This window comes from Salvelinus alpinus, chromosome 14 (assembly GCF_045679555.1).
Source record: "Salvelinus alpinus chromosome 14, SLU_Salpinus.1, whole genome shotgun sequence".
NCBI lineage: Eukaryota > Metazoa > Chordata > Actinopteri > Salmoniformes > Salmonidae > Salvelinus > Salvelinus alpinus.
In genome coordinates this window covers 20594456-20656053 of record NC_092099.1, presented here as the reverse complement: position 1 = coordinate 20656053, position 61598 = coordinate 20594456, and the positions used below count along the sequence as shown (strand labels likewise).

At 42.4% G+C, this 61598-nt stretch overlaps 1 protein-coding gene and 1 long non-coding RNA gene across 2 annotated transcripts; one reads left to right on the top strand and one right to left on the bottom strand.

Moving 5' to 3' along the window:
- Window positions 1–25905: 25905 nt before the first annotated feature.
- Window positions 25906–38692, bottom strand: LOC139538585 (uncharacterized). The gene is made up of 3 exons (XR_011667762.1): window positions 38577–38692; window positions 29563–29698; window positions 25906–26080 (listed from the first exon to the last, which is right to left on the bottom strand). It is a non-coding gene; the product is annotated as an uncharacterized lncRNA (long non-coding RNA).
- A 43-nt stretch (window positions 38693–38735) lies between these two features.
- LOC139538584 (NGFI-A-binding protein 1-like) lies at window positions 38736–58906 on the top strand. The gene is made up of 8 exons (XM_071340774.1): window positions 38736–38872; window positions 43060–43898; window positions 44178–44311; window positions 45534–45585; window positions 49238–49357; window positions 50222–50405; window positions 55219–55383; window positions 55589–58906. The coding sequence occupies exons 1-8, from the start codon at window positions 38848–38850 to the stop codon at window positions 55675–55677; spliced, it is 1608 nt and encodes a 535-aa protein (XP_071196875.1). The 5' UTR covers window positions 38736–38847; the 3' UTR covers window positions 55678–58906.
- Window positions 58907–61598: the final 2692 nt, after the last annotated feature.

Below are 61598 nucleotides of genomic sequence, written 5' to 3'. Positions count from 1 at the left end.
AAGATGAGTGTGCAGGTAGAGATACTAGGGTGCAAAGGAGCAAAAATAAATAACAGTATGGGGGATGAGGTAGTTGGATGGGCTATTTACAGATGGGCTATGTACAGGTGCAGTGATCTGTGATCTGTGAGCTGCTCTGACAGCTGGTGCTTAAAGTTAGTGAGGGAGATATGACCCTCCAGCTTCAGTGATTTTTGAAGTTCGTCCCTGTCATTGGCAGCAGAGAACTTGAAGGAAAGGCGGCCAAAACTTGAAGGAAAGGCGGCTTTGGGGGTGATCAGTGAGATATACCTGCTGGAGCGCATGCTACGGGTGGGTGCTGTTATGGTGACCAGTGAGCTGAGATAAGGCGGGGCTTTACCTAGCAAAGACTAATAGATGACCTGGAGCCAGTGGGTTTGGCGACGAATATGAAGCGAGGGCCAGCCAACGAGAGCATACAGGTTGCAGTGGTGGGTAGTATATGGGACTTTGGTGACAAAACGGATGTCACTGTGATAGACTGCATCCAATTTGCTGAGTAGAGTGTTGGAGGCTATTTGGTAAATGACGTCAAGGAATGGTAGGTTGGTCAGTTTTACGAGGGTATGTTTGGCAGCATGAGTGAAAGATGCTTTGTTGTGAAATAGGAAGCCGATTCTAGATTTAATTTTGGATTGGAGATGCTTAATGTGAGTCTGGAAGGAGAGTTTACAGTCTAACCAGACACCTAGGTATATTCTAAGTCAGAACCGTCCAGAGTAGTGATGCTGGACGGGCGGGCAAGTGTGGTCAGCGATCGGTTGAAGAGCATGCATTTAGTTTTACTTGCATTTAAGAGCAGTTGGAGGCCACGGAAGCAGTGTTGTATGGCGTTGAAGCTTGTCTGGAGGTTAGTTTACACAGTGTCCAAAGAAGGGCCAGAAGTATACAAAATGGTGTCGTCTGCGTAGAGGTGGATCAGAGAATCACCAGCAGCAAGAGCGAAATCATTGATGTATACAGAGAAAAGAGTCGGCCCGAGAATTGAACCCTGTGGCACCCCCGTAGAGACTGCCAGAGTTCCGGACAACAGGCCCTCCGATTTGACACACTGAACTTTGTCTGAGAAGTAGTTGGTGAACCAGGCGAGGCATTTGAGAAACCAAGGCTGTTGAGTCTGCCGATAAGAATGTGGTGATTGACAGAGTCGAAATCCTTGGCCAGGTCAATGAATACAGCTGCACAGTATTGTCTCTTATTGATGGCGGTTATGATATCGTTTAGGACCTAGAGCATGGCTGAGGTTCACCCATGACCAGCTCGGAAACCAGATTGCATAGCGGAGAAGGTACGGTGGGATTCGAAATGGTCGGTGATCTGTTTGTTCACTTGGCTTTCGAAGACCTTAGAAAGGCAGGGTAGGATAGATATAGGTCTGTAGCAATTTGGGTCTAGAGTGTCTCCCCCTTTGAAGAGGGGGATGACCGCAGCAGCTTTCCAATCTTTGGGCTCTCAGACGATACAAAAGAGAGGTTGATCAGGCTAGTAATGGTGGTTGCAACAATTTCTGCGGTTAATTTTAGAAAGAGAGGGTCCAGATTGTCTAGCCCGGCTGATTTGTAGGGGTCCGGCATCCAATCAAGGCTTAGATGCCACGTTCATCAGCGGCTGTGCTGTGGACCTGAATCTACCTGAACCTACAGTAAGTGTTTAATTGTTGCATTAAAACAATACTTCCTATAAATCCTTTGAACCAACAACAAAGGTGTAGAATTCAGTAAAATTGCAATTAATAGGCTTCCGCACTGCACTGACTGCACTGTACCATGTTAGAGTCCCCATTTTTTTGTATGAATGAAAAGAAGAGTTCTATCAGACACTCATTGATTGATTACGTTTATTATTGACTAATTACTGTGGAAAATTATAGCTTAGCTATTATAGATATTTTCATAAAAGGCTTGGCAGGAAACAGGAGGCACACATTAACATGATAGTTTTTTAAAAATTTAACACATCCAAAATTGAATAAAATCCTATCAATGTGAGTCTGGAAGAGAGCTGAGTAGCCTATAGGTCAGGGATCAACTAGATTCAGCCGGGGGCCGATTTTCTTCTTGAGTGGATGGTCAGGAGGCCATAACATAATTACAAATAATTTGTAGACTTACAAATTGACCGCAAGAAGCCCAAACATAATAGACTAAAACATAATCATTTCAAACCTTGCTTACATTTGTATATGATCACGTGTCTTCCTATGTGTGAGAATACTTGGGAACAAATTTCTTAAAATAAAATCACTTAGTGCTCATATCCTAGTGTTTTTACAGTCTTTTATGTCTAACAATAAAAATAATAATAATTATTATTATATTTTGGGGCCAGATGGTTGGTCGTTATGATGGGGAATTTGAGACAAAATATCTAAAGGATTGTACTATTAAACAGACTTTCCAAACGTGGGTCTGTTGTAGACACACTTCCTCTTAGTATATGTCACGTCAAAATAAAAGTCCTCCACAAGATATTAATTTGTGGTCCACATACGGCGCACGTGCAGGACTTTTATTTTGACATGAGGTAAGTAAAGAGGAAGTGGGTCTACAATAGACCCACGTTTGGAAAGTCTGTATAATAATACAATCCTTTAGAAATGTCTAAAAATGTCCTCTGTCATAATGACCAACCGTCCAGCTCACCGGCACATTAAATTGAAACGGAATTGTATTTATCGTCTGGCTTCCCACGGGCTGTTTTTGTGCAACCCAATACAATTGAAAGCAACACTGGTGTATTTAAATACACCCATATTGCTAAAAGCACCTAAGTAGCCTACTATGGTTCACAACATTGAAATATAAGCTGCTGGAGATGGAAAGTCTCTCCACCTCCCACCTCCCACATACTCAAGGATGGGCACAGACAGACAAGGAAAGAGGGAATATGCAACAAAAAAAAGCCCAAAAAACTTAAAAGCGGGCCAGATGAGAATGTCATTTTTGTTGCTGTTTCTGCGCCCTTTGAAAATGGAAGGGGGATTTTTGTGGTGGGCGGACGCACACAGCAGGCAGCACGCGGCGGCTTTTTCATTTCTCTAGGATGCTGAGGCGACGGTGGCGGCTTTTCCTGACAGGCACGCCCACGCTGGGCTGAGGGCTTACTGTCACATATGCTGCCTGGCTTGCTGCTGCCTGCCTCCCCAAGTTATGCTAATACCACTGTTTGTTTTTCAGACACTCATCCCCCCTTTCTCTTCCTCCTCCTCCTCCCCTCAGTCTCTAAGTAAACATTCTTAGTTACCCACCCCTCTCCACCCCCAAAAGATTATTTCTGAATTCACTATGGTCTGAAAACGGATCAGTTTGCTCTGAGATTGTACTGTACCATTTCTCCTAGTGAAGAAGCAGGCCTATTCACAGTCTCATTGTGCTGATGTTCCTCTATCTCAAATCAAATAAAAGTTGATTGGACATGTGCACATGTTACAGTGAAATGCTTGCTTGTTGTCTTGGTAAGCAACGCCAGTGTATATTTGGCCTTGTGTTTTAAATTCTTCTTCTGCGGAAAGGTGAATTTGTCTCCCAGTGTCTGTTGGAAAGCAGACTAAAACAGGTTTTCATCTCCGACTTTGCCTGTGCTTAGCTCTATTCCATTCCACCGATGACAAGCATGACATGATGCAGTCACCACCATGCTTAAAAATATGAAGAATGGTACTCAGGGATGTTTTGTGTTGGATTTGCCCCAAACATAACGCTTTGCATTCAGAACATTAAGTTGATTTCTTTGCCACATTTCTTGTAGTTTTACTTTGGTGCCTTATTTGCAAACATGATCCATGTTTTGGAATAGTTTTATTCTGTACAGGCTTCCTTATTTTCACGCCGTCATTTAGGTTAGTATTGTGGAGTAACGACAATGTTGTTGATCCATCCTCAGTTTTCTTCTATCACAGCCATTAAACTCTGTAGCTGTTTTAAAGTCACCATTGGCCTCATAATGAAATCCCTGAAAGGTTTCCTCCCTCTCCGGCAACTGAGTTAGGAATGACGCCTGTATCTTTGTAGTGACTGGGTGTATTGATACACCATCCAAAGTTGAATTAATAACTTCAAAATGCTCAAAGGGAGATTCAATGTCTGCTTTTTTACATTTTTACCCATCTACCAATAGGTGCCCTTCTTTGAGAGGCATTGGAAAACCTTCCTGGTCTTTGTGGTTGAATCTGTGACTGAAATTCACTGCTGGACTGAGAGACCTTACAGATAATTGTATGTGTGGAGTACAAAGATGAGGTACTGTAGTCATTAAAAAAAAATCATGTTAAACACTATTATTGCACACAGAGAGAGTCCATGCAACTTATTATGTGACTTGTTAAACACATTTTTACTCCTGAACTTATTTAGGCTTGCCATAACAAAAGGGTTTAATACTTATTTACTCAAGACATTTCAGCTTTTAATCTTCAACTAATTTGTAAAAATGTCTAAAAACACAATTTCCCTTTGACATTATAAGGTACAAAATCTCAATTTAATCTATTTTAAATTCAGGCTATAACACAACAAAATGTGGAAAGAGTCAAGTGGTGTGAATACTTTCTGAAGGCACTGTATATGGCCATTTTTTATATATAGGGTAAAGTTCATAATTTCATAACGAGGAAAGCAATCACTTTTGCAATGCGCACTGCATAGCCGAAGCAAGAGGAGAAGAAAATATGCTATTGGTGTGTCCTTAGACCATGGCCCAACGCTCTAACCATTAGGCTACCTGCTGCCCCATTTATAAAAAATAAAAAAAATAGTTTGGGTCACTGGCCCATATATACAATAGCCCATAATGTCAAGTGGAAATATGTCTTTTGAAATGTTTACGAATTAATTTAAAAAAGAAAAGCTGAAATGTCTTCAGTCAATAAGTATTCAACCGCTTTGTTATGGCAAGCCTAAATAAATTCAGGAATTTTTTTTGCTTAACAAGTCACATTAGCTGCATAAACTCACACTGTGTGCAATAACAGTGTTTAACTTGATTTATGAATGACTACCTCAACTCTGTATCCCACATATACAATTATTTGTAAGGTTCCTCAGTCGAACAGTGAATTTCAAACACAGATTCAATCACAAAGACCAGGGAGGTTTTCCAATACCACACAAAGAAGGGCACCTATTGGTAGATGGGTAAAAATAGAGAGTAATTAGCATCTCTGAACATAATTTGCAAACCAAGTAAGTTTGCACCAATTTTACATGTAGAATCGTGTGAAAAATGTCTGCAATCAGAAGTCTACAGCGGGTGGTCCCTAAACCACAGCATGCTGAACAATTAGCAGACAAACACTAGTTCCACATTCGGTGCGATGTGTGCAAGCCTTAAAAGAGGTTGTGTCTGGAGTAGTAGAGGGGTTCTTTAGAAGCAGTGAGAAGCTTAGTGTCCGCTTTGATCAGTAGGCCACACGCCCACGCCTGCACCAGTTTGGAGGGCGGTGGGGGCCTGGTGGGACTAATCATCTGTAGAGGGTGAAGAGTGAGTGTGTGTGTCTTCTTTAGTATGTGGGAGGACTGTTCCCCATTACCCTTCCATTAATGAAGAGGTGGTATTGTCAAACTACATTCCCACTCTGCCCTTAAACTAATACTCAATCGAATCTGCCTATCCCAAGAATAGTTGATTATTTCTTGTCTTAGTTCAAGGGGTCCTGAAAAGGTCTATCAAGTTAATCAAATAGGCTAGACAGCTAAGGGAGGCGATAAGCCCAAGCGATAAGCATTTACAGTTCAGCAGGCATCCTCAGAGCCTGGCGCCTATGCTCCTTGACTCTTTTTCCAACTTTCTACAGTACCAGTCAAAAGTTTGGACACACCTACTCATTCCAGAATTTCTTTATTTTGACTATTTTCTACATTGTAGAATAATAGTGAAGACATAAAAACTATGACATTACACATGGAATCATGTAGTAACCAAAAAAGTGAGATTCTCCAAAGTACCCACCCTTTGCCTTGATGACAGCTTTGCACACTCTTGGCATTCTCTCAACCAGCTTCATGAGGTAGTCATCTGGAATGCATTTCAATTAACAGGTGTGCCTTGTTAAAAGTCCATTTGTGAAAATTATTTCCTTCTGAATGCATTTGAGCCAATCAGTTGTGTTGTGACAATGTGGTGTTGGTATACAGAAGATAGCCCTATTTGGTAAAAGACCAAGTCTATATTATGGCAAGAACAGCTCAAATAAGCAAAGAGAAACAACAGTCCATCATTACTTCAAGACATGAAGGTCAGTCATTACGAAACATTTCAAGAACTTTGAAAGTTTCTTCAAGTGCAGTTGCAAAAACCATCAAGCACTATGATGAAACTGGCTCTCATGAGGACCGCCAAAGGAAAGGAAGACCCAGAGTTACGTCTGCTGCAGAGGACAAGCCCTTTAGAATAACTGCACCTCAGATTGCAGCCCAAATAAATGCTTCACAGAGTTCAAGTAACAGACACATCTCAACATCAGCTGTTCAGAGGAGACTGCGTGAATCAGACCTTCATGGTCGAATTCCAAAGAAACCACTACCAACTAGCTTGGGACAAGACACCTGAGCAATGGACATTAGACCGGTGGAAATTTTCTTTTTCTCCTAACATATTGCACAAGTTGACAGCAGGTATTTACTTAAAAAGTAGCTACAAATATAGCTACGGTATATACCAGTGGAGGCTCCTCAGAGGAGGATGGGGAGAACCATCCTTTTTAGGTAAAACTATTCTAAATATATTCACATTACCAAATAATTGATTAAAACACACTGTTTTGTAAAGAGGGTCTACAGTAGCCTCAGCAGCACTCTGTAGGCTAGCACCATGGTGTAGCCGGAGAACAGCAAGCTTCTGTCCTCCTCTTGGTACATTGACTTCAATACAAAACCTAGGAGGCGCATGGTTCTCACCCCCTTCCATAGACTTACACGGTAATTATGACAACTTCCGGAGGATGTCCTCCAACCTATCAGAGCTCTTACAGCATGCACTGACATGTTGTCCACCCAATCAATATATCAGAGAATGATTCTAGTACTGAAAGCATAAGCTACAGCTAGCTAGCACTGCAGTGCATACAATGTGGTGAGTAGTTGACTCAAAGAGAGAGAAAGACATTACGTTTTGAACAAATTAATTTCTTCCAAAGAGAGAGAGTGGGAGAGAGAGAGAGAGAGACAGACAGACAGACCTAGCTAGAGTTAGATCGATACAGCTAGCTAGAGCTAGATAGATAGTTTGATAGATACATCTAGCTAGATAGATACAGCTAGATAGATAGCTAGATATATACAGCTAGCTAGACAGCTAGGTAGATAGATACAGCTAGCTAGATAGCTAGGTAGATAGATACAACTAGCAAGATAGCTAGGTAGATAGATACAACTAGCAAGATAGCTAGGTAGATAGATACAACTAGCTAGGTAGATAGATACAACTAGCTAGATAGATAGATAGATAGATAGATAGATAGATAGATAGATAGATAGATAGATAGATAGATAGATAGATAGATAGATAGATAGATACAGCTAGCTAGATAGCTAGATAGATATATACAGTTAGCTAGTATATATATGTTGACTATGTCATGACAACGATGTAGGCTGTATATAGTGGTTATAGCGATCATGATATAGTATGAAGGTTTGGCTCTGAAAGGTTTTTCCGCCTAGTCACAGACAGCTGATGTGTTGTGCACTGAAGTCCACAAGTAAATGGAAAAGGTGAGCGGAGGAGAGCACGCAGTTAGTTGCGAGAAGGAATTATATATACAACGAGCAAAATGATCATGCTGTTTTTATGTGGCTGCTATGAAAGTGAACTGTGTTTGCTTGTGATCAGGGATGTATTCGTTCCGCCGATTCTGTTGAAAAACATTGCTTAAATGGAAGCAAACGGAAAGAAACAGGGATAAAATACCTGAATTTGTCCAATAGAAATTCACATTTGCAACTGTTGGACTAATGATTACTCCCTAAATCAGCTAGATGCAGGCAAGAGTGTGCAAGGCGGTATTGAATGTGTCACTGTCTGTCACCTTGATTACTCAAAATTCTCTACATTGTAAACTTTCATTCATAGGCTAGGTTGTAGCAACCTCATAATGGGTACAGGAGAAATTCAAGTTTCATGTGGTAGCCCAAAACTATCAATGTAACATTGAGCTGGGTAATATAAATAAGGCCATGGTCATGAAAAAAATAAAAAACATCCTCCCACGGCACTGACCGGCACTAGTATATATGGATTACCGCCCAAGCCTAGTAAATGTGCACGTGTTATGCTATGTGTGTGTATATGTACTGCGGGGTGGTGTGGTCGTTAGCCTGTGTAGGCATTGTGTCAGCTGTAACCTTGAGTTTGTGTGTGTACGTGGAAATGTGCACGTGTAATTCTGTGTGTGTGTACGCACTGCGTGGGTGTGTGCATGTATGTGCATGCATGAGCGTGCTTGAGTGTTCTTGAGGATCTCTATTCACAGGCAAGTCCATGTCTCCTGAAGTTCTTTGACAGGCAAGAGTTTGCTCTTGGCAGAAGTCCAACACCACTAAAAACTTCACTCCTGTCCTTCTCTCCTCAACCCCGACAACCCCTAACAACATAGAATCATAAAGTCCAGTTGTTATTATTATTATTATCATTATTAATCATTAGTGGAATTACAGAGCTTTGAATGTGTGTGAATGCGTGATGTCGTGTGATCACGTGATGTAATGTGAAGCTAATGTGATAACATGTGAAGCGCCATGTGAAGCAAAATATGATACCATGAAACTACACGTGACAACATTTGAGCACATGTGAAAACCCAGGTTTCAAATGTAATTTAGAATATTTTACTGTGAAAGGCATAATTGACATTAATCATGGTCCTCTGCAGGTTTTGTCTTGTTCCCAGTTTGTTCCAGGGATGACCCCAAGGACGTTGTGTCACGGTCCACTGGAGTTTTTTGTCTGATTGCAGTGAAAATACAATAAATCTACAACCAGTTACTGTATTTAAACAGCTAAATCAAATCAAAGTTAATGGGCAGCATGCTGATTTCTTGGGACCTCACTTAGGATTTGAACACACACCCTTTTTATCTGAAGTTCCTGCTGCGCCACCAGGTCTGTGGACATAATGGCGATAGGAAAGAATACATTTCTGTACTTTGCCTAACGTTGCAGTAAAAATAAAGTAAACATATACAATCAACTTGAAGGTATTTTTTTCTGTAAACTTACAGTATGTTGCTGTATTCTGATTTCAATTAGTGTAAAAAATATTTTTACATTTTGTACTGTGACCAAACTGGGACTCTGAGCCTTACATGGGGTTTGAACGCATAACCTCTTGGTCGCTAGCAACCTGAAATTTCCTGCTACAGTGCAGCTATACCACCTGATCTGGGAGTGTGATAGCAATATGGACAGAAACTTATTGGCAAGATTGCATTTCTGCACTTTGCTTAAAGCTGCCCAGAATCAAGTAAATAACTGTCCAATTATCACCACCCATCCTAGGAGGACAGGAAGTACCAGTGGTAACAACAACCAAGCATATGTTTTACCCCTAATTTCATGACATTCAATTGGTAGTTGCAGTCTTGTCCCATCACTGTAACTCCTTACAGACTCAGGAGAGGCAAAGGTGGAGCACCATGCATGCTCTGAAACACAATCCTGCCAAGCCACACTGCTCACTTAAACCAGCCACACCAATGTGTCAGAGGAAATACCATCCAGCTGGTGACCACAGTCAGCTTGTAGGCACCCAGCCCACCACAAGGAGTCAATAGAGCACATGGACAAGGAAATCCCAGCTGGACAAACTCTCCCCTAACCCAGACGATGCTGTGCCAATTGTGCACTGCCTCATGGGTCTCCTGGTCACAGCCAGCTGTGACACAGCCAGGGATCAAATCCTGGTGTGTAGTGACACCTCAAGCGCTGCGATACAGTGCCTTAGACCACTGTGCCACTCAGGAAGCCCTAGTATGTTGGTTCAGTGGTGACACATGCGGAGCAGTCAGTGAGGAAGGCCTCAAAGCGCCTGTACGTTTTGACTGTTCTTGCCAGAAATGACCTACCCACTGAAGTTCTGGTCACAGTATACACTACACTGGTCAGGCCTTGTCTGGAATATGGTGGAGTGCTGTTAGTTGGATGCAGCAACAAAGCAGCAGTCCCAACTAGACAGGGTGCAGAGGAGGGCCTTGATCATCTCCAGAGGTGGAGCAGTCCAACCACAGCTCCCGTCACTGCAGAGCAGGCGAGAGCAGGCTGCAGTGCACCTGGTGAAGAACATGCAGACTCTTGACCACCCACTGAATGACCTGCTCCCTCGAAAAATAAGTACAGTAATTGCACCACCAGGCTCCTGAGAAACAGCTATGAACTGTCCTTTATAACTGCCCGTACGAACCAATTTAGAAACGCCACTCTACCCACTGTTGTCAGAGCTCTAGTTCTTAAATGTTTTCCCCCTAAAATTCTCGTTTTAACAATCACACTTTAACATTTCAATGTCCTTCATGAAAAATGTCCTGTAATTGTCCTGTATTATGTGTTATGTATTTTAAATGAGTGTTTTGCAATTCTTAGTAATGTAAATTTGGCATTTCTTCAGTTTTATCTGTGAGCAAGAGTAAGTAAACTCAAACATCAATGTTAAACTAGCCGTGCTCAAGGACACTTGTCACACATTAATTCTTTAGGGATTTGAACTTGTGACCTCTTGGTTGGGAGTGCTATCACGTTCATACTTATTCGTTAGGAATGTGTATCTTTCCCTTTCAAACCATTTGATACTATCTAGAAACATGGCCTCCAGTGGCAGTCAGTGCTGTTTAATATAAGGGAGGACAAATACTTTTTCTTCATGAGCATGGCCTTATTTCTATTACAACATAATGGATGACTGTCATTCATATTCCATTCACACAGCTCTATGTAACATCAGTAGGTTTAGGTTACTACATGATACTCAAATTTTTCCTATACCCATCATGAGGTTGCTACAACCTAGCCTATGAATGAAAGTTTACTTCGTACAGTACCAGTCAAATGTTTGGATACACCTACTCATTCCAGGGTTTTCCTTTAATTTACTATTTTCTACATTGTAGAATAATAGTGAAGACAGAAAAACTATGAAATAACACATATGGAATCACGTAGTAACCAAAAAAGTGTTAAATCAAAATATATTTTAGATTCTTCAAAGTAGCCACCCTTTGCCTTGATGACAGCTTTGCACACTCTTGGCATTCTCTCAACCAGCTTCACCTGGAATGCTTTTCCAACAGTCTTGAAGGAGTTTCCACAAATGCTGAGCACTTGTTGGCTGCTTTTCCTTCACTCTGCTGTCCAAGTCATCCCAAACCATCTCAATTGCGTTGAGGTCTGGTGATTGTGGAGGCCAGGTCATCTGGTTCAGCAATCCATCACTCTCCTTCTTGGTCAAATAGCCCTTTCACAGTCTGGAGGTGTGATGGCTCATTGTCCTGTTGAAAAACAAAATGATAGTCCCACTAAGCGCAAACCAGATGGGATGGCATTTCGCTGCAGCCATGCTGGTTAAGTGTGCCTTGAATTCTAAATAAATCACTGACATTGTCACCAGCAAAGCACCCCGACACCATCACACCTCCTCCATACTTCACGGTGGAAACCACACATGCAGAGATCATCCGTTCACGTCTCACAAAGACACGGCGGTTGGAACCTAAAATCTCAAATTTGGACTCAGATAAAAGGACAGATTTCCACCGATCTAATGTCCATTGCTCGTGTTTCTTGGCCCAAGCAAGTCTCTTTTTATTATTGGTGTTCTTTAGTAGTGGCTTCTTTGCAGCAATTCAACCATGAAGGCCAGTTGTTGTTGAGATGTGTCTGTTACTTGAACTCTGTGAAGCATTTATATGGGCTGCAATTTCTGAGGCTGGTAAACTCTAATGAAGCCTAGTAATACTTAAGTATCAAAAGTAAATCTAATTACTAAAATATACTTAAGTATCAAAAGTAAAAGTAGAAATAATTTCAAATTCCTTATATTAAGCAAACCAGACAGCAATATTGTCTTGTTTTCTTCATTTACGGATAGCCAGAGGCACACTCCAACATTCAGACATAATTTACAATGAAGCATGTGTGTTTAGTGAGTCTGCCAGATCAGAAGCAGTAGGGATGACCAGGGATGTTCTGTTGATAAGTGCGTGAATAGGACCATTTTCCTGCTAAGCATTCAAAATATAACGAGTACTGTTGGGTGTCAAGGAAAATGTATGGAGTACAAAGTATAATATTTTCATAAGAAATGTAGTGAAGTTGAAGTAAAAGTAGTCAAAAATATAAATAGTAAAGTAATGTACAAAGAAACGAATTAAGTAGTACTTTAAAGTAGTTTAACTTTAGTACTTTACACCACTGAATGTAGGACTACATTGAACACCACACATTGGCTGCTACTGTAGGCTGAATAATATAACAGTTATTTACATGTTAAAATGTTATGGGATGTGTTTTCCTCCATTAGTTTTGATGGTAGGCCACTCTGGTACGCCTACATTATGTTCAAATGGCCACAGCAGCCTACTTGGCCACTGTTTCAAAGCCGGTACAGCATTAGTGTTCACAGTAAATGCATGCTGGAAGTTGCACAGAATTTTCACAACATTCAAAGTTTGTGCTCAGCAGACCTGAAGTTTGCTCAATGGCCAAAAAAAAATTAAGGGAACATTGCTCAGCACCCCTACTTCCCGCAGCTATGCAGATGAGAGTTTTCTTATCTAGCTTTCTTTTATTCTGGTAAAACACAATTTTCAACAGCGCATAGATAACAATAACCTAGCAAATTACATAGGTTCACTCAACTAATAAAGCCTAATATTGGCTGCCTTCCTCGCATTGGTCAGCATGAAGCTGGGTACAGTGTGCGGTTTGACTAGGCTACGGATATTCCCTGGGGTTGTTCAGCATGCAAAATGACTTGTAGATCACTGTCAACACAGTTACATGCTTAGTTCGACACTGAAGGAGATGACACATCAGTTGTCATAAAAGATGAGGTATTTTTGGAAGTTAGAAAGAAAATATTTTTATTTGCCGATTCATAACGTTTTAATCGATTTTCAGACCGATGCATGCTACATTTGGATTGGTTTGGGGTACCCGGACCTATGCAGTCTTATCTTAAACATTTGAATCGGGGACAGATGTGTATCGGTGAATTGTTACATCCCTGTTATTCATTCTATATTCTAAAAAAAGATGTGTATGGTTAGGGTACAGTGCTGCTACCTGGGGTACAAAAAGGTACAAAGGTACACTTCACAGGTGTAGGAGCTCACATGGTACAGTCTTCAAAAGTCTTTAGGAATGGCAGCAGTCTTTAAAAAATGTGGGAATTGAATTAGAATGAAGACTGCCTGAATTGGAATTGAATTGGAATTGTAAAAGAAAATCATTCCTGGAATGCAATTGGAATTGAACATGAACCATCCTTGTAATGGAATTGGAATTTAAATTGAAAAGTCTGAATTTGAATTGGAATTGGAAAATAAAAACATCCTTGGAATAGAATTTGAAAAATTGAATTGTATTATAATTGTGCAAATTGCAGTTACTGGAGTTAATGCATTTAACATTGAAATTGAATGCAAACTTTGTTTTGAATCAATAATTATGTACATTGAGGTATATACTCACATTTTTGTTGTGAAAACATTAGAATGTTTTCTAATGAGGAGTTGACGTGCAATATATTTCCAGTTAGGTTATTTTGGTCAAGTTAAAGTGATAGTTCACCAAAATTACATATTGGTTTCCTTACCCTTAAGCAGTCGGTGAACTATGGCATTGTCGTTTTGTAATTTGTGTGAACTATCCCTTAAGGATGCCTTTTTATATGGAGGAAGAATTTTTATTCCACTGAGTATTGTTCACTCAATTATTCTACGTGTCACGACTTCCGCCGAAGTCGGCTCCTCTCCTTGTTCGGGCGGCGTTCGGCGATCGACATCACCGGCTTTCTAGCCATCGCCGCTCCATTTTTCATATATCCATTTGTCTTGTCTTGTTCCATACACACCTGGTTTTCATTTCCCCAATCAATCTACTTGCATTTAACCCTCTGTTTCCCATCATGTTTTGTGTGTAATTGTTTCATGTTATTGTGGTCTTTTATTACGAGCTTTACTTTTGTTATGTTCCGTGTTTTGAGCGAGTTTGATTTATGTAGTGCTCTCGTTTTTGGAACTAAAATAAGTGTGCCTGTTTACATCACTCTACTCTCCTGCACCTGACTTCGCCTCTAATACACCCGTTGACACTGCATTGCTTTATAATTCTACAACATTTGCCATTTAGCAGACACTTGAATCCAAAGCAATTTACAGTCATGCATACATTTTTTTTTTTACATAAAGGTGATCCCAGGAAGCAAATCCAATATCCTAGCTTTGCAAGAGTCATGTTCTACCACCTGAGCTACAGAGGACTACAACAAGTTATCTACTTAGCAGTCAGACATTGAATATTCACTTTCTCTGAACCAGCTGTCATTAAGCTACTGGAAAATGCACAGTAATCTCTTAACCGTGCACCGCTTAATTTTCACAAAGAGTACAGATCTGACTATGTCAATATGGGTGCTCAAGCTTCATCAACATAACGATAAAACCACCTAAACTGGTACAGCATTTCCTCTGCCCAGAAGGCCAGCATCCCGGAGTTACTGCACTTTGAAAAGTAGCTGGGGGCATTGTGCTGGTGGGGTTCATTAGCATATTTGGGGGCCTGATCTAAATTATGTTGTATTTGTGCCAACTGTTAGTTGTCTATGTGTTTTTTTGCCCATCTTTTCTTTTTATTGGCCAGTCTGAGATATGGCTTTTTCTTTGCAACTCTGCAGTGAAGGCCAGCATTCTCTTCACTCTTGACGTTGAGACTGGTGTTTCGAGAGTACTATTTAATTAATCTGCCAGTTGAGGACTTGTGAGGCGTCTGTTCTCAAACTAGACACTCTAATGTACTTGTCCTCTTGCTCAGTTATGCACCGGGGCCTCCCACTACTCTTTCAATTTTTGTTAGAGCCAGTTCGCGCTGTTCTGTGAAGGGAGTAGTACACAGCGTTGTATCGGATCTTCAGTTTCTTGGCAATTTCTCGCTTGGAATATCCTTAATTTCTCAGAACAAGAATATACTGATGAGTTTCAGAAGAAAGTTATTTGTTTCTGGCCATTTTGAGCCTGTAATCGAACCCACAAATGCTGATGCTCCAGATACTCAACTAAACTAAAGAAGGCCAGTTTTATTGCTTCTTTAATCAGAACAACAGTTTTCAGCTGTGCTAATGTAACGGATGTGAAATGGCTATCTAGTTAGCGGTGGTGTGCGCTAATAGCCTTTCAATCGGTGACGTCACTTGCTCTGAGACCTTGAAGTAGTGGTTCCCCTTGCTCTGCAAGAGCCACGGCTTTTGTGGAGCGATGGGTAACGATGCTTCGTGGGTGACTGTTGTTGATGTGTGCAGAGGGTCCCTGGTTCGCGCCCGGCGAGGGGACGGACGTAAAGTTAAACTGTTACATTGATGCTGTTGACCCGGATCACTGGTTGCTGCGGAAAAGGAGGAGGTCGAAAGGGGGTGAGTGTAACGGATGTGAAATGGTTAGCTAGTTAGCGGTGGTGCGCGCTAATATCCTTTCAATTGGTGACGTCACTTGCTCTGAGACCTTGAAGTAGTGGTTCCCCTTGCTTTGCAAGAGCCGCGGCCTTTGTGGAGCGATTGGTAACGATACTTTGTGGGTGACTGTTGTTGATGTGTGCAGAGGATCCCTGGTTCGCGCCCGGCGAGGGGATGGACGTATGGTTATACTGTTACACTAACATAATTGCAAAAGGGTTTTCTAATGATCAATTAGCCTTTTAAAATGATAAACTTGGATTAGCTAACACAGCATGCCATTGGAACACAGGTGGGATGGTTGCTCATAATGGGCCTATGTATGTAGATATTCCATAAAAAATCAGCCGCTTCCAGCTACAATAGTCATTTACAACATTAACAATGTCTACACTGAATTTCTGATCAATTTAATGTTATTTTAATGGACAAAACATCTGCTTTTCTTTGAAAAACAAGGACATTTCTAAGTGACCCCAAACTTTTGAACGGTAGTGTAGTTCATTTTTGTTTATTTACTGACAAAATATAGTTCAGCTGTGGAAAAAAACTAAAGTTGTTTCCACTTTTATCACCGCAACTCAGTAGCCGGTAACTTACTATATAATTACTGGATTTTTTTTTTACAGAGTGTGCCACAAGAGCATCTAAAGTATCCTATACGTTTAAATGCATTTGCAAATGAGGCATGCCAAGTTAATTTGCAGGACGCGCCAAAAAGTACCCGAGTGCATTGCGATTGACTGTAAATATATAGCAAAACACTAATACAGTGTCATATTACTGTAGAAATTTACCGTATGACTGTAAAATTGACCACAAAATTAATAGCAATGGCTAACAGTATTTTCTGTGTAGTTGTAACAGCAATGGCAATTTGAAGTTTTCTGTGTAGTTGTCTAATATTGATGAGGCATATTATGCTGTTTTGTTGTTACTCTGAATAAATACAATAGTTTTTCTTGAGTTTATTTTTTAGCAAAGCTGAATACAGCTGCACAAATACGAATACAGGTGTACGAATACAGTGTAGGAATACAGGTAAATTCAGTTACTGACACAGACATAGTGGTGTAGCAGGCTGATTGAAATGTTGTGAACCAAGAGGTTGTGAGTTCAAATCCCAGGTAAAGAACATTTTTCTTTATTTTTCTATTTCTTAAACTTTACTTTTTACTCCTTTTTCGTGATATCCAATTTGTAGTCCCATCGCTGAAACTCCCGTACGGACTCGGGAGAGGCAAAGGTTAAGAGCCATGCGTCCCCCGAAACACAACCCTGCCAAGCCGCACTGCTTCTTGACGCACTGCTCGCTTAACCTGGAGCCAGCCGCACCAATGTGCTGGGAGGAAACATCATACAACTGGCAACCATGTCAGAGTGCATGCGCCCGGTCCGCCACAGGAGTCACTAGAGCGCGATGGGACAAGGACATCCTGGCCAGCCAAACCCTCCCCCAACCTGGGTCAATTTTGCACTGCCTCATGGGTCTCCCAATCATGGCCGGCTGCGACACAGCTGGGATCGAAACCAGATCTGTAGTGACGCATCAAGCACTGCGATGCCTTAGACTGGTGCACCACTCGGGAGGCAGGTAAAGACATGTTTAATAATAATTACTGTATAAATAAACATACACATGTAGTGTCAAAGTGTGTCAAATATGCAAGTTGAAAACACTATGTTAAAAGCACTGTGTGTATCATAATGACTTTTGGTTAACATGACATAACCTATGGAATTTTATGTCATTACGCTAAAATCCACACTTGAAACTTCATGTGAAATATCAACACGTGAAGTGTTCCAAAAAAACATGGTTTTACATGATTTCACATTTCAAATAGTGTGATTTTCCACGTGAAATCATGTAATTTTTCCATAAGGGTATAGATTTCAATACATGTTCCTTGTCCCCAAAGGGCAATTTGTTAGCAATTTTCTTTGTAGCAGCCTCAATACGTCGGGTCATGGACTCTACAAGTTGTCGAAATTCCACAGGGATGCTTGCCCATGTTGACTCCAATGCTTCCCACGGTTGTGCCAAGTTGGCTGGATGTCCTTTGGTGGTGGAACATTCTTGATACACACAGGAGACTGTTGAGTGTAAAAAACCCAGCAGCGTTGCAGTTCTTAACACATTGAAACCGATGCGCCTGGCACCAACTACCATACCCTGTTCAAAGGCACTTCAAAATATTTTGTCTTTCCTATCCAACCTCTGAATGGTACAAATACACAATCCATGTCGCAATTGTCTTAAGGCTTGAAAATCATTATTTAAACTGCCTCCTCCCCTTAATCTGATTGAAGTGAATTTAACAAGTGACATCGATAGCCTAGTGGTTAGCGTGTTGGACTAGTAACTGAAAGGTTGCAAGATCGAATTCCCGAGCTGACAAGGCAAAAATCTATTGTTCTGGCCCTGAACAAGGCAGTTAACCCACTGTTCCTAGGCTGTCATTGAAGATAAGAATTTGTTCTGACTTGCCTAGTTAAATAAAGGTGTAAGGGATCATAGCCATCACTCTGTTATGGAAAGAGCAGGTGTTCTTAATGTTTTGTACATTCAGTGTACATCACACAAACACAAAAACTTTGGTGATATAAAGGAATCTGAGAATTCAAACAGGTTGCTCATTTTGGATAACAAATCTTCAAACGTTACCAAGTTGGGAAATTAACTGGAAACTGGAGTTTTGTACCACTGTGCTGGTGTATTTGTCCCTGCAACAAGAGGAGAGGGATAAGGAACAGCCTCTGTTGAGGTGCCTGGTGGTGATATCCAAACAAAGCTGCAGTTGTTGGAGACGCACGAGGCCCACTAGCAGTGAACTTCCTGCTGGGTTTAGAGTGGAGACTGAAGAGAGAGGGCTGGTGATTGACAGAAGGAGAAGGCTGAGAAGAACCAAGCCGGGGCTGAATCAGAGGCCAGGTGGGCGGATGAGTGGGGGAGACCAATCCTCAGCAGAGTTACTGTTTAATTGCTCTCTGGTTAACATCAAATACACCGAGACCTGATTTCATGCACAGATACAGCGAAGCACGTCAGGGGAAAAAAATCTAAATGCTTGTTTTGAGCTTTTGTTCTCTTGTAGAATATTCCAGAAGGCGACAAGAGTTTGCTGTTAAACATTTTGGATCATAGAACAGACACACAGACACACTTGTTTGTTAGTTTGTTTGAGACACTGAATGTTCTTTATGTATGAGACAGTGACATAGGCTATGTATAGTTGAGTCTAACAGTTACTTAAAACATTGCAGCTCATGTTGTTATTTAGTTAAAACATTGCAGCTAATGTTTTCATGCAAAAGAAAACCTGCGTAACCTGCTGTCTTGCCAAAGCATAACTTTATGAAAGGTTTCCAACTGTCCAGAATATTGACCTGTCAGTGCTTTCCTCTCAACTTTCTGGGGGGCCATTGTGATACAGGATAGTTGCACTCCAGTCCAGTACACTCTGACAGGAACAAACAGACACCACGGTGTTATTTCAATGCAGACAACATAGTTTCATCTATGCTGCTGGTTGTGTTAAAGCACAGCATGTCAACTACATGCCAACACAGTATTTCAACTATACGCCTACAGGGACAGAATTTCAACTACATGCATTTGAAATATGTATTTCAATTACTTTGACTTTGTTGGCTCTCCACTAGTCCACCAAGTTCGGTCAGTTTTAATTACTTCATTGCAACTCCTTTGCATGCAGTGATTGGTGGGAGCCTGGTCCATTAGCTGGGCTGAGAGCACATTTGCAGGAGATAGAGGGTGGGTGGAAGTCCAGCCTCAATGTCAGCTCTACCAACCCAGGGCTCCACCAGCTCTACACTTGTGATATTTGGGTGAAATGAAGTGCAAAGTAAATAATATAATGTTAAACTGAATGCTTTTTCTCTCAGTTCAACCCTTCAGAATGTGTTGGAGATCCATGGTGGATACCCTACAAGTCAGCCTATGCATAGTAAGCATTTAAAAATCCTTGTAGCTTCAGGGTAGCTTCTCTAATGTCATTGAAATTATTTGGTATGGCGCACAAGGGCTTTTGCTGCTCGATCTCCGTGGCAAATAAAGGATTTACGGTTTAATTTAATCACCCGCCTTTGTGCTAAATAATATGTCAACCCCCCACTCCCCCCATACACACACACACTCCCGCACATATGCATGCCTACACACAACTTTTCTTATTTTCTTGCTCTCATACAGATAATATACAACCAAGTCTTATACAACATTCTACTTACTTTACTTTCAAACCAGTGTTCTCTTGAAGGTCAATTCTGCAATCGCATGAGCTAGGGACAGGCCTTTGATTGACATTTCATTGTAATGATGGCAATGCCTTGGAAGAGAAACACATATGGTCATGTTGTGTAGAGTGTTGCTCAGCATCCTATGTTGGTACATTGTAAGACATTTGATGGTATATTTGACATTATAATGACAGCAAAACGTTCTTCCCACGCAACAAGATTTGTTGGACTGTATGAGTTTCTTTAAAAAAAAATCACACCATTAACTTTTTGATAATGAATCCAATATGCGTTTCTGCAATGCAGAAATGTATGATTTTAACGTATTTTTTCAATTCTATTTATCCTGGAAACCCAATGCTATGTTTATTGCAATTTATGCAAACAGAACGAATACAACTGAAAGCAGCTGAGAGTCGGAACAACATAACTATTTCCTCACAACGGATTAATACACGGCGTTGAATTACTATATCATATACTTCTGAGTGAAATAATGTACCTCAATATAAAAGTAATGGTTGCGGTAAAAAAAAGAAACATTCTAGAGTTGTGAAGTTGAAGTACATTTCTATATTCTCATCATCGATGTCCTCATCTCTTCAAGCACAATCAGTTTTAAATTAGAGCCAAAATAGAGGTTTACTGTAGGTGAGGTCCTGACCCCTGGGAGACAAGGACTGTGAAGAGCCCTTACCTTATCAACACCACACTGCTGCTCCTACTCCCACTGTTTCTCTCGCTCTCTCCCTCGCACTCTCTCTTTCTCCAACATGTTTTCTCTCTCTCATACTCTTCCTTTCTCTGTAGTTCTCTCTCCGGACTCTTTGTCTCCCACTTTAGTTTGGGGCTTCATGAAATGGATTTCCATGGCCGAGCAGACACACACAAGCCTAAGATCACCATGCGCAATGCCAAGTGGTGTAAAGCTCGCCGTCATTGGACTCTGGAGCAGTGGAAATGCATTCTCTGGAGTGATGAATCACGCTTCACTATCTGACAGTCCGACGGCCTAATCTGCGTTTGGCGGATGCCAGGAGAATGCTACCTGCTCGAATGCATAGTGCCAACAGTAAAGTTTGGTGGAGGAGGAATAGTGGTCTGTGGCTGTTTTTCATGGTTTGGGCTAGGCACCTTAGTTCCAGTGAAGGGAAATCTTAACGCGACAGCATACAATGACATTCTAGACGATTCTGTGCTTCCAACTTTGTGGCAACAGTTTGGGGAAGGCCCTTTCCTGTTTCAGCATGACACTGCCCCTGTGCACAAAGCGAGGTCAATACCGAAATGGTTTGTTGAGATCGGTGTGTAAGAACTTGACTAGCCTGCACAGAGCCCTGACCTCAACCCCATCGAACACCTTTGGGATGAATTGGAAGGCAGACTGCGAGCCAGGCCTAATCGCCCCACATCAGTGTCCGACCTCACTAATACTCTTGAGGCTGAATGGAAGGAAGTCCTCTCAGCAATGTTCCAACATCTAGTGGAAAGCCTTCCCAGAAGTCCCTGCACAATATTCCAACATCTAGTGGAAATCCTTCCCAGAAGAGTGGAGGCTGTATAGCAGCAAAGGGGGAACCAACTCCATATTAATGTCCTTGACTTTGGAATGAGATATTTGACAAGCAGGTGACCACATTGTGACGACCCTCCCACTCTGTCTGCCGAATTCTTTCTCTCTGCTCTTGTTTTCCTTAATAGGATGTTGGTGGGTGGAGCTGGGAGGGTCGTCAGCGAAATGGGACACATCTGGGCTCGGGTGTGTCCCGGGGATAAATACACCTTTCCCCCATACATCGAGGGGAAGCTCTCCACGCAGACACACTGTTGTTTTTGTATATAGGTTACATTATTTAATAAATATATGTTTGTTATTCCTTTATCTCCACTTTGTCTCCCTCTTTGTTACGGACTACGAGCCAGTTCATAGTGTATGTGTGTATTCCTGTCTGTGTATGTTTGTAATTCTTCTCTAACAGTGTCTCCAACCCACTCATAGCTTGTTTCAGGGTCCCCCCCCCACACACACATACACACACACACACTGTAAACGCCAATGTGCTGTCATTACAAAATCCTGGTTGAAGAATTTCCAGGAATTTTCCAACAGAGATTACTGGAAACCTGGAAAATTTACAACCATACCTGCAAGTCACATTATGCTGGTGTAACAGTATAACTTTATGGCGTCCCCTCGCCCCGACCCGGGACCCTCTGCACACATCAACAACGGTCGCCCACGAAGCATCGTTACCCATCGCTCCACAAAGGCCGCGGCCCTTGCAGAGCAAGGGGAAACCCTACTTCAGGTCTCAGAGCAAGTGACGTAACCGATTGAAATGCTATTAGCGCGTACCCGCTAACTAGCTAGCCATTTCACATCCGTTACACTGGCTTGCAAAGTGATGTGTAATTCCTATTGGACTCCAGACAGAGTTAGGATATCCAATAGTTAAAATTTTTATTCACCCCCAACCAGTGCTGGGAAAAGTAAGCAATTGTCATACTTGAGAAAAAGAAAAGATACCTTAATAGAAAATGACTCAAGTAAAAGTGAAAGTCACCCAGTAAAATACTACTTGAGTAAAAGTCTGAAAGTATTTGCTTTAAAATATACAGGACTTACAGTTGAAGTCGGAAGTTTACATACACCTTAGCCAAATACATTTAAACTCAGTTTTTCACAATTCCTGACATTTATTCAAGTAAAAATTCCCTGTCTTAGGCCAGTTAGGATCACCACTTTATTTTAAGAATGTGAAATGTGAGAATAATAGTAGAGTGATTTATTTAAGCTTTTATTTCTTTCATCACATTCCCAGTGGGTCAGAAGTTTACATACACTCAATTAGTATTTGGTAGCATTGCATTTAAATTGTTTAACTTGGGTCAAACGTTTCGGGTAGCCTTCCACAAGCTTCCCACAATAAGTTGGGTGAATTTTTTGCCCATTTCTCCTGGCAAAGCTGGTGTAACTGAGTCAGGTTGGTAAGCCTCCTTGCTCGCACACGCTTTTTCAGTTCTGCCCACAAATTTTCTATGGGATTGAGGTCAGGGCTTTGTGATGGCCACTCCAATACCTTGACTTTGTTGTCCTTAAGCCATTTTGCTACAACTTTGGAAGAATGCTTGGGGTCATTGTCCATTTGGAAGACCCATTTGCGACCAAGGTTTAACTTCCTGACTGATGTCTTGAGATGTTGCTTCAATATATCCACATAATTTTCCTCCTCATGATGCCATCTATTTTGTGAAGTGCACCAGTCCCTCCTGCAGCAAAGCACCCCCACAACATGATGCTGCCACCCCCGTGTTTCACGGTTGGGATGGTGTTCTTCGGCTTGCAAGCATCCCCCTTTTTCCTCCAAACATAACAATGGTCATTATGGCCAAACAGTTCTATTTTTGATTCATCAGACCAGAGGACATTTCTCCAAAAAGTACAATCTTTGTCTCCATGTGCAATTGAAAACCGTAGTCTGGCTTTTTTATAGTGGCTTCTTCCTTGCAGAGTGGCCTTTCAGGTTATGTCTATATAGTACTCGTTTTACTGTGGATATAGATACTTTTGTACCTGTTTCATCCAGTATCTTCACAAGGTCCTTTGCTGTTGTTCTGGGATTGATTTGCACTTTTCGCACCAAAGTACATTCATCTCTAGGAGACAGAACGCATCTCCTCCCTGAGCGTTATGATGGCTGCCTGGTCCCATGGTGTTTGTACAGATGAACGTGGTACCTTCAGGCATTTGGAAATTGCTCCCAAGGATGAACCAGACTTGTGGAGGTCTACAATTTTTTTCTGAGGTCTTGGCTGATTTATTTAGATTTTCCCATGAAGTCAAGCAAAGAGGCACTGAGTTTGAAGGTCGGCTTTGAAATACATCCACAGGTACACCTCCAATTGACTCAAATTATGTCAATTAGCCTATCAGAAGCTTCAAAAGCCATTACATAATTTTCTGGAATTTTCCAAGCTGTTTAAATGCACAGTCAACTTAGTGTATGTAAACTTCTGACCCACTGGAATTGTAATAGATTATTTAACTTATAATTTACAGTGTCTGTAAACAATTGTTGGAAAAAATTACTTGTGTCATGCACAAAGTAGATGTCCTAACCGACTTGCCAAAACGATAGTTTTTCAACAAGAAATTTGTGGAGTGGTTGAAAAACGAGTTTTAATGATTCCAACCTAAGTGTATGTAAATTTCCCGACTTCAACTGTAAGTATCAAAAGTAAAAGTACAAATCATTTCAAATTACTTATATTAAGCAAATGGCACCATTTTATTTCTATTTTTAATTTTTATGGAAAGCCAAGGGCACACTCCAACACTCAGACATAATTTACAAACGAAGCATGTGTGTTTAGTGAGTCCGCCAGATCAGAGGTAGAAGGGATGACCAGAGATTTTCTCTTGAGAATTTTGTGAATTGGACCCCTTTCTTGTCCTGCTAAGCATTCAAAATGTAACAAGTACTTTTGGGTGTATGGAGTAAAAATTAAATCATATTCTTTAGGAATGTAGTGAAGTAAAAGTAAAAGTTGTCATAAATATAAATAGTAAAGTAAAGTACAGATACCACACAAAACTACTTAAGTAGTACTTTAAAGTATTTTTACTTAAGTACTTTACACCACTTTCCGCAACCGTTATTCATAATGACTGTGACCTAAGCAATTGAAACTGGAACAACCATTTCAGTACAGGTGCAAAAAATGTGTTTTAAAAAATGTACATATGTTATCTTTGTGTAGCATAAGATGAATCAATCAATCACTCAATGTACATGTAAAAACACTGTAGAGCATGTTGGGGACAAAGTTAATTTGCTATCATAACTTATAAACATGTAAAGTATTGGTCCCATGTTTCATGGGCTGAAATAAAAGATCCCAGACATTTTTTCATACGCACAAAAAGCTTATTTCTCTAAAAGGTTGTGCAAATATTTGTTTTACATCCCTGTTAGTGAGCATTAATCCGTCCACCTCACAGGTCTGGTATATCAAGAAGCTTATTAAACAGCATGATCATTACACAGGTGCACCTTATGCTGGGGACAAAAGGCCACTCTAAAATGTGCAGTTTTATCAAACAACACAATGCCACAGATGTCTCAAGTTTTGAGGGAGCGTACAATTGGCATGCTGACTGCAGGAATGTCCACCAGAGCTGTTTACAGATAATTTACTGTTCATTTCTCTACCATAAGCTGCCTCCAATGTCATTTTAGAGAAGTTGGCAGGTGTATTTGGCCAACAGATGCATATCTTTATTCCCAGTCATGTTAAATCCATAGATTAGGGCCTAAGGAATTTATTTCAATTTATTTACTTATATGAACTGTAACTCAGTAAAATTATTGCATGTTTAGTTAATATTTTTGTTCAGTGTATATAATGCATCTGAAAACAAACACGACGTTGTAATGTGTGTGTGTCTAGGACTTTTATGGTGACCTAATTACCGCCAAACCGGCGGTCACAAGTCATGAAGGTAGTCAAATTCCATGTGACCGTTTAGTCATGGTAATTAGGCTTCTCCAAGCTCTGATGCTGCTGATGGTCATTAGTAGCCTACCAAACGTGCTAATTGTCTGGTACTCAGCACTCTATTGTCTCTAATCACTCTGACATCAATGCAAATGTTATCGGAAATCTAATCAAACACTTAATGAGAGCCTATGAACTCATGTTGCGCAACATTTCTATAGGCTATGGAATTGCGTGAGAAAACAGAGTGATGGCCTCTATTAAAAAGAGGAGGATCCCATCAGCTTTCTATAGGCTAGGCCTACTATATTTATTTCTCAACTTTCCTAACATTAAGGATATTTATTCTCTTTACAACAGGAGTATACCTTAAAATTAAGTACATTAATCTGCTTTACAAGGGGTGTAGATATCATGACACAAGGCGAGACCCAGATGCGGACACAGGAGGCAGATGGTTGGAGTTACAATGTTTAATAATCCAAAAGGAGTAGGCAAGAGAATAGTCGTGGACAGGCAAAAGGTCAAAACCAGATCAGAGTCCAGGAGATACAGAGTGGCAGAAATGCTCTTGGTCAAGGCAGGCAGAATGGTCAGGCAGGCAGGTACAGAGTCCAGAACAGGCAAGGGTAAAAACCGGGAGGACTAGAAAAAAGAGAATAGCAAAGGCAGGAGTACGGGTCAAACCGCTGGTTGACTTGGAATGTACAAGACGAACTGGCACAGAGAGACAGGAAACACAGGGATACATACACTGAGGAAAACAAGCGACACCTGGAAGGGGTGGAGACAATAACGAGGACAGGTGAAAGATCAGGGTGTGACAGTAGAGCCTAACTGGCATACATAAGCAGCGTGTGAGTATCAAGTTGCGGGGGAGATATAATAATAAAAGCATTAAATGCATAATCACATTTGCGGTCACTTTCGATAATGGTGTTTTCCTGCTAATGGAACATTTGCGACTATGGACTACTGCCGTGTGCACATTGCTGCGATTATAATGTGAAGAAATAGCCTAGTAGTTTAGCAACATTTTAAGCTAAACGTTCTGATTTGTTGCGTCAGGCTCATTGTGTAAAAACGTTTTTTTGATCCTAGTGGTTGTAATAAATTGGGATCTATCGCATCCCACAACTGTCCCAGACTATGTTTGGAATATTTATTTCTCGCACAGAATAGAATAGGTCAACTTTTGTAAAATGGGGGATAGTAGATTGACATAGGCTAGTGCTTTTGCTGTTCGTTAGGCCTACTCATCTTGTTGGCAGACAAAAATAAATGTGAACAGTTCTTCCAATATCTACAATATGCATCTTGGAAATGGATAAGAACGCACACAGTTGCGTCACTGATGTGTCTGTCTTCACTTGTAGCCTGTGAGAAAGACCTGATCATATGATGGAGAGCCATGTGAGTGAGAGGTGCTTCGGAGCACGCAGCACTCAGGGAGAAGGGATTTATAATTATTATATTCAGCTCAAGGCCACTGGCCGCAAAAGGCATGGATTTTTTTATGGGTCATTACGGCCACACAAAGGGGATGCCGCTGGGAAATTCAAGTCAAAAGTGAGGACAGTCTGTGCAAAAAACAAAGCAGAGTTCATGCCTTTATTGCAACTTTTTTCAAATGATCATTCGAGTCGCATCATGCAGCCTTACAATGTATTAAAAATCTAAACATATAGCTCAACGTTTGTAGAACAACTAAAGTTTGATGAATAACTCTAAATTAAGCATATTGGTATACCTATTTCTTTGTTAACCGCTCAACACAGAATAGCTGCATGTGCGCACTCCCTCAAATCTTTTGGAAAAAATATCCTTTCTATTTTATTCATCTTTGTTCAATTGTATTCTTCATACTATAAAATAATATAAAATAATGCCACGTAATTCTATGCAAATCTGGCCCACAGCCATATGGCATAGCCAGATGAGGACCTAACATAATGATAACTCAGAGTATGCTTTTCTGATCTGAAACAGACTACATTTTCTTCATATCATGTTTCTTTAGACCTGTCTAAAATAAATAATGTATTTATTGTGAAGGTGTAGGCTATATTACACGGAGTTATTGGACTTTTAAAATGTAGATGTTCCAAAGGTCTGTCGAAGCCAGGAGATGCTAAATGTGTTTATGTTAATTAACGGTCAATTACTGTGAGAGCCCTATGTGTGTCACACAGACAGACAGACAGACAGACAGACAGACAGACAGACAGACAGACAGACAGACAGACAGACAGACAGACAGACAGACAGACAGACAGACAGACAGACAGACAGACAGACAGACCACTCACACACAGGAAGTAAAACTGTTTACTTTGTGACATTTGCACATATAACGTGTTTTCCTCACAGTCCTATCTAAGTTTAAACTCTATGAACTGTAAAACTGTTTTACAACTATGTAACTGATCAATAACAGAATATAATTGAACACTTGCACAAATAAACCACATTTTGATATACCAGTAAGTACATAAACAGATTGGCAAGATTGGTCACTACATAAACAGAAAGGTTGGTTTTCACAATTCTTTACACAATGATCTTGTACCACCTTTCCACTAAGGCAGTTAACCTCAGGACAAAGGACAATGAAGCAAAAGGTTATTTGGCCAGTCAGTTATTGTGAACGTTTTAATGGAAACTAATTTTCAGTTGAAACATTAACAAAGTGATCACTCTGCCTCTCTTTTGGAAAAAGCTGAGAGATGGGCTTGGAGAAATGTAACCACTCTCAAATTCATAGACCGAGCTATAGATGCAAGGACTGACCATGATAACACAATTATAGTTTTAACATAGTTTGTTTTTGAGGCTAAATAATGTTTGTTTACATTTACAATATTTATAAACCGAATAAAACAAGCTTATATTTTGGGTTCTGATGTGGTGTGATAGTTGAACTAAGCTCATTCTAAGGTATTCAAAAGTTATATTCTTCAAGTATCAATGGGTAAATATGTAGTCCAAAAATGGACGTAGCAACTCCAGATTTCCCCTTTAAAGTGCAGTTCTTTCCCTGGTGGAAACTAGTATTCACCAGAGCAGATGAGAACCCTCTGACCCTGACTGAGCGGCTATGGGAAAGTTAGCTGGGAGAGCTGGGAATGACACTTAGATTGTTCCAAGTCCCCAGCACTCTTATCTTTGGATGCCAGACACCCCCACCCGCACACACACACACAATACACACCCAGGCGCAAGGATCTGCCCACGCTTGCACATACATGCACTCGCAAAGACATTCACACCCTTCACTAAACACCCATGTGAACCAGTCATCTACCCACACACACATACATAACAACACTTCTGTGTACGTACATACCTGCCCACGCTTGCACACATTACACACATAAACTGAGACCTACACACTCCCACAGATGTGCTGCTTGCAAGCACAAAAATTCCCTACAATTCTGTCACATATATCACACTCATAGACATATGGTGCATATGCCCTCAGTCCCTTTTGCACCATGAACACAAACACAAACACACACACACGCACGCACACACGCGCGCGCACACACACACACACACGCACATGCACACGCACACGCACACACACACAAAGATCCAATGCCCGCTTTAAAACAAACTTAGTGTTTTCTCACTCAGTCACACCCAGTCACACACACTGCCGTTCACCTCCCACTCATTGACACATACACACACACAGACCCTGCCAGTGTGTGTAGGTGTGTGTGCGGGGGTTTTGTAATAAGGAAGGCGAGGAGGACTTGGCTGATGGGGAGACGGGCCAGTAGATTAACAGGGTCTCTGGCAGCTGGGATAGAGAGAGTGAGGGAGGGAGGGAGAGAGATGGAGGGAGAAAGAGATGGAGAGGGTGTGGGGCATGTCTACAAGCATGTGGGAGTATGAATGTGGATGTGTGTCTCTGTGTGCATATGTGTGAGTGACTGTGTGTCTAAAAGGATGATAGAGAAGCCCAGCTCAGAGGTGTGTGTGTGTGTGTGTGTGTGTGTGTGTGTGTGTGTGTGTGTGTGTGTGTGTGTGTGTGTGTGTGTGTGTGTGTGTGTGTGTGTGTGTGTGTGTGTGTGTGTGTGTGTGTGTGTGTGTGTGTGTTTGAATGAGGCCCGGCTCACTTGTTTTGTTGCGTGGGTGTGTTCATCCCAGAGTCAGGGGCTGGCTGGCCCTGCCCAGGCCTTGAGGAGGAGGAGTTAGTGTAATTGGGGAAAGTTGCCGCTGCCCACCCAAGGCCTGAAATACTGCAGTACAGACCTAGGAGAGAGGAGGGAGGAGAGGAAGAGCTGGAATGGTGGAAGCTGTTATAGACTATTGAAAAAAGAGCCAATTATCAAGCCACACATAGCTGCATTTTGCATTAAATGTGTTAAATATCTACACTGAATGCTAGTACATAAACAAACGTTGTTTTTTGTCTGGGAGAGAGAGAGAGAGAGAGACAGACAGAGAGCGAAAGAAAAAGCGACAGAGAGAGAGAGAGATTGAGAGTAGGCAGGGGAACTATGGGTAATTGCCAGGCCTGCCCAGGGAGACTGGGAGACTGGGAGAGGGGGGTCAGGGAGAGGTGAGCCAGAAGCGTGGGGGACGGCTGGGGCTGCAGGCTGCAGTGTGGAGTGCATGGGCGTAGGGAGCGCAGGGTCTACCTGTCCTTGAGGAATAGCCATCGATACAGCCTGGCTGTTGCTTCTCTCTACTGTACCAGGCATCACCTCTGGCTGTGTGCGTGTGCGTACATGTTTTACTATACTTGTGAGTACCAGAGTCCTCACAAGAATAGTAAATCAACAAAAAATCTGAGAAGTGAGGACATTTTGCAGGTCCTCACTTTTAAAAAGGCTATTTTAGGTTTAGGGGTTAGGTTTAGGGTTAGAATTAGGGTTAGGTGTGTGTGCGTGCGTGCGTTTCTCTCTCTCTCTCTCTACAAAAGTTTTGATATTAAATTAATGTGTTAATTGACACTATTTTGACTTTCATGTAGGGCATTGAGGACAATCAAAGTGAAGCAAATATGTCCCGAAATGATCGTTATCCTTATTAACAGCTAAACCAGGAAGTAAAGAGAATACATTTTTCCTTCCAGACACCAATTATCACATTCACACAGGTGAAAAAATGAGAGCATGCTGCAACTGCCTACAAGATAGTTAGAATAACTCCTTCTTGAGTTCTTATTGAAGTCTTATATTGTATTCTACGACCACAATGTTTTCTTGTGTAGGCTTAATTTCCCCCAATTGGTACATCATTTCCACCTAGAGTTGATTAAAAGCAGACTTGTCATTTATATCATAGTGACACAGGAAGAAATAGATACAGACCAATTAAGAACATGGCTTGGTTCTTCTGTCTATCACGTTACCTTAATGACCCTTCTTCTTGTTGCTTTACAACACTGCATTCTACTATAGGTTAAAAGACTCCCACATCACTAAACTACAGGGAATTTGCATTTCAAAAGGTCTCCCCCTCAACTAACGCACCACCAAGCTTCATCCACTCTCCTCTTATACCTGGTAGTCGATTGTTCCAGTGAAGGAGGAAATAGGCCTCTGTGTTTAGCGTCTTTAAGCTGCTTTCATCGGTGCCTCCTCTGCTGTTCATCTGATTACGTTCATTTACCCAAGTGGCTTTCATTCTCATGTGATTCACCGCAACAAAACACTGCAAGGCCCTTATCAAGACCAAACTTCACCTAAACCTTACGGCGGGACTTTCTAACGGAATACCTCCAATAAGTACACAACCGCATTAATTCATCCCTCTAAACCTGTATTACAGGGCCAGACCAGTACTATAGAACCTTGGTCATTCTTGTGACATAAGGCCGTGTTAGCCCATTGAGCTAAAGTCTAGGCATTAGTCTTTAAACAAAACTGAGTTTGACTAATGACGATCACTGCCTAAACTAGAAAAGAAATAATAGAAAAGAAATAAAGACAGCTCAGTGTGTAGATACAAGAGGAAAAGGGAAATAAAAACAGAGAACCTTAAATGATGACACCCTCATCCAATTGGCAGAAAATGGGATGAAAATTAGATTAAAAGCATAAATATGCGAATTCCTGTTCGCCGGTTGTAACGATACAAAAGGCAGTGCACGCATGTGAAAGTGGATTATGGTCTACACTCTGTGGCGGAGGAGAATCAGAATCAGAACCAATGTGGCGTCGCAGACAGCATTCACACTGAATTTGCAGGTTTTTGCGTCAGCCCTGCTCGAACACATTCAGATAATCATGGCCCGGGTTCGATGATTAGTAGAATCAGGTTTTTTAAAGCAGGACTCCAGCCTGCAGACCCATAGCTCCTCAGGAGGAATGTTGGCCACCCCTGGTCTAGATTGGAGGGTCGCTGGTTCAAATCATGGCTGCCATACTAATGTCAGAGAATGGTAATGTACTAATTGTCACGCTGTAGGTAAATGCATCGGTTTCACTTTATATATATATATATATATATATATATATATATATATATATATATAGAGAGAGAGAGTCACCCACAACAGTGGATTATATTACATTTAATTTTATTCTGTTACTGTGGCATAATGAGCTCCACTGTTGCTTTAACTCATATCTAATAAGGAACAGGATTTTTAGAGTTACATGAAGAGAGAAGACTGAAGGATTAAAAATGAATCAGAAATATGAATAAACCATTTAATAAGAAATAACCTGGATGGGGAAGGATGAGGTTTCTAAAGTGAGTCCCTACTCTCTGTGATCTGGAATACTTGACTGTAATCTTTCTCTCTGTCTCTGCCTCTGTATCTCTCTCTCTCTCTCTCTCTCTCTCTCTCTCTCTCTCTCTCTCTCTCTCTCTCTCTCTCTCTCTCTCTCTCTCTCTCCCTCCCTCTCTCTCTCTCTCTCTCTCTCTCTCTCTCTCTCTCTCTCTCTCTCTCTCTCTCTGAATATGTCTCGATAAAATTGGGACTCCTTGCCAGTGCCGCATACCCAATGGCTACTTATGTCTCAGATCTGATGGTGTGCAAGTCTTCCAGAAAAAAACATGTTACAATATTTTGTTTCACCGTTGGCCAGTTTTTCCTATTGTTGAAAGAAGAGCCACACGTTTGGCAGTGTGTGTGCGTTTTTCTGTTTCAAAGCTCTGCTCTGCATGTTTTTTTTTCAGGGATGAGAGAAACAAAGAGTTCCGTCATGTCTTCCCTAGGCTGTTAGCTGGAGCTGGCCTACTTCCTAAAAATAGCTTCTGATACCGAGGAAGATTAAGAGTTTTAAATGTACTTCCCGCTATCACTCTCTATGTGTCTCTATTTCCCCCATCCAGTCACCCCTCTCTCTCTTTCCCCTCCAAACTAAAATTGAACATTGAGAACCCTGTTTATGTTTCATCTCTGGCTGCTAAAGTCGGATAGAACCAAGGCTACTTCATTCTGATTTTTTGTGAATGTATTTGTATAATAAGACTCATATTCTAATGTAACACAACCCAATGACCGACAGATGATTCTGATATCAATGGACTGTGATGCAACAGGTTATGGATGTTGTTTCCTCTGACAGGATCCATTTGATCATCAATCAACATTGAGTCTGTCTGACTATCAGTGCATGTCGGAAATAACGCCTCCTGTCCATGGGAAACGTTTCATGAGGTAAATAGGAGGGGGGAGAGAGACGGAGGGAGGGAGGGAGGGAGAGAGAGAGAGAGAGAGAGGGACAGAGAAGAAGATAACTGAAGGGAGAGAGAGGGAATGAGAGGAAGAGAAGGAGGAGAAAAGATATGAAGGGAAAAGAGAGAGGGCGAGGTGGAGCCCATCCCTGGTGTCTGCTAGTAAAGTGTGTGTGTATGTGTGAAGGAGGCTGATCCAGGGCCTGTGTGTGTGTGGTTGGAGAGGCTGGCTGCCTGCCTGCCAACTGAATCACTCAGCGTGGGAGTGTAAATATCCTCAAAGAGTAGTCTGTAGTCCCTGCTGCATGTGGGACCTCTCGCTCTGTCACTCTTTCTCCATCTCCCTCCTATAGTTCATCTCTCTTCCTCCTCTCAGTCCCCCAGCACTAGTCCCTCTCCCCTGCACTTTCTCTCCCTCCACCTCTCTACCTTTATCTCTCTCTTATCTCTCTGTCTCTCTCTTTTTATCCATCTCCCCCTCAGTCTCCCTCCCATTCACCTATCAGCACCAGCCCCTTGCTCTCTTTCTCCCTCCCTCCCTCTCCTCTCCTCTCTCTCGCTCTCATTTCTCTCTCCTTCCATCTCTCTTAGATCTCTCTCTCTCTCTTGTTCTGTGAAAAGAGCTCTGTCACTGGACATTGTCGATTTATCAGAATGGTTTGGAGTTTAGTGTAAGTGTCCTCTGTATTTTTTGTCAGCATCTTGATGGCACTATTGTATACGTAGCCAAACACAATTTATTATCTGAATGTTTTTTGTTGTTGTTGTTGTTCCTATTCTATTACAGTGGGATTGAGAATAATAAGTGAAAGGTGGCAATGGAAAAAACTTGAATTAGCCTGCAAAAATATTTAATAATAGAGTGAAGGTTGTCCACAAGACAATATACAGTACAGAATACAAACATAATGCTTGGGGAAGCCGTGTCTATATTTGGCTGGCAAAGCTAATCGCCAGTGGGGTGTATGCTTACTCAGGGACGTCATGCACCCCAAAAATCTGAGGGGGCACAAAATTTGTGAGGATGGCTGCGGGGTGGTTACAAGGGGGGGTAGCAGTGGTGGGAAAAGTAACCAATTGTCATACTTGACTAAAAGTAAATATCCCTTAATAGAAAATGACTCAAGTAAAAGTAAAAGTCACACAGTAAAATTCTACTTGAGTAAAAGTATAAAAGTATTTGCTTTAAAATATACTTAAGTATCAAAAGTAAATGTAATTACTAAAATTGATTAAGTATCAAAAGTAAAAATAAAAGTAGAAATCATTTCAAATTCCTTATATTAAGCAAACCAGAAGGCAACATTTTCTTGTTTTTTAAATGTACAGATAGAGGCACACTCCAACATTCAGACATCATTTACAATGAAGCCCTGTGTGTTTAGTGAGTCTGCCAGATCAGAAGCAGTAGGGATGACCAGGGATGTTCTGTTGGTAAGTGTGTGAATTGGACCATTTTCCGGTCCTGCTAAGCATTCAAAATGTAACGAGTACTTTTGGGTGTCAAGGAAAATGTATGGAGTAAAAAGTACAATATTTTCACAAGGAATGTAGTGAAGTAGAAGTAAAATAGTAAAAAAGATAAAAAGTAAAGTACAGATACCCCCCCCCCAAAATTTTTTTTTTTAAATAGCACTTTAGAGTATTTTTACTTCAGTACTTTACACCACTGGGGTCTGGGGAATTTTGCAGGTGAAACAGCATTTTCCTGCAATTTAGAGACATAATTATTATGCTTGATTCTATGTAAAAAAAAAATTCTGCATGTCTAAGCATACCTCTTGAGGTGTCTGTGTCCTGACTGGTTTCTTTTTTTGAGCAACTAAATATGCTTCTCTGCATCTCTGCTAAAATCTGGGTAAAAGATATAAAGGAATGTGAGTCTTATTCAGTCCATTTAGTTATTGCTTGCTTTTCTTAAGTCTACCAACCTTGCCAGCTACTCTAACTTGATTGACAGCCTGAAATTGCTTCTCGGTAGCTAGGATATTGGGAACCTATCTGCACTAGCTAAAGCCAACTTCATAAAATTGCTAGGTGGCTAGTAGTAGGCTAGTAGGCCTACACTGTAATAAAATGCTGGAAATATACAGCAAATAATTTACAGTTAGCTACTATGATTTTACAGTAAAGCACTGAATTACCTGTTTTGCAGTATATTTAGAGCAGTGTACTGTGAATTATGGTGCGTTGTGGGAAAATGTTGTTGGCCGGGAAATAATCTCTGGCTCATTAACATATTTTGAGGCGTGCCTTGAAAGAGGCTATAGTTTGTTGTACCCGTTAGAGAGAATGCTGTACCAATGGAACTGATATGTGGTAGTAGTGCCTTAACAATTGAATGTGTGTAGGGACAGATCAGATTGGCAGTAATTCTTAAATCTTTACTTTTTGAGTGTTATGCCCTGTAATTATGGCCAGTTTGGAAGCTATGGTTTAGGCCTCTAGAAGTGTAAGTAATATAAAACACAGATTATTCATAAAAATGCTGCACTCTACATATACCAAGCAGCCAACCTGCTTGTACAAATTATATGTAATTACAGTAAAATACCAACATTATGATTACAGTTGCATTTACTTTATTACAGTATAGTAGGCTAATTTTACTGTATTGTTGCTCTGATGTTACGCTAATTTACAGGAAGCTGGTGGCAAGTTACTGTGAATATTATAGTAACATAAGAGTTCAGGTGGTTCTTGGTGCTTCAACAAACAAAGGAAATGCGGGGTGTTCAACAACAATGACAAAAATCATGAGAATAGCTTACGAAGAAAAACTTCCAAAAGGACTAATTCCAGGTAAAAAAGATTTGGAGCGCTCTACAAAAAAGTCTGAGATCGATTTATTTACAGTAACGTAATTGGCACTAGCCAGAGATGGTTAAAGATACATCAAAATACCAAATACCTTGAACAATGTATCGTTAACTAAAACATTCCCAATAATGATTAAAGAAACGTTTTACTTGATATTACTGTGATGTGTTTTTTAAAATCAACCTTAGTTTAATGCACTTACTGTACTGAGCTCATTAGAGTAATATCCAGCAATGTGCTTTGCAGGTGTTCATTTTTACATTTTGGTCATTTTGCAGACGTTCTTATTCAAAGTGACTTACAGTCACTAAGGCAGTTCAACAGTTCAACTAAGGCAGATTAACAAGAACACTTCACAAGGAAAAAGTTTATGTTACTGTTAATGAGAATGTTGTTGAAGTTAAGTGGGCAACTTGCAAGTTTATTTTTGTATTAGAAAACCACCTCTTTAGCTTGATCTCTCTCTCCTGGCTCTCTTTATCCATCTCCCCCTCAGTCTCCCTCCCGTTTACCTATCCTCTCAGCACCAGTCCCTCTCTCCTGGCTCTCTTTATCCATCTCCCCGTCAGTCTCCCTCCCGTTTACCTATCCTCTCAGCACCAGTCCCTCTCTCCTGGCTCTCTTTATCCATCTCCCCCTCAGTCTCCCTCCCGTTTACCTATCCTCTCAGCACCAGTCCCTCTCTCCTCGCTCTCTTTATCCATCTCCCCGTCAGTCTCCCTCCCGTTTACCTATCCTCTCAGCACCAGTCCCTCTCTCCTGGCTCTCTTTATCCATCTCCCCCTCAGTCTCCCTCCCGTTTACCTATCCTCTCAGCACCAGTCCCTCTCTCCTCGCTCTCTTTATCCATCTCCCCGTCAGTCTCCCTCCCGTTTACCTATCCTCTCAGCACCAGTCCCTCTCTCCTGGCTCTCTTTATCCATCTCCCCCTCAGTCTCCCTCCCGTTTACCTATCCTCTCAGCACCAGTCCCTCTCTCCTGGCTCTCTATATCCATCTCCCCGTCAGTCTCCCTCCCGTTTACCTATCCTCTCAGCACCAGTCCCTCTCTCCTGGCTCTCTTTATCCATCTCCCCCTCAGTCTCCCTCCCGTTTACCTATCCTCTCAGCACCAGTCCCTCTCTCCTGGCTCTCTTTATCCATCTCCCCGTCAGTCTCCCTCCCGTTTACCTATCCTCTCAGCACCAGTCCCTCTCTCCTGGCTCTCTTTATCCATCTCCCCGTCAGTCTCCCTCCCGTTTACCTATCCTCTCAGCACCAGTCCCTCTCTCCTGGCTCTCTTTATCCATCTCCCCGTCAGTCTCCCTCCCGTTTACCTATCCTCTCAGCACCAGTCCCTCTCTCCTGGCTCTCTTTATCCATCTCCCCGTCAGTCTCCCTCCCGTTTACCTATCCTCTCAGCACCAGTCCCTCTCTCCTGGCTCTCTTTATCCATCTCCCCCTCAGTCTCCCTCCCGTTTACCTATCCTCTCAGCACCAGTCCCTCTCTCCTGGCTCTCTTTATCCATCTCCCCGTCAGTCTCCCTCCCGTTTACCTATCCTCTCAGCACCAGTCCCTCTCTCCTGGCTCTCTTTATCCATCTCCCCGTCAGTCTCCCTCCCGTTTACCTATCCTCTCAGCACCAGTCCCTCTCTCCTGGCTCTCTTTATCCATCTCCCCGTCAGTCTCCCTCCCGTTTACCTATCCTCTCAGCACCAGTCCCTCTCTCCTGGCTCTCTTTATCCATCTCCCCCTCAGTCTCCCTCCCGTTTACCTATCCTCTCAGCACCAGTCCCTCTCCCCATTGCTCTCTTTCTCCCTTCCTCTCCTCTCTCCCTCTCTCATTTCTCTCTCCTTCCATCTCTCTTAGATCTCTCTCTCTATCGTTCTGTGAAAAGAGCTCTGTCACTGGAGATTGTCGATTTATCAGAATGGTTTGGAGTTTTAGTGTAAGTGTCCCCTGTATTTTTTGTCAGCATCTTGATGGCACTATTGTATACGTAGCCAAACACAATTTGTTCTCTGAATGTTGTTGTTACTATGGCAGGTAGCCTAGTGGTTAGAGCATTGGGCCAGTAACCGAAAGGTTGCTAGATTGAATCCCCGAGCTGACAAGGTAAAAATCTGCCATTCTGCCCCTGAACTTGGCAGTTAACCCACTGTTCCTAGGCTGTCATTGTAAATAAGAATGTGTTCTTAACTGACTTGTCTAGTTAAATTAAAAAAATGACTGTGGGACTGAGAAAAATAACTGAAAGGTGGCAATGGAAAACACTTGAATAGCCTGCAAAAATATTTAATAATAGAGTGAAGGTTGTCCGCAAGACATCTGCAACAGTTTACTAACCACTGTGCTTCCAATAATGCACTGTACATTCTAGAAATACAGCATGTTTCTCTAGTCAGGTGTTACAGTGTAATGCTGTAAATTTGTGTTTCAGTAAAGGTCCTGTAAATCTACAGTAATTTACTGGCTACTGTGGTGCCAGTAATTTACTGTAAAAATTACTGGAAATATTTTACAGTGTACAGAGAAATGTAACAATGTACTTTATTTATTTATTTTTACGGCATGTGCCCCTGTGCCCACTATGAGCATGACGCCTCTGGGCCTATTTTCAGTACAACTGGCTTTTTAAAAAGCAATTGAAGCCTATGTGTGGTGACACGCCAGCATCTCCCTCCCTTCCCTGCTTACCGCGGTCGCTGCCTGGTGTGACATGATGCTTGGTATTCCATGCAGCAGCCTCCCACGCCCCGCAGCCACCCACGCCAGGATCTGCGTCACGCAGCCGCGTGGGAGTGAGAGAGAAATGTAGCAAGAGAGGAGCAACCAACTCGGAACAGTAGGGGAGTAGGGATAAACCAACACTTAGCAGGTCCTTTATACTAAACTTCTATTACCCACACTCGTTTGGCTTCTCACCGTGAGGGGAGAATTGAAGAGCAAGAAAGGAACTGAAGGTTGGATGAGCGGTGCGAAGAGTTCTGCAGGTACGCGCCCGCGGTGGCCGCTTTCTTTCAATTTCTAGCAGGGAGCAAGTTTGAGACGCGTCCATAGATTGACTAGACAGTATGCTAAAGACAGACAACTTTAGATCGGACTTTAATGGCCTAAATAATTGTGTGGACATGGGACAGCATTACGGATAATATAAAGAAGAGAGATAGGCTAGGACACTCGTTTATAATAGCCTATTGATGAATATTATTGATGAAGAGAGTGCACATCCTACTGTAACTAAGCCTCATTCATTCTGTTGACACAACATTACGACGTTTTGTATGACTTTTATATGCGGAACGTGGAGTTTTGCACTGTGCGCTGAGCTACACTGGCAGACAGTAGAAACAGGATGTTTATTTATTTTTTTACTCTCGGAGTGGGATACGCAAACCCGTTTATTCCCGGGCGCGGGGACAGCGGCGGTGGGAGTTTATCCGCAGCTGTGTAAAGAAAGCATCTGCTTGCTCTCTCCCTTGCTTCTGTCGTTTTCCCACAATGACTTAAATAACGTATGCTTTCCTGGTGGATTTTAAGCCTAGTTGGCATTAAGTACCTGACTGAGAACTTATTTGGTGCATAGGCCTGCTTGATTCAATGCTTTCCAACAAGGAAGTGAGATATGCTATCCTGGGAAGTCAATTGTAAAGCATGCTTTCTCATGATATCAGGGATGATAGTCATCAGATTTAAATTAATTTGAGATGATATTATGATAAGTTCGAACAGCGAGAGCAGGACTTGAACCAATGACTCTGCAGTTACAGGGCCAGTGCAGAAGCCTACCTCCCCTGTGCCATAAAGGTCAGGACATCTTGGCAGACATAAAACTCACCTAACAGGGGCCCCAGATAGGAGGAACACATTTCCTGGGAGAAACAGCGATTATCCCACCACTGTCACCTTTGTAGTGTTCTGGCAAAGGGTTTCCCTCTGATTTTCAGTTTGACTTTTTGCATAGTCTACAACTACCCTTTTTTTTATACCGTGATTCATACTAGTGTTAGTTATTTGGATATTTTAAAGGTTTTCAAGTCAGAAGAAAGGGTACCCAAACACCAGCTAGAACATCCAGTAATAAATACTTCATAATAGAACATAAGACATTGACAGAATTTGTCCACAATGAGCATGGCACCCAGTTTCTTGGAAAATCACTATTTTCCTTGTCTATGAACCAGATTAAGTAGATGATATAGGTTATGTTTTTAAAGTGATTGTATATTTCTAGATAGGCTTTATTTAGTGTATTTTAATTCCATGACTAATATTGCAGGACTCAGGAGGTGCAGAAGAGGTGGATCTAAGAGATTTGAAAGTTTATGTTTGAAGTAAAATATGTCACCAACTACGGTTCCAAAAATATATTTTTCTATTAAGAAAAAGCATTTGTCAGATCTTTTACTAAAAGATGGTGCTCTAAACGTGCACAAATTCCCATAGGAACACAGGCATTTTAAAAGCGCAGGGCTTGTGCAACGTGCCATGACTTCATTCTTCCTCTTACAGGAATGATGGTCATATACATATGAGGAGAAAGCTGAAGTCGCTACCTACTGTATCCATTGATGTAAATATATCCTCTGTCTGATTTCCAGTTCGTCCACTAGATAGCAGTAGGAGCTCACATGACGTCTCTTGGCCTCTTGCAACCAGTTGTGTCTGGTTTGGGTAGTGAGTCACTGTGCCAAAATGGCTGAACTGATTTTGAAGCCTGACATCTTAAAATGACCCTAGCAATTAAAAATAAATAAATAAGATAAGACAGGTGAGGAAACTTCAAACTTCTGTTCCCATTCACTTTTCCTATTGTAAACGAGTAAGATAGATCATGGAGCATGTGGAGGACGCATAGATGGTAATGTGGATGGAGAAGGAAATTCATTGCTTTACACTGACCTTCAGGCGGTACCCTTTCCATGCATACTACAGGGCCCCAAACAACCACTCAGAGTTTAACAGGTTAATATGTCATTTGAGAGCACTTTCCCAGAAACTGCTGTGCAGAGGCAATGGCCAGAAGCCCTCCAATGTTATCACACGTTTGGTGAGGGCTCTGATGAGGTTGTATAGCCTAAATGGGTTTCAGCAACCACCCCTATAAAGTCCAGCTTCTGTGTTAAATATTCAGCTTGAGTATAGCACGACCTAACTGTCTCTGCAGCTCTGACAAATTGACCTTTTCTCTCCTTCGGCTGATTCTTTACAGAACACGGTGGTTCTTTTGAGAAAGTTAGAGGTAGTTGATGCCATGCGCTGTTTCTGAGAATAGCCAAAACACTGGATGCTGAGAGGGGTTTTGGGAGAGGAGCAACTGCTTCGACCTCTGATATTAAGGCGGACATGTGACTCAATCAACAATATCACAATGGAGCTTGAAAAGTTGATAACCAAACAGACAGAAACAGACAAATGAATTGATTTCATATCGTCTATGTATCATGGCGAAGGCACCAGTTATACTGTACGTGTCGAGTAGAACACATAGCAGTACAGCAAGGTGTCCTTCCACCACGCAACTGGACATTTAAATTGCATCGCATATTGGTTAGGTCTGATCTTTCGTCTTTATTGCAGGGCCAGAGAGGGTGAGCAAGAAGCCATTTATTACTGTCCACAAACATCTAGTCCACACGAAACAAGTGACTGTTCACCTGTGCCCGTCTCAGTGTTCTGTTTCAAATTCAGCTTCTAAGGAAAGACAGAAAAAAACTGTCTGTTATTGTAAACAACAGTGTCTATCTCGTGTGTCTTTGATCGGTAGTGTGCTCGGTAAAGGTGTGTGTGGTGTGGGTAGGTGTGAGGCATGCTCCATCAGGGGGAAAAGGGGTAAAAAGGAAGCCCCTTTTGGCACGTGTTTGTCTGGATAAGGCTGACTCGCAGACAGGGAGAAGAAGAGATACAGAGTGGGGAAGAGAGTAAATGTGTTTGAAAAACAGACTGATGATGGTCTGCAGCCAGGTGAGATGCTGACATTAGGTTTGTGCTAGCTGCACTCATCCTCTAGCCTTCACACCCTGCCGACTGGGCAAAACGGGTTGAATCAACGTTGTTTCCACGTCATTTCACCCAAAAAATTCATTGGGTTGACGTTGAATCAACGTGGAAAACTGATTGGATTTGCAAAAAGTCATCAGCTTAACGGAATTTTATATTTTTGTCACCCAAATTTTAAACTAAATCCAATGGCATGGGACATTTTTTTGGTTGATTTCGCGTTAGTTGACAACTCAACCAAATGTAAATCAATACTAGATGTTGAACTAGCGTCTGTGCCCAGTGGGTGTCCACTTTTTGAATCGAGTTGTCAACAGACTCCATTAAGTACTGGGACTCAGCCACAGAGTGTGAGAGGAGGCACAGTGTCACAGTAATGATCCGTTCATGAGGGGGAAAACACTGGCTACTTGGTTTAACTAGCAATAATATAGCAGCCAAACAAACATTATATGGCTGGTCCAAGGGATAGAGCTAATTAGAACTGCACATCGGGATGGGCAGGAGTGTGTGTGTGTGTGTGTGTGTGTGTGTGTGTGTGTGTGTGTGTGTGTGTGTGTGTGTGTGTGTGTGTGTGTGTGTGTGTGTGTGTGCGTGCTTGCATGGAGGGCATAGCTTAAGTGGAGGGTGAGTCAAATCTAAATGGGCCTCTGTGCTAGCCAGCAACCTGCCCTGTATCCCGCTGTCACCCTTGCTCTATTTCACTCCCCTCACTGGCTGTGTTAGGTAGCTATAAACTGTACTGGGGACAGGGAGTGGGGGAAGAATGCACACACGCACGCACAGTGGTTGACTCCATGCTGAGAGAGCGAGAGAGAGAGACCACCTACGTGTGCTGCAGAGGTGGCGTCTGGTATGTGACTCTCCCTCGTCTCCAGGAGTGTGGCAGGCTGGGCTCTCCTTAAGCTGTGTTCAGATCTGCCTGTCTGACTAATAATGCACCATTATCACAGCTTCACATTCTTTATTCTGATAATCTAGCTCCACTACTTTATACCTCACACCCGGGAAGGCTAATCTACAGTGCTTATTGGTTAGGCTGTAGTAGTATGTGTTTTTTATATTTTTGCTGTGTTTTGTATGTTCATAGACTATTTATGATTTATTTATTGTTCAAGGTTTCAGATCTGAGCTGTGCTTTGTTTCTCTGGAGGTTGATTTGCCTGTGTGTTTCGGTCAGGGATGGCGGCGGCGTTGCCCAGGACCCTCGGGGAGCTCCAGCTCTACAGGATCCTCCAGAGGGCCAACCTGCTGTCCTACTACGAGGCCTTCATCCAGCAGGGCGGCGACGACGTGCAGCAGCTGTGTGAGGCGGCCGAGGAGGAGTTCCTGGAGATCATGGCCCTGGTGGGCATGGCCAGCAAACCTCTGCATGTACGGAGGCTCCAGAAGGCCCTGCGAGACTGGGTCACCAACCCGGCCGTGTTCAACCAGCCCCTGGCCTCTCTCCCTGTCTGCAGCATCCCTGTCTACAAGCTAGAAGCAAACGGTAATGCTAACGCTAGCACCCACGTCAAAGTGCCCAAACTTCAGGCGTCGGCGTGTGTGGGGGAGCCCAGGAGAGGCGAGGCGTCGGCATCAGTGGTGGGGAGCGAGGGGGGAGGGGGTTCGGCCTCAGGGTCTCCACTGCAGAGGGGCAGCGAGCCCCGCTTCTGGGCCTCCTTGTCCTCCCACGGTGGAGGAGGGGGACCGGAGAGCGAGCGCAGCCTGTCCCCAGCAGAGTTGACCCTGGGTCTGGCTTCCCCCTCGTCCCCCCGCGGCGAGGAGGTACTAGATGCCGCAGCGTTGAGGTCGGTGGTGGAGTGTGTGGAGCGGCTGGCCCAGGCGCTGCCCCGGAGCGACCCGGCCGACGTGAAGGAGGGGCTGAGGGGCAACAAGAAGCTGGCCAAGATGATCTGCCACATCCTGGACATGGACGAGGACGACCCGAGGAGGGCGGAGGAGATACGCAAGTACAGCGCCATCTACGGACGCTTCGACTCCAAGAGGAAGGACGGCAAGCACCTTACGCTGCACGAGGTAGAGGGGAAAGAGGGTGTGTGTGTGTTTATGGCTATCGCTGTGCAAGGAGTAGAACATTTTCAGATGTTTGTTCGTTGCTGCTCTGCTTTAGATACGTTTGACCACATGCTTTCACGCTATTGAGAAAACCTGCTTTATAACTGCATAGAACAGTATCCCTATACCTCCACTCTCTTCTTCTCTCCCTCTTCCCCCCTTCTCCTCCCCCTCTCTTCCTCCTCTACCTCTTCTCCTTCTTCCGTCTCTCTCTCTCCCTCTCGCTCTCTCTGTGTCTAGCTGACAGTGAACGAGGCAGCAGCTCAGTTGTGTATGAAGGAGGTGTCCCTGCTGACCAGGAGAGATGAGCTGTTTGGTCTGGCTAGACAGGTCTCCCGGGAGGTCACCTACAAATACACCTACAGGACCAGCAAGTGAGAACAGCTACCACACACACACACACACATCTTGAGGATGAATGGTAATACTTTAATGTGACTGGGTGAATGCCTTCTCATGAATGGTTGATGAACAAAGTTGAAGTAAAAAATGTCACCCGATTTATTGAGTATCAGATATGGTGCTCCATCCTCGTAGTTGCCAGCCTGGAAGTGTGTTTGCTTGTGTTTGCGTATGTATTTCTGTGTGTGTGTGTGTATGTGCTTGCCACTTCCCTCTCACTGCTTCTAGATGACAGGTTTAATCTGACATGCAGGTGCTTCCTGGCTGGCAACCACAAAGATGGAAAATTCCACCCAGCGCCGCGTGTCTCTCTCACTTGTTCTTGTAATGATGATGTTGCATGTTGATTCATAAATCATTATTTTCACACGACAGACGTTGTCCCCACTTCCAAACTCCCTTTGGCGTGCTTGACGTAACCTTAATGTTGCTGCTTTTGTGAAGTAGGCCAAGCCTAAGAAATGGGCATGTTTGTATATTGCAATCTGTGTACTGCTTTGAAATATAAGTTGTCCTAAAGAACTTTGTTTGAAATGGGTTCCATTTAAGCTTAGTATGTTTTTCAAGAGACAGCAAATGTTGGTACATGATCAGTTGCATCATTGGTGTTGCACCAGAGGTTAAAGGGAAATTAATAAACATTTGACAATGTTTTACAGGAGTTTACATATTTAAAATTATTTTCTTGAGGCATTACAGATCAAGAAACGGTTATCCTGTACACTATTAGAAGGGTTACGCTCTTTGAAATGTTCATCTTGTGAATTCTCCTCTCTCTCTCTCTCTCTCTCTCTCTCTCTCTCTCTCTCTCTCTCTCTCTCTCTCTCTCTCTCTCTCTCTCTCTCTCTGTCTCTGTCTCTGTCTCTGTCTCTGTCTCTGTCTCTGTCTCTGTCTCTGTCTCTGTCTCTGTCTCTGTCTCTGTCTCTGTCTCTGTCTCTGTCTCTCTGTCTCTCTGTCTCTCTGTCTCTCTGTCTCTCTCTCTGTCTCTCTCTCTGTCTCTCTCTGTCTCTCTCTCTGTCTCTCTCTCTGTCTCTCTCTATGTCTCTCTCTATGTCTCTATGTCTCTCTCTATCTCTCCCTCTGTCTCTCCCTCTGTCTTGTTCTCTCTCTCTCTCGCTCTGTGCTCTCGTCCTCTCTCTCTCGCTTTCTCTCTCTCCCTGTTTGTCTCTCTCTCTATCTCTTTCTCTCCTATAGGTCCCGATGTGGTGATAGAGATGAGATTTCTCCCAAGAGGATTAAAACAGAGGTGAGCCCATCTCTTTCTCACTGCATGATCCAACGACCACGGAGCTTTCCACAGAGTTTGACTTTATATAAGTTAAAGCTCACTCCTATATCCCCAGTTTCCTAACACATGTGTGCTGTTAGATTAGAAAGGGTAAATCCCTTAACAATCCCGGATTCCCACAGACCGATAGTGCATGGTTATGGATGGGTGTGTCCAGTGCCTTTTGTTTGCATAGCTGCCTGTCAGCCAGCTTGGCCGTGTATATGGGGCTCGGCGGACAGGGGGCGTGTCCCTCAAGACTACTGGGTGTCATAATGTAGGGGAAAGATCAAAGTTCACCGGAATAAAAACTTCCTCTGTCGAATCAGGTCACCTCCTCCTCCACGCCTTACGTAACGCCCTGAGGACCCACAGTGAGAGATTGACTGACACACCTTGCTGCGTCCACTCCTTGTCTTTTGAAGTGCGTTGGATACCGCGTAGTAGAGGGCTTTGTCTGTCAGTGTGTCAATGCTTCTCTAGTTCCGTTCCTCATAGTGTAGTGCAGGTGTTGAGTAAAGAGTTCCCCCAGAAACTCCTCTGAGTTGTTTTGAGTTGTTAAGTAAAGAGTGTCTTTGTGTAGGGAACTGTTGTGAGCTGAGCTTATGGCAGCTGTCCATTCATCTCTCTCCAGTGGTATGTTTGATGACGGTCCAAATCTCTGATGTGAGTGAGCTTCCCCTACGCCTCCACAGACCAGGGGTGGGCCAGGGTGAGACTAGCTATCAGGCCCACGCCCCCCATCACCTTCCCCCTGTTTCTCAGTCCTCCGGGGCAGTCACATACCAGACCTTGGCAGAACATATACAGTTATTTGTTTGAATGAATGAATGTGTTGAAGTGGATTGTTTTCATCGAAAATATATTTTCTGGAATATTTTGGAGACTACTGAAGATATTTGCTACAGATGTAGGATCTTAATTTGACCACTCTTTTGTTGCTGCAAATGTTCCTGCACAGCAGGCAATGTAAACGTATAGTGTATTCAAGGTTAAAAAGGCTTCTAAAGTTTGTAATTTCCACATTAAAATGCCATAATAAATTAATTATAATCCACATTTTAATTCAACATTTTCCTGCTGTATGACACACCTTTTCAGTTTTTTGTAGCACTTTTCTCTTACTAAAGGCAAATTATTCTCACAACCTGGTTGTTTTCTTTTAACTACATGTTACTGTGTGTCCTTGAGATGAAGTTTTACATATTTCTCTCAACAAAGGACTTAACTGGAGTTAACCATGGAGAGTTAGAAAATGAATCCCCACCCACTCTTCTGCCCTACCCCCATCTCAAACACGCACGCACGCACACACGCACGCACACACGCACACACACACACACACACACACGCACTACTGCCACCCTCCCATTAAGAGCCAGCCACACGCCCACATGGACAACACAAAAGCCCAAATGAGCTCAGTCACGCCTACCCATAGTCCTGAGGTTTACATGACATCACCGCATGGGCGCGCTCGGAACCACCCACCCCCATGCACTTGCGCAGTTGGGTTGTCCGCACACCGATACTCATATGCTCTTTGTCTCTCCCTCTCTTTCACATACACACACTCTGACGCCACACCTTCTGTGGGTGCTTTGAAGGCGTGATAAATCATAAGGTGTGGCGGTAGGGTGAGTTCAGATTTACGTCACTTGTAGACATGCGTTAACCTTCCCCCTACATCCTCCACAAACCCTGTACAGAGAGGAGGGACAGCCCTCTCAACCCAACCCAACCTGGCAACCCACTGTCTCCTTATTCAGACCTCAATTTCAACTTCAGAATCCCATAAACAGATCTAAGGGTAGACATGCTGAAAATATAACAGTTATTTTTCACAGGATATACGTAAGTGTGACAAGCATCCTCTGGTGAGACTGGGTGACATTATTTCAGCTAGAAGGCATCATGAGTGGAGTATAAAAGGAGAGAAAATCTGAATGGGACCATGGTCTGATAGTGGCATATTTCTCTCTCTCAATTCAATTCAATTTGCTTTATTGGCATGACGTAACAATGTACATATTGCCAAAGCTTATATTGGATATTTACAATATAAAAATGAGAATCAAAATTGTCAACGGGACAACAGTTACAACAATAACCAAGTGTCAAAATAACCATACATTCAACAATAACAATAAGCATACAGTAGAGGACATGTGCAGGTTGATTGGTCTGTCAGACACTGTCCCTCAACTTATGGCAGGCAGCAATGTAGTGCGCTGCCAACCCACAGCTCTCTGCGTCCTCCCCCAACAGGACTGGTAGCCTACTCTCATCAGAGAGGTCTTTAAACCTTGAATAAGGGAAATTACACTCTCTAATTGTTTTATATTTTTGACATTTTGTCAGGAAATGCAGCTCCGTCTCAGGTTCTGCTGTTGTGCAGTGGTTGCACAGCCTTTCCTCTACAGGGAGCCAGGTTTTCCTGTGTCTACCCTTCTCAATGGCAAGGCTGTGCTCACTGAGCCTGTACTTTGTCAATGTTTTTCTAAGGTTTTGATCAGTAACCATGGTCAAATATTTAGCCACAGTGTACTGTCGATTTAGGCCCAGATAGCACTGCATTTTGCTTTGTGTTCGTGCTTGTGTTTCCCAATAAGCAATGTAGTTCTGCTTTGACTGTGTTGTAATTTGGTTTATCCTGATTGATTGGATGTTCTGGTCCTGAGGTTTCAGTGTGTTAGTAGAACAGGTTTGTGAACTCAGCCCCAGGACCAGCTGGATGAGGGGACTCTTTTCTTTGCTCAGCTCTTGGCATTGCAGGGCTTGGTAGTGATATGAGAGGGGGTCACTGTATTTTAGATGTTTCCAAAACTTAATTGCTCTTTTTTGAGTTTTTATAATTAGTGGATATTTTCCTAATTCTGCCCTGCATGCATTGTGTGTAGTTTTCCTCTGGACATGTAGGATAATCTTACAGAACTCTGCATGCAGGGTTTCAATGGGGTGTTTGTCCCATTTGATGAAATCTTGTTTTGCAAGTGGACCCCACACCTCGCTGCTATAAAGTGCAATTGGTTCAATGACATATTCAATTAGTTTTAGCCAAATGTTAATAGGTATTTCAATTTGAATTGGCTTTTTAATGGCGTAGAATGCCCTGCGTGCTTTCTCTCTCAGTTCATTCACTGCCTCATTAAGGTGTCCAGTTGAGCTTATTTTTAAACCTAAGTTATTGGAGTGTGTGCAGTACTCTATATATTTTGTACCAATTGAGAACTTTGGTCTAATTCCCTGAGATCTGGATCTTCTCTGGAAAATCATTATTTTTGTCTTTTTGGGGTTTACTGCCAGGGCCTAGGTCTGGCAGTACTGCTCTAGCAGGTCCAGGCTCTGCTGTAGTCCATGTGCTGTGGGTGACAGCAGGCATAGGTCATCTGCGAAGAGTAGGCATTTAACCTCTCTCTCTCTCTCTCTCTCTCTCTCTCTCTCTCTCTCTCTCTCTCTCTCTCTTTCTCTCGCTTTCTCGCTCTCTCTGTCTCTCTCTGTCTCTCTCTGTCTCTCTCTCTCTCTCTCGCTCGCTCGCTCTCTCTCTCGCTCTCTCTCTCGCTCTCTCTCTCTCTCTCTCTCTCTCTCTCTCTCTCTCTGTCTCTCTCTCTCTGTCTCTTTATCGTGTCAGGAGGGCTTCTTTGACCTCCAGGAGGCCCTGCAGGCCATCCACATGAGACAAGAGACCCTGAGGGAGCAGCTGGCCACAGCCAAGTCTAAAGGAGAGGAGACCACAGGACGCAACATCCAGGTGACTACACTACCACTCACTGACTGACTGTCTGAGGGACGGCTGGACAGACTGACGGACAACCAGACATAAAGACTGGCTGGCTAGTAAACTGCTTGGCTGCCTGACCGACTGTATGGCTTGCTGGCTGATTGACTGACTGACTGACTGACTGGCTAGTTGACGTTCAATCTGCAGGTGGTGCATTGGCTGGGTAATACCAATTAGAAGAAATGTGAGAAAGCGAAGATTCACCACTAATCAGCAGAGTTATTGACGAGCTATTTTGTTTTATAATACAGTTTGTATCCTCGTTTCTCATTTCTAATTGAGGAAAAAACAGAATAAGTAAAGCAGTAGCACGTCCATGCCCTCTTTGTCTGTTATGACATCATCACCATTACCCACCTAATTATCCTTCATCAAAATGCAGGCTTATTTTCTGTTGTTTTGGAGAAACAGACAAGACAGTGTAGATGCAGGAAATGGCTGACAGATTTTTAATTTAACTAGGCAAGTCAGTTAAGAACAAGTTCTTATTTACATTGATGGCCTACCGGGGAACAGTGGGTTAACTGCCTTGTTCAGGGGCAGAACGACAGATTTGTACCTTATCAGCTCAGGGATTCAATCCAGCAACCTTTTGGTTACTGTCCCAACGCTCTAACCACTAGGCTACCTGCCACCCCAAAAGATACATGTAAACAACGAGTATCTAGACTAGAGAAGGAACTTAAGATTGTGCTGCCCTTTTAGATGGTCTTTGATAGACTTCAGGCTCAGTTTTTTGTGTGTTATGTGTTTTCTAATGTGTGTGGATGTGTGTGTGTAACATTAGACATTTATCTTGAACTGATTATATGCATCTGTGTTTGTGTGTTGTAGCTGCAGCTGGAGCATCTGCTGGCCAGGCAGATGGAGATCCTCCACGAGGCCAAGGCCCAGGACAGACTTCAGACCCTGGAGTGGAGGGTTCCTATGGGGGGCTTCAAATTCAGACACAGCACAGACCCAGAGCACCGCCACCATACCAACGGAGGCTCCACTGATAACACCAGTCTACAACCAGGTCAGACATTAGACGTTTACAGTTGAAGTCGGAGGTTTACATGCACCTTAGCTAAATACATTTTAACTCAGTTTTTCACAATTCCTGACATTTAAACCTAGTAAAAATTCCCTGTCTTAGGTTAGTTAGGATCACCACTTTATTTTAAGAATGTGAAATGTCAGAATAATACATTTACATTTAAGTCATTTAGCAGACGCTCTTATCCAGAGCGACTTACAAATTGGTGCATTCACCTTATGACATCCAGTGGAACAGCCACTTTACAATAGTGCATCTAAATCTTTTAATGGGGGGGGGGGGGGGTGAGAAGGATTACTTTATCCTATCCTAGGTATTCCTTAAAGAGGTGGGGTTTCAGGTGTCTCCGGAAGGTGGTGATTGACTCCGCTGTCCTGGCGTCGTGAGGGAGTTTGTTCCACCATTGGGGGGCCAGAGCAGCGAACAGTTTTGACTGGGCTGAGCGGGAACTGTACTTCCTCAGTGGTAGGGAGACGAGCAGGCCAGAGGTGGATGAATAGTAATAGTAGAGAGAATGATTTATTTAAGCTTTTATTTCTTTCATCACATTGCCAATGGGTCAGAAGTTTACATACACTCAAGTAGTATTTGGTAGCATTGCCTTTAAATTGTTTAACTTGGGTCAAACGTTTCGGGTAGCCTTCCACAAGCTTCCCACAATAAGTTGGGTGAATTTTGGCCCATTCCTCCTGACAGAGCTGAGTCAGGTTTGTAGGCCTCTTTGCTCGCACATGCTTTTTCAGTTCTGCCCACACATTTTCTATAGGGTTGAGGTCAGGGCTTTGTGATGGCCACTCCAATACCTTGCCTTTGTTGTCCTTAAGCCATTTTGCCACAAATTTGGAAGTATGCTTGGGGTCATTGTCCATTTGGAAGACCCATTTGCGACCAAGCTTTAACTTCCTGACTGATGTCTTGAGATGTTGCTTCAAAATATCCACAGAATTTTCCTACCTCATGACACCATCTATTTTGTGAAGTGCACCAGTCCCTCCTGCAGCAAAGCACCCCCACAACATGATGCTGCCACCCCCGTGCTTCACGGTTGGGTTGGTGTTCTTCGGCTTGCAAGCCTCACCCTTTTTCCTCCAAACATAATGATGGTCATTATGGCCAAACAGTTCTATATTTGTTTCAAAAGACCAGAGGACATTTCTCCAAAAAGTACGATATTTGTCCCCATGTGCAATTGAAAACCGTAGTCTGGCTTTTTTATGGCAGTTTTGGAGCAGTGGCTTCTTCCTTGCTGAGCGGACTTTCAGGTTATGTCTATATAGGACTCGTTTTACTGTGGATATAGATACTTTTGTACCCGTTTCCTCCAGCATCTTCACAAGGTCCTTTGCTGTTGTTCTGGGATTGATTTTGCACCAAAGTACGTTAATCTCTAGGAGAGAGAACACGTCTCCTTCCTGAGCGGTATGATGGCTGCGTGGTCCCATGGTATTTATATTATTGTTTGTACAGATGAATGTGGTACCTTCAGGCGTTTGAAAATTGCTCCCAAGGATGAACCAGACTTGTGGAGGTCTACAATTTTCCCACTGAGTTTGAAGGTAGGCCTTGAAATACATCCATAGGTACACCTCCAATTGACTCAAATGATGTCAATTAGCCTATCAGAAGCTTCTAAAGCCATCACATCATTTTCTGGAATTTTCTAAGCTGTTTAAAGGGACAGACAACTTAGTGTGTGTAAACTTCTGACCCACTGGAATTGTGATACAGTGAATTATAAGTGAAATAATCTGTCTTTAAACAATTGTTGGAAAAATTACTTGTGTCATGCACAAAGTAGATGTCCTAAACGACTTGCCATAACTATAGTTTGTTAACAAGAAATTTGTGGAGTGGTTGAAAAACAAGTTTTAATGACTCCAACCTAAGTGTATGTAAACTTCCGACTTCAACTGTATGTTTGGAAGTGTATATTACACCGGCAGAACGATAACATAAGTTTAGCCATAGGGGTCGAAATTATACTGAACAAAAATATAAACATGTAAAGTGTTGGTCCCATGTTTCATGCGCTGAAATAAAAGATGCCAGAAATGTTCCATTCACACAAAAGCTTATTTCTCTCAAATGTTTTGCACAAATTTGTTTACATCCCTGTTAGTGAGCATTTCTCCTTTGCCAAGATAATCCATCCACCTGACAGGTGTGGCATATCAAGAAGTTGATTAAACAGCATGATCATTCCACAGGTGCCCCTTGTGCTGGGGACACTGACAGGCCACTCTAAAAATGTGCAGTTTTGTCACACAACACAATGCAACAGATGTCTCAAGTTTTGAGGGAGCGTGCAATTGGCATGCAGGAATGTCCACCAGAGCTGTTGCCAAAGAATTGATGGTTCATTTCTCTACCATAAGCCGTTTTGGAGAATTTGGCAGTACGTCCATCCGGCCTCACAACCGCAGACCACGTGTAACGACGCCAGCCCAGGACCTCCACATCCAGCCTCCACACCTGCGGGATCGTCTGAGACCAGCCACCCGGACAGCTGATTAAACTGTGGTTTGGCACAGCCAAAGAATTTCTGCACAAACTGTCAGAAACCATCTCAGGAAAGCTCATCTGCGAGCTCGTCATCCTCACCAGGGTCTTGACCTGACTGCAGTTCGGCATTGTAACAGACTTCAGTGGGCAAATGCTCACCTTCGATAGCCTCTGGCGAAGTGTGCTCTTCATGGATGAATCCCGGTTTGAACAGTTGTCAGAGTGGTTTGCTGATGTCAACATTGTGAACAGTGCCCCATGGTGGTGGTGGGGTTATGGAAAGGGCAGGCATAAGCTACATTCAACGAGCACAATTTTATTTTATTTATGGCAATTTGAATGCGCAGCGATACCGTGACAAGATCCTGAGGCCCATTGTCGTGCCATTCATCCGCCGCCATCACCTCATGTTTCAGCATGATAACGCACGGCCCCATATCGCAAGGATCTGTACACAAATCCTGGAAGCTGAAAATGTCCCAGTTCTTCCATGGCCTGCATACTCACCTGCCATATAGATTTGACCTAGATAGTTTGCGTGTATCTATTGATATGTAGGCTACGTGTGCCATTTTTAAATGTCTGTATTTCTAGCCTTGAGCTGTTCTTGTCTATTAAAGTTCTGTATTGTCATGTTTCATGTTGTGTGGATCCCAGGAAGGGTAGCTGCTGCTTTCTCAGCAAATACTGTAGCAAGATCAAGGGCGTGGGGTTTCCACGTCACCAAGTTCAATAACAAAACATGCACCTGTAGCACAAATCGAATGCAAAACGGAAGTTTATTAGGGATTTTGGTACATGGGGAAAGAAGCGGGAATTCACCAGTCACCTCACAGTCCACAAGCCGTTCTCTTTGTCCATTCCGTTTTCCAGGGGTAATCCTCACACTCGGGTCCTCAGCCAATCCGGTCCGGTACGCAGCAGGAGGAGGAGGGGTGGGGGTAGTCCAACAGTCCAGGTCACAACGGGCAATCACACAGATTTTGTTCTCATACCTCTCTTGTCTCTCACTCTTCATACCTCTCTTGTCTTTCACTCTTCATACCTCTCACTCTTCATACCTCTCACTCTTCATACCTCTCACTCTTCATACCTCTCACTCTTCATACCTCTCACTCTTCATACCTCTCACTCTTCATACCTCTCACTCTTCATACCTCTCACTCTTCATACCTCTCTTGTCTCTCACCTCTGCCCTTTTGTGCAGGCTGCTTTCTCCTTTATCCCCAAGCACTCCCTGGCTTAATGACCCACAGCCTTTCCTCGTTGGGGCAGAAAGTCCATATAAGGCTTGGTGGGTGGATCCAGCTACCTGCAAGATCTCTCTCCTCAATTACCACTCCCCTCACCTCTCCCTGCCGGCTGCCACAATACCAATACCAAATATGAACTGTAACTCAGTAAAGTCTTTGATATTGTTGCATGTTGCGTTTATATTTTTGTTCAGTGTAATCAAGTTTTGAAGTTTGGTTTAGGAACGAGGGTTAGGTTAAGGTTCAGGTTAGGTGTAGTTTCAATGACGTTTAGGAAAGGAAAATGCATAAAAGTTAACATTGGTTCAGCGTACCACCATCCGACGCAATTATTTTTGTGCTGGTTAAATATTTTGCCTTTATGTTTCGTTTCTCAGGCAAATTTTAATTTCTTCCATTCATTTGTCAGCTGTTTGTGGAGATTTTGGGGAGTTTCAGGAAGGATCCACGTGTGTGTATGGTCCTCAGATAGGGAAAAACTGACTTATATAACCATAAATGCTATGAGTTGCTTTAAGCTTGCTTTGAGTACCATAGGCTGCTATTGTATTGATCTGAAGCCCTCTTAAGAGTGCGTGGTGAACACAGAGGATAGAGGGTGACACCTTTCACACCCACAACCTCACACAGTCAACAGCATGACTGTCGTATTAATACTGCTTATTCTCTTTCCCTTCACACACACACACACACACACACACACACACACACACACACGTACACAGCATCCTTTGTGCTCTATCTAATGGGTCTTCATTGACAGCATTGACAGCAATGTGGCGTGACTAACACCTTTTTTATTTTATACACAGTACACACACCGCTCTTTCATTTAACAGCCTCTATTCATTACAGAGCGAGACATAGATAATGGCATTTTCTACAGAACAGACACAAATCATTCTTTTGAATAATGGTGTTTTAATGGCTTTTTATGATTTGAATTGAGTGTTAGAATAGAATGGAATAGATAAGTACTGTATTGTCATTCTGTTTTTATAAAATATTTGGCCTTACCTAGCTGTGTGTTCCTGCAGGGGAGAGGCCACTGAACCTGCGTGTGGCGGGTCAAAGGTCAGATGGAGACATACCCCTGGGGAAACAGCTAGCCAATGAGCTGAAGAGGCATCACAGCAACGGGGAGGGAAAGACCCCGGCGACGAGTCACCATGGCAATGTCGAGGGCAAAACTTTGGCCACAGGTCTGCACCTAGAGATTCTCTATTGTAGTTAATTCACAATGAATCATTTGATATGGAATCAGCTCAAAGATTCCATCACATTTAACCTTCATTCTGAATCATTTGATACTCAATCAGCTGGTTAATTCTCTGTCATAGTTCACTCATGCTGAATCATCTGATAATAATCCAACTCCTCCTATTTGTTTTCTCTTTCTCATTCCAGAAAATGGAAACGGGGCCGACTTCTCCCAAGGGGCTCTCAACCTTTCCGACAAGAAGACCATCAAATCAGAGCCAGAGGATTCCAGATAGCACCTCTTCTCCTCCTACTCCTCCTCCTTCCTCATCCCTCTCTCATAACATAGTCGTCGTCGGTCAATACTAAAAAAGCACAGCTGCAGTAGAGCCTTAACAACCAATGTTGCCTCAAGTAAAGGGATTTTACTTTTTGTTTATTTTTTGCCAAAGCACCTAGAGAGCCTTTATTTCTTTCCTTGTAGAAGCCCAGTTTTTTGTGTTTTCACTGACTGTGCTGATTCCCCCACCCCTCTCTCCTTTCTTACTATCAAGACTGATGGCGAGTGGTCTGTAGATGTCGTTTTTGTACATACATAATTCTGACTCTGAAAAGTGTTTGTCATTAATGTTATTTAAATATGTGCTGTGTATAATAAGGAAACATATTTCTGGTGGACTATAGGATGTCAGTTATGTCCAGATTGGGAAGATGGATGTCCCAGTTGTTACGAGGACAGGTTTGGCTCTGGTGTGTTAAGAGTGTACGAGGACAACACCAGAATATCCTGGTAGTATTCCCTTTCACTTCGAGTCAACCAGGATTTGGCTCAGAAAAGTCTTATTTAATTTGACAATGTGGTCCAATTTGATCAAAGCACTAACAGTAGGGTGTGCAGGTCATTCGGAAAGTATTCAGACCCCTTGACTTTCCCCACATTTTGTTACATTGCAGCCTTATTCTAAAATGGATTAAATTAAAAAATGTCCCTCATCAATCTACACACAATACCCCATAATGACAAAGCGAAAACAGGTTTTTAGAAATGTTTGCCAATGTATATAAAAAAACAAAACAGAAAAAGCTTATTTACATAAGTATTCAGACCCTTTGCTATGAGACTCAAAATTGAGCTCAGATGCATCCTTTTTCCATCGATCCTCCTTGAGATGTTTCTACAACTTGATTGGAGTCCATCTGTGGTAAATTCAATTGATTGAACATGATTTGAAAAGGCAGTTGACAGTTGACAGTGCATGTCAGAGCCATGAGGTCGAAGGAACCTGCTCAAGAGCTCTGAGGACCTCAGACTGGGGCGAAGGTTCACCTTCCAACAGGACAACGATCCTATGCATACAGCCAAGACAACGCAGGAGTGGCTTCGGGACAAGTCTCTGAATGTCCTTGAGTGGCCCAGCCAGAGTCCGGACTTGAACCCGATCAAACATCTCTGGAGAGACCTGAAAAAAAGCTGTGCAGCGATGCTCCCAATCCAATCTGACAGAGCTTGAAAGGATCTGCAGAGAAGAATGGGAGAAACTCCACAAATACAGGTGTGCCAAGCTTGTAGTGTCATACCCAAGAAGACTCGAGGATGTAATCACTGCTAAAGCTGCTTCAACAAAGTACAAAGTAAAGGGTCTGAATAATTATGTAAATGTGACATTTCAGTTTTCTTTTTGGAAATTTGCAAAAAAATTGCAAAACCTGTTTTTGCTTTGTCATTATGGGGTATTGTGTGTAGATTGATCAGAAAAAAAATAAACAATTTCATCAATTTTAGAATAAGGCTGTAATGTAACAAAATGTGGAAAAAGTCAAAGGGTCTGAATACTTTCCAAATGCACTGTATATGGGACGACAACTTTATGTGGTAACGTTGGGTGTGTATTATAGCCATCAATAATAAGCACAACTAGTCTTAGCTGCCATATTTTCAAATGGAGACGTTGACCTTCTCGATTTTACTAAATGGAGGGAATTTAAAATAGTGTGAACCACAAAACAGTAATAACTGAATTTGAAAGCAGGGTTACCATCGCACCATCTCACTTTGATTAGTACAATACCAATTGTGTGTTAGTAGAGCAATACCAACTAGCTGTTGTTGAGGAACCCAGTGCAAATGTCTAGTTGTCCCAGTTTTGGGGATCTTGTTCACTGTACAGTTGTTTTATTTCTTGTTGACTAGCGTTAGCCATAGTCCTAGGTAACCCCGGCCCACACCCATCCTCAAGATGACCTGTAACAGATATGCACTATTGTTTGATTCTAAAATGCATCGTCATGTTTTTAGAATTTCCATCAAAGTATTTTTCACATTTCTGATAGTCTCCCATGAATGATGTGCTGTACATGTTTGTATAGCAACGTTTGAGTAATGTAGTCAATGACATGCATTTCTGGGGTACTGGGGTCCTCTATTAATGTCACTTTAGATCAGGAAATTTTAGAGCCACCATCATATGATGTCATTTGTCAGGTTTCCCTCTCAAATTCATATTTTAGTCACGTACCAGTTCAGCTGTCTCACTAATTGTATTGATGTTTAAAATGATTACCTCTTCTTTCAGTTACACTGATAGATTATGTTCTCTATTCTCATGCAATAGTTAAAGGGACAATTCACTAAAAATAGAAATTGTATGATTTACCACTTGATGTGTTTCATGTTTTTAGAGCACAGCATTCGATGACAATGCCTACAATGGTGTGGTTAGCTTTTGGTCAGGGGAGGCTATCCAAAGCATGCTGACACGTACACAATAACCAGGATAAGCCCTGAACAACTGTCGGGTTGATCATTGCAACACCATGGAGTAAAAAAAAAACATGTGACTTTTATATTTAGTGAACAACCAAAATGTGAGGATAAAATATACATTTTTATAATCTATTAGATGGATGCATTTTTGTTCAGAACACAAATCATTTTTAGCAAGCAAATCTTTGTTAATTTACCTAAGTGGGGATTGTTATTTAATGGCCTATGGGACATCTACATTCACCCTAATTTTGAAAAATGTATTTTTAAGTAATTTGAATGTCTCAATAGATTCCCCCTACTTCATGCAACATTTTTGGCAGTATGATTTATTCAGAAATGTTTACCTAATTCTGTACATGACTGTTTCTGTATTCAAAATAGCAATCTCTAAATAAGGTAAGGCAATCACAAGTTGGCTCATACAGAAACAGATCAGCACCCAGGCTGCCACCAACCAGCTTCACAAAAGGAGGTTATCTGAACCACCTTAGCTCCCTGTGAGTTCCTGTTCCTCTGCAACACCTACCTTTGTTCTTACACTCTGTTGAACTTGTAACGGCTTTGTATTATACAGTAGAATTATACATTCATAACTGTGGGATGAAACTGTGTTTGTTGTCGATAGAAGTTGTTCTTATCACTGTTGTTGTTGGTAAAAACATAATTAGGTTATGCATTGTCATGCACCCAATTGTTTTGTAAACACTAATATATTTACTTTGTTATACAGCACATGAACATTAAACTTTATTTTTTTAGATCTGGTGGATTACTTTTCATGCTGCTGTCCTTTTTCCTAAAAAAATTATTGATGTGCTTTATACTGAACTAAGTTGAACAAAAATCGAGTTCTTTGTGGAGAGCCCAGAGTTCTGAGAAGTTCTTAGCTTGACAAACCAAAACAACTTCTGAGAACTAATTTGAGGTAAAAGTGTCCTCTCCTCTGTGATAGGGTTGCAGATCCTCTCTCTGAATCGAGATAACAACCTTAGATGAGGTTTGGGCGACTTTTTGTGTCCTCAGCAAATACTGTGCTAGTTTTGCCTTCAGAAAACCCCAAAGAGGTGGATGTAAAAGCGTCTACGAGGGTGTACATAGTGAAAAGGCAATCCAGCCTGCACAATTCTCCATCTCTTTCAAGTCCAAAAAAACAACCTACAAAACTACATTTGCATACAAGATTTGGAAATTCTGCCGCTGCAGTGCTTCTGAACAGAGTGATTCTGATTCTCCAGCATACAGCATATTCCAGCGCAACCTCGCAAACCTTTGACTCTCAACACCATCTTAGTGTCCTTATTCATGCGTAGCCATTTAAACTCAGTTAGCATTTGGATGTTTTTGAAAAACTTCAGAGGGGAAAATTTCACGTCACTGCTATGTGCTATGTTCTAAGAAACAAACAGTTATACACAGCATGTATATAGGTCTGATAGGCCCTATCAGATGCCTGGGTGTGGCTGTGTTACACATAGATATAGAACCCTGATATATTGTATATACAGTGCCTTGCAAAAGTATTCAGACCCCTTGGATATCGTCAAATTTTATTGTGTTACGAAGTGGGATTAAAATTGATTTAATTGTCATTTTGTTGGTCAACATCTACATAAAATACTCTGTAATGTGAAAGTGGAAGAAACATGAAATGTTATTTTAAGATAAATAAAAATGGTAAAACTAAACTATAGTTGTCGTATAAGTTTTCAGCCCCTTTTGTTTAGGCAAGCGTAAATTAATTCAGGAGTATAATTTTCCTTAACAAATCACAGAATAAGTTATATGGACTCCCTCTGTGTGAAATAATACCGGTTGACCAGATTTTTAAAATACTAACCCTTCTTCTGTCCCCCATACATACAACATCTATAAGGTCCCTCAGACAAGTATTGAATTTCAAGGACAGATTCAACTACAAAGACCAGGGAGCTTTCTTTTCGAAAGCCTCATAAAGAAGGGCAGTGATTGGTAGATGGGTAACAATAACAAATCAGACATTGAATATCTCTTTAAGCATGGTCAAGTTAATAATTATGCATTAAACCGCCCAAACACATCAAAGATAAAGTTGTCCTTTTGAACTAAGCTGCAGGACAGGAATGGAACTGTTCATGGATGTTCCCATGAGGCCACAGAGTTCAATGGCTGTGATGGGAGAGAACTGAGAATGGATCAACAACATTATAGTGACTCCACAATACTGACCTAAATGACAGAGTGAAAAGAAGAATACAAATATACAGAATACAATATCTTGTATGCAACAAGGCACTAAAGTAATACTGGGGGGGAAACACAGCAAAGGAATACACTTTCTGGCCTAAATGTTGGCAAATCCAACACATCACTGAGTAACTGCCTCCTTGTTTTCAAGCATGGTGGTGGCTGCATCATGGTATGGGTGCGCTTAACATCTGTCACTCCCTGACCTTAGTTATCTATGTTTTCTTTATTATTTTGGTTAGGTCAGGGTGTGATGAGAGTGGGTATGCTTGTTTTGTATTGTCTAGGGGTTTTTGTATGTCTAGGGGTTTTGGTAAATCTAGGTATATCTAAGTCTATGGTGACCTGAATTGGTTCCCAATCAGAGGCAGCTGTTTATCGTTGTCTCTGATTGTGGATCATATTTAGGTTGCCGTTTTCCCTTTTGGTTTTGTGGGTTCTTATTCTATGTTTAGTTGCCTGTCTGCACTAGCCATATAAGCGCCACGGTTTGTTTTGTTATTTTGTTCGTTTTGTTCAGTGTTCATTCTTTAAATAAAGAAGAATGTACGCTTATCACGCTGCGCCTTGGTCTCCTCCCTACGACGGCCGTGACAGAAGAACCCACCATCAAAGGACCAAGCAGCGTGTTCAGGAGGACAGCTTGGACATGGGACGAGATTTTGGACGGTAAAGGATCCTGGTCGTAGGAGGAAATATTGTCAGGAGAGGATCGCCTACCATGGAGGCAGGTGGAGATAGCACGGGATGAACAGCGACGATATGAGGGGACACGTTTAGCACGGAAGCCAGAGAGGCAGCCCCAATAATTATTTTGGGGGGGGCACACGAGGAGATTGGCTGAGTCAGGCTGAAAACCTGAGCCAACTCCTCGTGCTTACCGTGGGGAGCGTGTGACTGGTCAGGCACCGTGTTATGCAGAAATGCGCACGGTGTCTCCAGTTCACGTTCATAGCCCGGTGCGCTCTATTCCAGCTCCTCGCATTTGCCGGGCTAGAATGGGCATCTAGCCAGGACGCATTCGGCCAGTTCTACGTTCCAGAGCTCCAATGCGTCTCCATGGCCCAGTGTATCCTGTGCTTCCTCCCCGCACTCGCCCTGAGTTGCGTGTCCCCAGCCCGGTTCCACCAGTTCCGGCACCACGCATCAGGCCTCCAGTGCGCTTCCACAGTCCAGTACGTCCTGTTCCGGTACAATCAGTTCCGGCACCACGCATCAGGCCTCCAG

Bases quoted from the DNA above. Each gene is read 5' to 3' on its own strand.
- LOC139538584 (XM_071340774.1), top strand. From the start codon at position 38,848: ATGAGCGGTGCGAAGAGTTCTGCAG. The intron at 44,312-45,533 runs GTGAGAACAGCT...TCTCTCCTATAG, and splicing joins TACACCTACAGGACCAGCAA to GTCCCGATGTGGTGATAGAG. The intron at 45,586-49,237 runs GTGAGCCCATCT...TTATCGTGTCAG, and splicing joins CCAAGAGGATTAAAACAGAG to GAGGGCTTCTTTGACCTCCA.